Source organism: Medicago truncatula, chromosome 8 (assembly GCF_003473485.1).
Source record: "Medicago truncatula cultivar Jemalong A17 chromosome 8, MtrunA17r5.0-ANR, whole genome shotgun sequence".
Classification (NCBI taxonomy): Eukaryota; Viridiplantae; Streptophyta; class Magnoliopsida; order Fabales; family Fabaceae; genus Medicago; species Medicago truncatula.
This window is the reverse complement of record NC_053049.1, coordinates 28,519,243-28,591,331: the sequence shown is the minus strand read 5'-3', so window position 1 is coordinate 28,591,331 and position 72,089 is coordinate 28,519,243. Positions and strand designations below refer to the sequence as shown.

The 72,089-nt window shown below is 32.9% G+C and overlaps 7 protein-coding genes across 12 annotated transcripts in view; 2 read left to right on the top strand and 5 right to left on the bottom strand.

Annotated features, from left to right (window-relative positions):
- The window catches only part of LOC11410689 (ankyrin repeat-containing protein BDA1), a 1,639-nt gene extending 11 nt beyond the window's left edge, over window positions 1-1,628 (bottom strand). The window contains exon 1 of the mRNA XM_039828534.1: window positions 1-1,628. This exon is cut by the window's left edge and continues 11 nt beyond it. Within this exon, the coding sequence (XP_039684468.1) occupies window positions 915-1,607 (693 nt within the window). The 5' untranslated portion in view covers window positions 1,608-1,628 and the 3' untranslated portion in view covers window positions 1-914.
- Window positions 1,629-4,749: 3,121 nt separating this feature from the next.
- Window positions 4,750-6,704, top strand: LOC120577530 (secreted RxLR effector protein 161-like). Its single transcript, XM_039829105.1, has 3 exons — window positions 4,750-4,891; window positions 6,091-6,359; window positions 6,441-6,704. The coding sequence occupies exons 1-3, from the start codon at window positions 4,750-4,752 to the stop codon at window positions 6,702-6,704; spliced, it is 675 nt and encodes a 224-aa protein (XP_039685039.1).
- Window positions 6,705-8,686: 1,982 nt separating this feature from the next.
- On the bottom strand, window positions 8,687-9,892 carry LOC112417079 (uncharacterized). The gene is made up of 2 exons (XM_024771879.2): window positions 9,833-9,892; window positions 8,687-9,656 (listed from the first exon to the last, which is right to left on the bottom strand). Exon 2 carries the CDS (start codon window positions 9,647-9,649, stop codon window positions 8,831-8,833), a length of 819 nt encoding a protein of 272 aa, XP_024627647.1. The 5' UTR covers window positions 9,650-9,656; window positions 9,833-9,892; the 3' UTR covers window positions 8,687-8,830.
- Window positions 9,893-29,946: 20,054 nt separating this feature from the next.
- On the bottom strand, window positions 29,947-38,825 carry LOC11411004 (GPN-loop GTPase QQT1). Of its 5 annotated transcripts, none has more exons than XM_024773694.2 (13): window positions 38,689-38,819; window positions 37,634-37,762; window positions 34,850-34,967; window positions 34,683-34,727; window positions 34,492-34,571; window positions 33,418-33,492; window positions 33,195-33,298; window positions 32,962-33,118; window positions 32,769-32,856; window positions 32,172-32,244; window positions 31,960-32,090; window positions 30,289-30,393; window positions 29,996-30,212 (listed from the first exon to the last, which is right to left on the bottom strand). In XM_024773694.2, the coding sequence occupies exons 3-12, from the start codon at window positions 34,939-34,941 to the stop codon at window positions 30,339-30,341; spliced, it is 900 nt and encodes a 299-aa protein (XP_024629462.1). In that variant the 5' UTR covers window positions 34,942-34,967; window positions 37,634-37,762; window positions 38,689-38,819; the 3' UTR covers window positions 29,996-30,212; window positions 30,289-30,338. The 5 variants fall into 5 exon arrangements, with proteins under 5 accessions (XP_024629463.1, XP_024629462.1, XP_024629464.1 ...); XM_024773696.2 differs by having other exon boundaries at window positions 37,634-37,716; XM_024773695.2 differs by lacking the exon at window positions 37,634-37,762 and having other exon boundaries at window positions 29,947-30,212; window positions 38,689-38,825.
- A 4,979-nt stretch (window positions 38,826-43,804) lies between these two features.
- LOC11407441 (histone acetyltransferase GCN5) lies at window positions 43,805-45,148 on the top strand. The gene has a single exon (XM_003628544.1). The coding sequence runs from the start codon at window positions 43,805-43,807 to the stop codon at window positions 45,146-45,148; it is 1,344 nt and encodes a 447-aa protein (XP_003628592.1).
- A 3,858-nt stretch (window positions 45,149-49,006) lies between these two features.
- Window positions 49,007-52,719, bottom strand: LOC11406375 (FBD-associated F-box protein At4g10400). Its single transcript, XM_003628542.4, has 5 exons — window positions 52,169-52,719; window positions 51,618-52,017; window positions 51,382-51,531; window positions 50,974-51,262; window positions 49,007-49,399 (listed from the first exon to the last, which is right to left on the bottom strand). Exons 1-4 carry the CDS (start codon window positions 52,630-52,632, stop codon window positions 50,975-50,977), a joined length of 1,302 nt encoding a protein of 433 aa, XP_003628590.2. The 5' UTR covers window positions 52,633-52,719; the 3' UTR covers window positions 49,007-49,399; window position 50,974.
- A 6,223-nt stretch (window positions 52,720-58,942) lies between these two features.
- LOC11409488 (putative FBD-associated F-box protein At5g56700) lies at window positions 58,943-63,703 on the bottom strand. 2 transcript variants are annotated; one of them, XM_039829423.1, is made up of 5 exons: window positions 63,043-63,703; window positions 62,107-62,560; window positions 61,854-62,018; window positions 61,474-61,771; window positions 58,943-59,247 (listed from the first exon to the last, which is right to left on the bottom strand). In XM_039829423.1, the coding sequence occupies exons 1-4, from the start codon at window positions 63,522-63,524 to the stop codon at window positions 61,502-61,504; spliced, it is 1,371 nt and encodes a 456-aa protein (XP_039685357.1). In that variant the 5' UTR covers window positions 63,525-63,703; the 3' UTR covers window positions 58,943-59,247; window positions 61,474-61,501. The 2 variants fall into 2 exon arrangements, with proteins under 2 accessions (XP_039685357.1, XP_039685358.1); XM_039829424.1 differs by having other exon boundaries at window positions 61,854-62,012; window positions 63,043-63,701.
- Window positions 63,704-72,089: the final 8,386 nt, after the last annotated feature.

The following is a 72,089-nucleotide window of genomic DNA, read 5'->3' as shown; positions in this document are numbered from 1 at the left end:
ACAAATCAACGTTAAGGTCGATATTATTGGTTGTGAATTCGGCCAGCAGTTGTTTCAGTTGCAGTCTCCGTAGTCATCGTACCATCATCTATATGACCACAAGCTTTATTGATGTTTCTCCTATTTCAACAAAGCTTAACTATCATATTAAATATCTTAGCAATTCTGTGTTTAAGCCTTATGTACACTCCAACAATGACGTCAATCACCATGGCTAACATAAATGAACTAAAAAGGATGAATAAAATAATGGAATTGACATGTGTAGGGGATATCCTCCACATAGAAAATAAATAGCTAACGGTAAGCCATCTCATTGGAGAGGCTACTAGAAACCCTATTTTTCCATATGGTATCATAAAAAATATCGCTAAAATTGATACAGAAAAGGAATACATGTTTATAAATAAAAACAAAAAGAATTCATATCCTGACAAAACAGATTTCCCAGCATTTCCTGGAGTAGAAATAGTAGAATTGGAGGAAGTGATGTTCACACCATTGCCATCACTAGCACTAACCTGATAAATTCCACTAGGGGGACTCAATCCTGATTGATAAATCGCAGTTGCAACAAGAGTCGCAACTATCAACCAACTGTTACGTTGCTCCTCGGTTATATTTCTTCTAATGCGAATTATAGAAATTAATGGATTATATCTTATATGTGAAATTGTGGGAGCATCAGTGATTTCTATGCTAGGTTTTGCTCCAAAACTTAATAATATACTCTTCACATCTGGAGTGCTTGCTATGTCTAATGCGGTTTTGTTCTCCAGATTCTTTGAACATAAATCTATACGACCAGTACGTAACAATAATAGAAGTGCCTGTGCTACGAAGAAATTGAAGAACAATACAATTATTAGAGATCATTCATGCAAACCTATCTTATTTCTAACAAAAAAGATGACTTAGAAGTAGAACACCAAAAAGTAATAGGAAATATGATTATCATTTAGAAGTAGATGACTTTGTAAGTAGAACACCATTACCTGCGGGTCACTACGTAGTGCTGAAATATGCAAAATCGTGTTGCGTGCCTCATCCCACTGGTTTAATATTCTATTTTCCAGCATTTGAGCCCTTCTCTTTGTGTTTGTTCTGAGCCAGATAACAAGTACTTGAAGAGCCTCAAACTGTCCATTCTTAACAGCAATATGCAGTGCAGTCTCGTGCCTCACAGTTAAGTATTCAATAGATTCCGGACACAAGAAGAGAAAGTATTCTAAATGATTAACCTCACCAATTTGACTTGCAAAATGAAGAGGAGTTATACCTTCTCTTCCTTTAATTCTAACAAGGTCTTTATTGTTGTGCAGAAAATGAAACACCATACTCTTTTGGCCGTTTTGCATAGCGAGATGGATGGGACTGAATCCTTGCGGGTTTAGCTTCCATGCAAATGAAGGTTTTAAATTCATAATTTCATTGGCAAACGGCATATGACCCAAAGATGCAGCAATATGTAAAGGAGTTTCAACAAATGATATTACATCTATATTCTCCAAAATGGATGGATCATCTTGAATTACTGAGTAGAGGAGATCTATATCACCTGTTTGAGCTGCAGCTTTCAATCGGTCACCATTATTTGTGGTGTTCATGTTTGAAGCTCTAATATTACAGTAATGTGTTCACTAAATATAATTGTTGATTGATCTGGTTTCAATTTTCTTCACTCCTTTATAAAAAAATGACGCGCGTGTTTTTAGTTATATTTTAGTTTTTTGTTTTCTGCCAAATTATTTTTTCAAAAAAGTTACCATGTTTATGTTTTTTAAGATTTGCATATCTATTTCCTTCTTCCTCAAGAGTCCGTCATTGCTTTGGTGATCACTAAAGAATAAAGTAAAAGTAAATTCCACCATATGTAAAATGCAGTGTTTGTAGTTTGTGTTAGTCTTTTTTACTACATTATTATCTGCTTTTGACCATTCAAAATCTTAAAAATAAGTAGAGTATTACTTTTCCCACCCTATGCCCTTCTCACGCGCCCCGCAAAAATTACTAAATTGCCCTCCGAAAAATAAAATCTGGAAATTTAAAGATGGGTCCGGGTTACATATTTCGGACAGATTCGAAGTATAAAAGGAAGTTCAGCTCCCATTTTTACAGTTTCACTTTTTACTTACTCTCTCTCCCTCTAATCCCAAAATCCAAACTACATCAAAATCCAACCAAAATTGGCGAAATCTTGCTCAAACAGACTGCATTTCAATCGTTGGTGAAGATCACATGAAAGCTTAGTTCGATTTCTCTATTCATGCAAGAAATTTGTACCGTTTTTTTTTCTTCTGCACTAATTGTATTGTATTTTATGTTTATGTTTGAACATTTTGAATGATTTTTAATTATGTAACACTTGGATAGTTTTTATTTTTATGTTTTATTAATGTTTGAATGTTTGAAAATTATACTGTGTTGTTAATTGAATGTTATAAATTGAATTTTTTGTTTGAACAAATGGTCAAAGGTCAAAACGGTTGACTAAATGCTCTAAACCAGAGGCTGAGCCAAAACAGATGGCTTCTAGATTATGTCTCCGAATCCATTCATTCAACATTTGTTGACTTTCATTTGCCACCCCATTTGTTGACTTTCAACGGGGTTATTAACACAATTTGAAATACATAATCTGGAACGTGTAAAAACTTTCTAGATTATGTACTCCGAATCCATTCATTCAACATTTGCATCAGGGTGGTTTAAGTGCCAAAATTCCACGGATTTATCCAGATTATGTATTCCGGAAGGTGTTCGGATTATATATTCCAGAATATTGGTATTTTTGGAAGAAAAAAAGGCGTGCGAGGAAAGCCATAGGGTGGAAAAAGTAACACTCAAATATGTATTGCATTTGTATTATCTCATGGATGAGGCCTAAATCATCCCGTGATAATTTGAAGATAATTTACCTCTAATGACAATAGGATTCAATTATGGAACGAAAGAGACAAAGATCATATGTTGAATAAAGGAGATGATTTTTTTTTTTTTTTATATTCTTACGATGAAAATGGTAACTATTTGTAATAATAAAAATGAAGAACTGTCCGAAAAATAAAATTATGATTACATGTTTCCCCTTAAAAAAAGTATTATGATTATATGTTGAAAAAAAAGTACGTATGAGATACACTTACGAGATCATATGACTACACCTTTAAGTTACTCTCTTTAGATAAAACTTATCATTATTTTATTTTGTCCAAGCTTTATAAATTTCCTGGCTCCACCATTCCAACTTAACATTAGACACTAATGTGAATAAAATTTAATTTAATTTTTTAACAGAAAAGAGACAAATATTTGTTATGTTTCCTTCAAAAAATGTATGACGTGCTGCATAATCCTAACAAACTGAATTACAAGCAAGATAGAGAGCCATACTAGAAATGAGAAAGGAACTCTTTAGTATCTATGGATAAAAAAAAAACTTCAAAACTAGTTTAATCTATTGACATTTAAAAGTAGTTCAATCTATGGACAATAGATTGACATTTAATTATTTTGTCATTTAAAACTAGTTCAATCTATTCATGTGGAAAGAATGACATTTAGAAATAAAGAGCCATACTTCAAAACATGATTATTTCTTTTGGAGTTGTTCTCCTGCTGCTGCTGCTCATACCTTATCTGCCAGAAACTAATAGAACTGATCCAAGCCACCAATTGGTGTTGTATATTTTTAGAGGGGGAAGCGGCAATAACATGATTGGTATATTTTGTTTTGCAATTTGGCTTTTTAATTATTTCACAAGTTAGAGAGCAGAATTTTCAATTCGTGAGAATGATGTTCGTGTGAAACTTTTGATCGTGCCAAATGAAAGTGCAGGTGTTCATTTAAATCATGGTCGGGTTATGATTGAACCAATGTTTTTAAAAACAACCAGTCATTGTACTAGAAAAAGTGCTGATTCAAGGTTTAATCGTCGAACTGTGGTTGGTTAGATTGGTAATAATACGATAACATTTTTCATGATATATTAAATAATGAAGCTTTATATATCATTTTAAAAAACTCAAGTATTTTTTTTTTAAATCACAAACAAATGCACTGGTATAATCCTGAATGCATGGCAATTAAGCAAAAAATTAACCTTCAAAAGAATAAAATCATTAATTTTGAGTTGAGACAATGCTACTCAACAGAAAATAAATCCACCATTCAAAAAACAGAATTTGAACCATAAAAAGCAATGGAGAGAAGACGGTTATTATAAAGTGGTAAAAAGTAATAACTAACTCACCTTACCATTCACCTTAGCATCAAACTGCTCCACAATATTATGTGCTTTCAACCTGGCAATTACAATAGCTGCATATAACAGAATATATATAACTACAGTTTTGGGAAGTTTAAAGTTTGAAAACACACTTGTCTCGACGCCCTTTATATATAACCAAGATCCTTCTTAATATCAGACACAAGAAGAACCTACTAAGAAAACATTATAGTTACATATAAATGATGAGTTAACTTGGTTGTTGAAACCAATGTTTTAAGTAAAGCCACAACCAAGGTTTCAGATGTCTCCACCACGATCACAATGTGACCACAACTGAGGCTGTATTTGACCGCAATTTAAAGGACTGTGATGCAACAACAGTGGATACGACAATTTAAAACCACTGTTGACAGGCCCGGTTTGTGCCTTATAGCACAAGGTGACTACAATTAAGGCTACAACTGATCACAACTCTCCGCAGTATCAAAGATTGTGATACAGATGAACTGACGGAAAAATGTCTATGTCGAGGAGTTCCACAAAGCCTGGGTTGATTTTCAACATCTTGAGTGACGGAAAATGGACTGAAAATAACACACCACTTTCTCATGCTGTGAATTTCCTTGAACAATATTTAACAACAATCCATAAAGTAACTAGTAAGCAAAAAATACATAACAAAATAGCTACAGTTAGGCTGGATTACTATTAAGAACAGGTGATATCAAAGTCTCTTGGTAGACTTGTGGAGCCTTGCAACTATAGTTCTTTTGAATTTCTAGAGTCTTAACAGTACCATCTCTAGAATCATAATGTAATATCCCAAAATTTTATTTCCCATTAGCGTCGAACTTAGCACTGCTTCAATGTGTGCCTGCAACCCCTTTTATCATAATTATCATTTGCAAAACTAAGATTGCTACCGAATTATCACTGGAAAAAAAAAATTACCCCAATACGAAAATCCCTAAATTGATAAACAAACTAAACCCAAGGCGTTAATACTTTTATAGGAAGCTCTCATTTGTAATTGGATTTGGAAGTATTCTGCAAAGAACCGGCTTCAGCTCCTCAATATATGTCCAATACTTGAATGTGAATTGGTAATGATAAGAGAGCAGTGCGTCAGCTCCACAATAGCCATGATTGTAATAGATATGTGACAGATGTGAAGTGTGAAGAGTAATGCATATATTCATGGGAAATAGGATGGATATTAATTTACATGGAAGATATAAGAGATATGTTGGGAATAGATAGTGGAGTGGGAACGATAGTAAATGCCATACATGTACATGCATCGACCTTGATTAATAAAGTTGGAGTGTAAATTTAACAAAACACGTATATATAACACATGGAAATGAGAGTGGATTAAAAGCTGCATAGAGAACACGAATATGCAGCTTGGAAGAAGAGAAATGAGTGTAGTAGCTATTAATTAAATGCCATTTTCCTTATGTCTTGGGTACATGCATCGGCAGACTAAAAGTGGTGTGAGAGGGAAATTTGGATTTTGAACCTAGAGTGATGATGATTAGGAAAAGCACTAAGAAGAATTTAATGCTTTGATGATGGAGGGAAAATATTAGGTTAAAATTAGGGTATGATATTGCTTGACCAGACAAGCTTTAGTAAGAAAGATGATTAATTTTATACTTTCTTCTTTCTGGGGTACGATTCAGCAACCACAAATACAAAAGCACATTTTCTTTCTTCCATGACCAATATCACATGCAACCCCAAATTACTACATCAATCATCTTACATGTATCATCAATTGATGCTTCTCGTTATAGAAGTTTGATTGTAAGTCTACTTTATCTTACTTCATCTTGACCTGATCTTATGTATGCAGCAAGCTTACTCTCAAGATTTATGCAGAGTCCTACCAAGACACATTTTGCTGCAGCAAAGAGGGTACTTAGATATGTTAAGGGTACTACTCAATTCGGAATATGGTACAAGCCAAGTGAAAATGAAAGTTTGTTAGGCTATGTTGATAGTGATTGGGCTGGAAATATACATGACATGAAGAGTACTACAGGCTATGCTTTTTCTTTAGGCTCTGGCATGTTCTCATGGAACTCGAGGAAACAAGAAATTGTAGCTCAATCCACGGCTGAAGTAGAGTATGTAGCCGCAGCTGCAGCAGCAAACCAAGCTATTTGGTTGAGGAAAATACTCTATGACTTGGGAATACAATAGCTGGAAGCAACTGTGCTTTATGGTGATAGTAAATCAGCAATTGCTATTGCTGAAAATCCAGTTCAACATGGAAAAACCAAGCATATTCAAGTGAAGTACCATGCCATACGTGAGGCTGTTAAAAATCAAGAGATCAAGCTTATTCATCGTTGTTCCGACTCTCAAGTTTCTGATATATTGACTAAATCTCTTCCAAGAGCTAAGTTTGAAAAGTTTCGAGAATTGCTTGGAGTGTCCATCCAAAATCTCAAGGAAGAGTGTTGAGACATTGAGATTTCAGATGTACACAATAGTATTTTGTGATATTTTATGTTTTCTTTTATTTTAATGTAGTAGTTGAAGTTACCTCTGCAGAAGTATGGTGACCCATACTTGTTAGAGTGTTTAAGACTTTGTAATCTTGGTTAGGTGACAGACTACTATGCTGTCTTGCTGTTCACTTTTTCTGTTTTTTCTATATATTGTATCAGAAACTTTATTTTGATGTAGAATGAAATTATCTTCAAGTTTCTGAAATAACTTTTAGTTCATACACCCTCCTTCATTCCTTATTCATTAAATTAAGGGTTATAGGTTTGGGATTTGGGGATTTGAATTTAAGCAATGTGAATCATGTTGCATGCATAAATTTCTATAAAGTTAATATTATTGCATGTTTGAATTGTATAATTCTCTTGACTGCTTATGTTGATAATTTTGGGTGAATTTGCTTGTTCTATGTAATTTAGTTTGCTACTGGTTATGGGTTTTATTTTAGCCATTTAAAATTCTTACATTCAAATTTAATATACGAATTTGAATTAGTGTACTTGAATGGCAAATGAAAGCTATTAAGTTGTTCTAAATGTTAAACGGTATCTATTTGGAGAAAAAAAAATGGAGGCCTTGATTGGCATTTCTATATGCAAGTAAATTCTAATTTTAATTATTATTTTAATTCCATAGTAGTATAATGATTAAAGGAAAGGTACTATTGTGTATTATACAAATAAACCGAGAATTTGAAGTCCGTGACATTTACTAGATTGTGGAAGTAAGAATTAGTAGTTTTTGCAAGCTTCATATGATACGATGAATGGATTTATTTATGATAACAATGCTATAAAAGCTTTGACAGTATGAATTGGGCTTAGTAAGGCTAATTAGTTCAAATCATGTTTTAATGTTTTAATGAGAATTTTAAACTCCGTTTGCTACAACGGAGAGATAATGTAGCCTATGAGGTACGACTCATATTAACAAATGCAAAAAGAACCGTTTGCTACAACGAAGTGATAATGTAGCCTATGAGGTACGGCTCATCATCCAAACCACTTGCCCAATCAGAATCATTTAGGCTCACAAAGGTTAGCTTGCAATTGGATAAACCATGTTGCAGTAAATTAACTTCTAGTAGAAAAGGAAAAGTCACAAACACTGAAGATTAGGCATCCTCTTCTCAGGACAACTACTGAATGTATAGTTTATGCTCCCAATTATCACATTTTAATACTTTCACAGGTTTTTAATTGCAGCTTACTTTGCTGTTTCTTAACAGTTATATATTAATATCTTCTATCTAGAGCCAACCAATGTGCATGCAAAGCTTGTGCCCTCCCTGTCTTGTCCGCAATGAGAACAACGATAAATGCATGAGGAAGAACAAAACCAATGACTTGAAGTGATATCATTGAACTAGTGCAGAAAATTAGTATGACAGATTCAATCTAAAAACAAGTTTAGTGATCACAAGCATTTTTTGTTCCAATGGATTTGATTCCTTAACATGTCCAATCTAAAAGACGAAAAACCAATTACCAAAGGCTTTAAAACTGACCCTGCCATAGCTTTGATTTCCTACAGCACAGCTTCAAAAACATACAACCATAGATTTCCAAGAATTTCTACTATCTTGCTATATTTTCCAAACCCCTCGAAAGAAAGCATCTATTACATAAAACATAGAAGAAATATTTTTCAAATTGAGTAGGAAAATCTTTACAAAATTTTACAATTACAATCACTGAGGTTATAAAGATCCAAAAAACAGAACAATGACAAAGGGGTGGTACTCACGTTGATAATTGCTTATATTAGACACTTTATTCCAATAAAATATAATAGAATTTCATAAACAACGAGTGACATCTAGAAATGCATCATTGCTACCCAAATCATGAGATAATCGGTAATACGATTTAACATGTTTGTGACCAACACAATTGTGTCAAATATCATATATTTGTTCATTCCAGCAAGGCAATGCATTTAAGAGATTAATTGATAAACTTAGTTAAACATAGGTACTGACTAAACAGCAAATACAATGAAAGGTTAATTTTAATTTCCTCTTGAAACTTGTACTTAAGTTTCAACAGTAGAACATGTAGGAAAAGCTAGTACATTTTGAATCAGAACATTGTACGCGTAGAAGAGGATCCTTTCTCCCTGTGTTCTTTCTCTCCTTGCTTGAAGGACTTCTTGTTTTTCTTTAGAAGCTTGGAAAGGTCTTTCAAAACCAAGTTCACCTCTTCAGAGTCGTCACTGTTATACATTTCATCATTCTTGTCCAACCTATTTAACTCAGTCTCATGCTCTTCAAGCTCTCTGAACAATGAAACTAAGAGCATAGTTGGGAAATCTATTGATTTCGTTATAGCTCTGACCTTGTGCCGCCATTTCTTACTCAAACATCTCAAAACTTTGCTAACCAAATCTTCATTAGGAATCTTTTTACCCAACGAAGCAAGATGATTAACAACATCATAAAACCGCATTTGCATATCATGTATGTTCTCACCAGGTTTCATACAAAACCGTTCATATTCACCGGTTAGATATCCGATCCTTGCCATTTTAACTTCACCGGTTCCCTCATGAATATTTTGCAAAGTATTCCACATTTCTCGGGCAGTCTCACAATACATGACATTAGAAAACTCATCATTACATAAAGCACAAGATATCAAGTGTTTTGCCCTCGAATCAGGGTGAACCTTTTTCTTATCATCATCCGTCCATTCGGTTTTAGATTTCGGTTTGGTGAAACCATTAACAATATGAGTGGGAAAAAAAGGACCATGTTCTATGGCCTTCCAAGCATCAAAATCAGTACCCTGAACAAATATTTGCATTCTATGTTTCCAAATGTAATATTTTTTACCGTCGAAAAAAGGGGGTCGAGTGCCAAAATCATCATCATCAGAATCAAAACTGTTATTTGAGGCCATTATAAATCTGCAACAATAATATTGAAAAATAACCCTAAAATTAGCAACATGGATTTTTCAACTTGTTCAAAAAAAAAACCTACAAATTTTTCAAAAAATATTACAAAAAAATAACTATAGTAAACTAATTACATAACAACAATTTAAATATTGAAAAAGCTAGAAAGCAGAAAACAACGATACCTGAGTGGAGAAATTTGAAGACGACGAGAGAAGCAAGGGTTAACAAATTTTTAAGTTAGGTGTTACGAACCAGTTATTAGAGTCAATGAACGAAGAGAATTTAAAACATTTATTAGGTGTGATGATTTGACTAAAATGTGACCGTTATAGCTTGTTATTAGTTTAACATTTTTTTTTAATGAAAAGAGGAAGTCTTGTAATCATCTATGAAGACCGGATACATATACAAGCAGGGGCATGATATGATACGAAAAAATTTCAAAATTTTAGATACAATATGGCTAACATGTTAACAAATTTTTATACTAAAACTTATATGAATGTAAAATACTTGAAGAAAATCACAATTGATTACTCTTCATTATTATATTATTATAAAAGTCACAATTTTTAAAAAATAATATATTCGACCAAAATAAAAAAATGTAAAGTTTTCTTATAAAATTGAATTTTATACATTTCCACTGAATTTTCACAATATTGTCTCACTTTTGTACTCTTCATCTTTTATGAGATACATATATCTTTGAAGTATTTTATAAATATTCTTGTATGTAATATCCTACAAATATCCGATCAAATATTTTTTTTTAATTAAAATAATTAATTTTAATACTTTGTAGGTACATATCTCTGGAGTATCAGTATCTAATATGCATCCGATACAGGTACGTCTCCATTTTGAAGTATCTAAACGTCATAGGTAATCATAAATATTGGATCACATTTGGACATATCACAAATTTTAGAAAATGAACTTTTTAAGCCACTCTCCGATCTTCAATATGAGAAGAAAAACAAAAAATATCAAATAATATAATTATTATTTATTGTAACTTTATAAATATATTATTTACAAATATTCCCTTATAGAATAGAATATTGAGAAACATTAAATACATAGAAGTCATATATTTATATTTATTTATATAATGTTAGTTATATATTCGCCAAAAAAAATTGGCGTTACAATATCGACAATAAAAAATATGTCGCTGTAATCTCGACAAAAAAAAGGATGAACACCAACAAAGAATCAATCATATCGCATCAAGTGAAATTGAATCATCTTCATCTTCCGCTATAACTTGAAATTCTTCATTTTCTTTTTTAGGATTGTCACACAAAATTGGATTGGCTTGGTTTGACTCCTTTTTTGGTGGGGTCGGTTTTTCTCCTTTTTCAATGTTCATGAGGTCTCATAACCTAACTTGTTGATCCAAATACTTAAATTCCCACGCCGACACCTCTTCACTCTTGTGTATGTTCAACTCCGTAGATGATGTAGGTAGAGAACAATCATCTTTCAAAAAAAACCAAGAACAAAATGATTTAGAATTAAACCAAGACACATGATGAGATTTTTTGCTTAAGCAGTGGCACCCCTCTAAGTGATAAAAAAGATTCTGAAATTCCGATTTCATGATTTATCAACTCCACTACAAGTCTATTGTAGTAAGTTGTAACAACTTGAGAGTAGGTTATCAACACACGAAAGAACCCAAATGCCATCTGCATGACCACGTTCATTTTTTTTTTTTTTGAAGAAACTAATAGAAATATATTATAAAATCAGTCCCTCGAGCACAAGATGTGCCAAAGAAACCTGAGAAAGTTAATTACAATACAAGGAGGCTATGATAGCCATAAAACAAAACCAAAAAAACCAAAAACAGACTTTACAACACAGTCTGTAAGCAAGCTAAAGGATTATTTCTCCAATAAGAGTAATCAAAAACGAACAAGATGTAGTTAGCTTTCAACCACCAAAACGTTTGAAGTTTGACTCTTTCAAGAAGAACATCCAAAAGAACAATATGGTTATGGAAAATCCTCCTGTTGCGATCTTTCCAAATAGTATATAAGACCGAGATCCAAATAATAGAAAAAGCTTTCATAGAATTCTTTGAGAACCCTCCTAGAGCGCAAAACTGATTAGCATGAGTATATAAATTGCCATTGAGAACCGTAACAAAACCTAACCAATCGGATAACATAAGCCATAAGCGACCATAATATTCGCATTGGAAAAACAAATGATCCCTTTCCTCCTCCTTACCACATAAAGCACCACAAGAAACATTGGTAGCCTCAAGAACATTCCTTTTGCGAAGATTGTCCTTTGTAGCAAGTCTATTCAGAAAGAGCCGCCAAACAAAAATATTAACTTTTAAGGGTACCGCTTTAAGCCATAAAAATTGATCAAAATCTGCAGTGATGTTAGTGTCCACCGCTGTTAAGAAAGAATAAGCTGAATGCACCGTGTAAACTTGTGACGAGTGGAGTCTCCACACCCATCTATCAGACATATCTACCTGCAAAACAACGTTAGACAACCGCTCCACCAGCTCTTCCTCCCATGCAAATAATCTCCGTCTCCACCTCCAAGCCCCCCCATCAACCCCCCAACCTAACAAAAACATCTCCCTCACCGTCACACCTTTATTTTCTGACAACTCAAAAAGTCTAGAGAAAGCCACTGCCAGCGGAACATTTAACAACCAAGGATCCTCCCAAAACAAAGTGGTACTCCCATCTCCTACTTTCCTGCCTATGTTATCAACCAACCACGTATTCTCAGCCAACCCCACACCAGCTCTAATTTGGTTTAACTGACACCACCAAATCGACCCAACACCCTCACAAAACCGCACCCTCCCTCCAAACTCTCCGTATTTCGCACGCAACACCACATTCCATAAGCTTTCCCTATCCTCCAAAACCCTCCATACCCACTTGCCTAATAGAGACATATTGAACTCCCGCAATCTTTTCACACCCAAACCCCCATTCTCCTTATTCAAACAAATATTATCCCATTTAATCCAAGAAATTTTCCTAGAATCCTCACCACCACCCCAGAAAAAATTAATAAAATTAGAATTAAGGGTAGAAATGATACCTGAGGGAGCTTTTAAGAAAGAAAGGAAATAAACCGGAATGGACGACAGAACGGACTTAAGCAAAACCAACCGACCACCCAACGATAAATTTTTTGACTTCCATCCGGATAACCGTCGACGAATTCTCTCAACCAAAGGGTACCAAAAAAGAAGTTTACGAGGATCTCCACCAATAGGCAAACCTAAGTAAATGAAAGGTAACCGTCCATGTCTACAATGCATGACCATCGCTGCCTCATGCAACCAAGACTCGGTAATATTCACTCCGAACAACATGCTTTTGTGGAAATTAACTTTCAGACCTAATATAGCTTCAAATAATAATAGAACAGCCTTCATGGCTCTAACATTAACCCAGGACTTAACACCTACCAATAAAGTGTCGTCAGCAAACTGCAGATGAGACACTGCCACAGGAACCTGCGTCCCAAAAAGGATGATGTGTCTTGACGAGGTCCATATCACGATGTTTAGTATTACTACATATCACAATGTCGGCCCCACCAAATTAGTTTTCATTGGTTCAACATTGTATGTTCCGGAATCACTCGTGATGTTCTTCTTCTTGGTCTTTATCTCTATTATCATGTTTGGTAACTGATTGTGGTTGAATCTGTTTCCTATTTTTCCTCCTCATAACCTAACCAGCCAATCACCATGATTAGTGCTATCATCATTAATATTATCCACTATATCAATATTTGCAATATCTATGATGAGGTCCTGAACTGGTGGTGTAATTGCTATTACGACACGACCTCTTTTTGTGTAGTTCTGTCGAGGTGATCGGAGATTTTACAGCTTCAATTGCAATTTCATGCTTACACTGTCATGTGAGATGACCGTAATTAATAATGAAAATATTCTACTTTACGCCAATAATTTCTCATCCAAACCTTGCCTACAACATATTGTTTAAATCAATTTGAACACAAACACTTTGCAAATCTTCCTACAACAATCGTAAGGACTAGTAAAATGCTCTCATCATAGTAGAAAACATTTTATCCAGGAAAGCATATCCATACCATAGTTTTATCAATATTCGTCGTGGGAGAAGCGAATTCCGGTGTCCAACATTGCACTATTAAGTAATAATAAAATATCATCACCTCCTTCCATAACATAGGTGCGATCAGCCTTAGTGTCGAACTTAACCATGAAAAAATCATTGTTAATATCCATGATATCGAACCCTTCTGTAAGCTTCCATAATCGTTGCAACGGATCCTTCATTGTGTGAAAACCTAACGATTTTAGCAAGATTTTCACGACTAAGGTGTCCTTCCAAGGATCGTCGAAACCCTCAAGATTTTAAATGATATATTGTTCCAAGAGGTGTCAACTCATTGAGCTTAACTTTGTAAGCTCAACAACATAATTCAAATCCCACATGATACAACATTTTTTTAAGGACCCTCATGATACAACCGTAAAATGTTCATCAGCATCACTATTCTTAGTAATAATTTCTACTTCGCATTTAACAAAAAATGAATTTTATAGTGTAATAAAAAATTGAATTTTATATTTAATTATTTAATTTCTAAAGTATGAGTTTATTCATCAAATGAATATAAAAAATGCTATGCTAGGGTTTCCCCTAGCATGAGTGTCGTCGCTACAAAAATTCGATTAATCATTTACCATTCTTGGTAAGTGTAAGCATTGTGCTTCTTATCCATGCACATAAGACAACCATATCGAAACACGAACTTTTTTATTCAGTGGCTTTTGGTGAATTATTCAATTGGTGTATTTCATCGATTGATTCTTCTTCCATAAATTGACTCTCGTTTAGGTATACATGTATTTCATCAGTTGTTGTTTTCAAGATTCAATTTGACTCTTGCGTGGCGGATTTATCTCAGGTTCCACCAAATTTCAACTACACACTCAACATTAGGCACATGCTCAAATTTGGATTAAACTCGTGAAGTTACCTCAAAAGTATTGAGAAGATCATACTCTTTTTGAAATTTCAAGTTCCATGGGTACCCTTCTCATTATTGACGCATCAACACAAAATAGAGTATTTGGTCACTACGCACGCATCTTCGTAGATATGGATTTGTCAAAGTGCATTATGATGAGATATTGGTTGATAGGGAACACTACACTTTCAACGTTGAAGTCCAATATGAATATCTTCCTCCATTTTGTACTTCTTGTCACATCATTTGTCATAGTATCTCCACTTGTGAGTGGCTGGACCCTAGACAAAAAAAGAAAAGATTGACCATGGTAAGAAACATTTACTAATTGAGCAAGTTGTCCCAAAAAAAATAACAGCCCAAAAATGGCAACCTCGTGAAAAGGAGGTTGAGGCCGGTACTACCAAGCCTACATAGGATGATCCTATCTTTGAAGATGCACCTGTCATTAAAGAGAAACTTATCATTGCAGAGAGATCACATGTTATTGTTATCTAGAAATCCATAGAGACCTCGTTGATAGCGCATGCAACACATTACCTAGTTATATTGGTGAACCTTCTTCGCCCATCGCTTCTTTTGGTTTAGTTTTGCATAATGTCACATATGAGGCTATTGATAAAAGTTTTAAGAAATCCGTAGGGACCGTTTTGAAACTTGTTGCACAACATGCTCCTCTCCCAGAGCACACTGAGAACGTTGAGCTTACAAAGCAGAACATTCAAGAGCAGGTGAATAACTCTAACTCATCTAAAGAGAAATTTTTTCGGAGACCCAGGTTGATGTTTCCCCCTTGTTGTCGATTGGTGCTTCAGAACAAGAGAAGATAATTCAATTAGCTAAAGAGATACTCCCTCCGTTTCTAGAAGGAAGGTGGTGAGGCTTGGCAGTGGCGGAGGAGGTTGTGGGACTGGGAGGAGGCGTTAGTTAAGGAGTGTCAGACGTTGTTTTCTAACATTATTTTGCAGGTCACAAAGTCAGATGAATGGAGATGGCAACTTGATAATTCAGGAAAATATTATGTCTGTTCTGTTTATGATATGTTAACTTCTGGCGGTAATACTATTGTGGATGAGGCGTCAACTTTGGTGTGGCACAGACATGTCCCGCTAAAGGTCTCTATTCTTGCTTGAAGGCTGCTTCGCAATCTGTTTCCAACAAAGTCAAATCTGGCGGTTCATGGTATCTTGGTTTAGGATGTGCATCAGTGTGTTTCTGGTTGTGGGGAAGTGGAGACAACTCGATATTTATTTGTTTCCTGCCCTATATTTAGAGACTTATGGCAGCATGTTCGTGCTTGGATTGGGGTTAATGGGGTCGATCCCTTTTGACACTTCTGATCACTTTGTTCAATTCTCTTATTTGCTAGGATCAACATCAAAACATCGTTCTTTCAAGCAACTGTTATGGTTAGCTTGTGTGTGGGTGTTGTGGACTGAGCGTAATAATAGACAGTTCAACAACATTGAAAATTCTATTCATCAATTGGTCGAAAAGGTTCAAATCCATTCTTATTGGTGGCTAAAGGCAGCTAATGTTATTCATGTGTTCGAGGTTCACGGTTGGTTTGCCAGCCCTTTACTTTGTTTGGATATAGGCTAACTGTTTCCTGTTCTTTGTTTAGCAAAGTCTTTTGACTGAACTCTTGTATAATTATTGTCGTTCCCTTCTAACACTCCTTGTGCGGAAGGGACGAAGTCTTTGTTGTTAATATAAGTTTTATTTTTGCCTTTTAAAAAAAAATTAACTTTTTCTTTTACATTTAATAAATTATTCAAATATTTCTTAATCATGGGTCGGGGATTCAATTTATGGATGAAAAACAAAAGATGCAAGGAGATTTTTTTTTTTGTTGAGAAAATGCAAGGAGAATTTTATTACCCTCTTTTATATAGATCCTCCCGACTCGAGTCAGATTAAATTCAGGAACTAAACAAAATATATATTTAGTCACATTATCTTTTCTTCTTTTAGCTAATAAAATATATAGTCAATTCTTGTCAAAAAAAAATATATATATAGTCAATTTTTTTGAGAGAATATTTAGTCAAATTATAGTTAATGGTTTTTTTGGCTAAATAAATTTGACCCATCCAATACTTTAAATTTTACGTTTGTCAATTTTTTTGTTTTGGTAAAAATACAAAAAAGTAATTAGATACTTTTGTTAGTTTAGTATTTAGCTATCAAAATTATTCAATAATTAGGTGCATTGAATTCTTTTTACTGTAAAACCGTACTCTCTCATAATATAATTTTTTTCTAGGAAAAAATATATTTATTAGTTTAAGACTTTGACACACATATTAAGAAATTATTTGATTGATATATATTTGTAATTATATAATATCCATTATTTTATGGACCTCTAAAAATTACTATACAGTGTGAAGCTTTACCAAATTTTAGTAAAACAATGAATTTTATGACAAATAAAAACGACACAGATGGAGATGATAGCCTAAAATTATTTACAGTAAATTAAATCACAAATAGATAAGATTATTAAATCAACCTTTTTTACATATAAAGAACTTATTTAAATTAACGTTTTTAAAATGTTTCTTCTAAACATATATACTGCTGATAGTCTAATATCAATTTAAGTAATATCTTTAAAAAAGAAATATATCAATTTAAGTAATATGTTACGGTCAAATCAACCCATATAGTATTTTCGTTTGTCGTATGAAATGTATCCATTCATTTTTTTTTTTTGACAAATGAAATGTATCCATTCATAAAAATGTATCAATTTACTTTAAAAAAAATGTATGCATTCATCATTAATTAGTAAAGAAAATATGGAATGGTTTCTATGAGTTTAACTCAATTGATATGAACATTATATAATATATGTAGGGAGTCTGGGTTCAAATCCTAGACACTCAACTTTTTTTAAAACTTTTTTTTAAAGAGCCAACATTTCATTTATTCATTTTAAAAGGTGAATTTCTAGTCACTAAACTAATTGACAAAACAAACGAAAGAGTAAATCTTTTAACTTTATTTTCAGCTCATACAAAAGTAATTATATCAACGTGGTGTAGAAAGAGTTGATAAGACCGACTCTTTTCTACAAATGAATATCATGAATTATATTCCTCGTGCATTTGGAAGCTTGGGTGTGTAACCCATGCAAAATAATTGATGTTTCATTGCCGACTTGAGAATTAATTAGTTCTGACGGTTCAAATGTCTAAGTTGTGGTTATAATCTTTTGCATTAGCAAAAAATATTACGCACAAATTCGTATAATCTTTTGTCACGTGCAAAAAGAATTTTTTGCATGTATAACGTTTTTTAAAAACCATTTCAAATAAAGTTTTAGTTTGTAACGCATAAATATTATATTTTTAATTGTTAATTTTATCAAATACTCAAATTCGATTTATGTTGGCTTAATTCTTATTCGTTGTGAGCTTACTAGATGAAAATTTATTAGTTATTCAATATAGATCATCCGCAATTAGCTATAGTTTATCTGGCATCCACTACTTTTTCCCGAAGAGAATCTTATGCATGTTTTCAATTTTTTGTTTGTTTGTTACCATTTATATGTATTAAGTTTTTATTAACACATAAAATGCGTTCTCGCCTTCCAATAAAATTTGTTCCATACACAAGAATCAGGGATCGAACCCCTGCCCACTTGTTTATGGGGTCTAAATATTATATTTTTATTAATAATATATATAAAAATATATTACACATGCACTTAACAAAGGCTTTTGTTTCAAACCTCTCTTAAATGTTGTAAATTTTCCTTACCTTGCTTTACGTTGATCTAATGCAAATTTGAGTCCGCCGTAAGGATTAGGCTCATTCTGGGTAAGCTGTTTAATTGCAATTAGATGGTGTTAAATTCTTATTCTCCATTTTTTTTTTTGTAGTCTTCAATATCTTCACTTGAACTAGAGTTTATTGAACTAGATTTCCGGCCTAACAAAGATTCAATTGTTAAGGCGGGTAAGTGTAGAGAAGTGAAATAAAAGAACCATAAACACATAGATTAGTTATTTTTAACAATTGAATCTCTGTCGTGGAACATGTTTTCATTTCCAATGAAACAATTTTGAATCTTTAGCTTTATTTTGCTTGAGTTTAATTTGTTCAAATGGATCTATATTTTTTCAAATCGATCTATATTTTTCAAATGGTTTTACTTTGCTTTATTTTTTTCTTCTTCAAATGATCTAAAATTGCTCTATCATTTGTTATTTATATCTGCTCTCTAAACTACAAGTTTTTTTTATGATTTAAATCATTGATGGGTGAAATCAATTGTGTTTTGATTGAGGGTTTTTCAACTATTGAGAATTGCGTAATTTAGTTTGGTGTTGGTTTTTGGCGCGTCTTTTTTTAGTTTTTTCATAATGTTTATTTATATCTGCTTTCAAAACTACAAGTTTTATTTACGATTAAATCATTCATGTGTGCAAACATTTGAGTGTTAATTTGGGGTTTTTCAGCATTTGATTATTAATTATGTAATTTGGTTTCGTATTGGTTTTTGGCGCGTCTTTTTTGTATTATTTTTTATGTTTATTTATATATGCTCTTTAAACTACGAAATTTATTTACGATTTAATCATTGATGGGTGCAACCAATTGATTATAAATTTAGGGTTTTTCAGCCATTGAGAATTCCGTGATTTGGTTTGGTGTTGATTTTTAGCACATCTTATTTGAGTTTTTTTTCATAATGTTTATTTATATCTCCTCTCTAAACTACGAGATTCAATTATGATTTAAATCATTGATGGGTGCAACCGGTTGAGTATTAATTTGGGATTTCTCAACTATTGAGAATTGCGTAATTTGGTTTGATGTTAGTTTTTGGCGCGTCTTTTTTGTGTTTTTTCTTTCCGTAATGTGTATTTGTATTTGCTCTCCAAAATACAAGTTTTATTAATGATTTAACTCATTGATGGGTGCAACCAATTGCATTTTAATTTTGGGTTTTTCAATTATTGAGAATTGCGTAATTTGGTGTGGTATTGTTTTTTGGCTTGTCTTTAAGAATATCTGCTCTCTAAACTACAAGTTTTATTTATGATTTAAATCATTGAAGGGTGCAACCAATTGAGTATTAAGTTGGTATTTTTCAGCTATTGAGAATTGCGTAATTTGGTGTGGTGTTGTTTTTTGGCTTGTCTTTAAGAATATCTGCTCTCTAAACTACAAGTTTTATTTATGATTTAAATCATTGAAGGGTGCAACCAATTGAGTATTAAGTTGGGATTTTTCAGCTATTGAGAATTGCATAATTTGGTTTGGTGTTGGTTTTGTCGTGTCTTTTTTGTATTTTTTTTCGTAATGTTTATTTATATATGCTCTTTAAACTAAAAAAATTATTTACGATTTAAATCATTATGATTTTTCAAGTATTGAGAATTTTGTTTGGTACATTGGTTTTTGGCGCGTCGTTTTTGTAACGTTTATTTGTTGGATATTTCTTTAATTTATTTTACTATGTGTTTTGTGTTTTCTTTCTGCTTTGAATAATGTTTCATTGATACATAGTTTTTTTTTTTTTAAAGAAAAACTATAAGTAATTTTATTTTTGGTTTATATATAAAGTTTGCCTTAGGATAAAAAATTTCTTATGATAAATTGTGTTTAAATCACATGATAATATGCAGAATTCTTTATCATTGATGAAATCATTCCAACATTCTAACTATATTTTGTCAAACTTTAGGGAATTAGTAAAGCTCGAAACAAAGATGAGTACGAGTCAAGGTGGTAAGAAACTAACCGAAGATGATGCCTTTGCATATCTTAAGGCAGTCAAGGATGTCTTTAGAGATAAAATGGAAAACTATTCTTACTTTTTGAAAATAATGAAGGATTACAAAGATGAACGGTTAGTTCATATGTTTACTTGTTCCACATTCTTTCCATCACTATTTTTTTCTTAGCATAACTTCAAAATTTTCAATCACTTGACCAATATTTGGGACGAAAAAAATATGTAAAATAAATGCAAATTTAAACCAATTTTTTTCATCTCTAATTAAGGTCGGTAATTTACATTTTTCTATTTGTGCAATTTCCTATATTATTTATAGTTTACCACGGGAGGCCGGATCTTAATTTTATTTGCGAAAATTAACTTCAATATATTTATTTTGTTGATTTATAGGATTAATTACCATGATGTTGTAATGGAGGTGAAAGAGTTGTTTAAAGGACATAATGACCTGATTACAGGATTCAACATCTTTGCACCAAGTGGTTATCAAATCCCAATTTCACATGAAACTGAACAACTTGATCCTATGATTCTTGATGAATGTGAAATGACAATTCCATCGGAAGAATTAGAACCTCTTAATGCACAATCTCCTCAGATGATGCTTGGTGGAGAGGAGGATATCACAACTCCATTAAGGAATGAGCCATTTGGTGGACCTGAACACGCTAATGAGTTTGTCAGCAAAGTTAAGGTAATTTTTTTATATACAAATGAGGTACACCTTAGTTAGAGTTTATACTTTTAGTCTCATTCTTAAACTTGTTTGGTTACATTTTCCCAAGTCACCCACTTGTGGTACAACTTATGGACCTAAGTTAAGGAAATTGACGTTTGTGGAATTTGTGGAATACATCATGTTTACAATCATATTTGCTAAAAGAGTAAATATGCTCGCTTTTGTGGATGTTGATCTTACTAAACCACTGCTAGACATATTTGCGATCAAGGATAGGAACTATGTAGTATAGTGCTACAATCTTCATGTGTTGTGCGAATTTCGGTAACAACATGGAGGGTTATTTAGAGAAAGAGAATGCGAAGTATAATGGCGAATAACTTAACATACAAGAAAACACAACAAATTGGAGGGGGAGGGAAAAACCACTCATTTTCAAAGTTATTTTCCAAACATTTTCTTTCATTAATAAAATAAATAAATTAAGCACAATAAAGGTAAATTGGAAAGAAAAAAAAAATATTTTTTTAGGTCAAGATAACATGAGGGTCATTCAGAGGTTTCTTCTGACAAAGAAGGTGTACCATTATTAGGGATTATCAAGGACGATTGATTGTTGGTTGATTTCTGATGATGCAATTAGAGATCCTTTTTGTTATCATTGTATAATTGTTGTTGAGTTTTTGTTTTGCATTAGTTGTGCGGTTTTCAGTGTGCATGCATACTTTGACGCACTTGGTTCATATTAACGACTGATGTTTGTTTTTCTCAGCTAGTTTTGATGGGTAAATTAATTTCAATATAAAAAATGAAGTCATCGTTACAAACTTTACATATTGGAGTGTTGGTGGGGAAAACTTCTTGGTATTCCTGGTGGAGACAAGTAAATAAGGAAGCATGTTCTAATTTATATGGCTAAAATGCACTTTTGGCCCCCCAAGTTTGTAAAACTTGCGATTTTGGCCCCCCTATTTTCAAAATAGCATTATTGGCCCCCTAAGTTTCAACCCTTTCGCAAAAGTTAGGCCCTCTAACTTGCGATTTTGGCCTTCCTATTTTCAAAATAGCATTATCGGCTTGTCTTTGCCTCATGATATTGGTTTACGGTTCTTGGAGCTCCATGTGGATTCCATAGGGCTCCATAACTTAAAGGTTACTTTAATTAATTGAGATGCAAATGTTTTTCATTACGACAATGAATTGGATGCTTTTTTTAATCCTTAGTTATTGTCGGTTTTGAATCTGGTGATCCATAAATTTGGTTTGACCATATGCTTGATTGTATTCAACATTGTGTTGCTGCTTGTTGTTATTGAGTTTCAACTTATTCAAAAATTGTTGTGTAGCTTTCTTTTCTTAGGGCTAAGATCCTCTTGGTTCCAAAAAAACATAATTATATTCCACAAACTACTTGTCTATTCATTTAATCTTGTGTATAAAATTCTTTCATAAGAACATGTCAATGATATGACAATTTTGAAATGATAATATTAATTATTGTGAACTTAGGTAAAACTTATTTATAATCATTGAATATAATCATTGAATATTTTCTTTCCGCAGACTCGGTATGAAGGTGATCGTCATGTTTTCAAGTCATTTCTTTACATCATGAACATGCTGACAGATAGAAAAAAGACTTACATCGAGACTTACTACGAGGTATATTCAACTTCTTCCCTCTCTTGTAAGAATATTTAGACAATAATATATTCTTTTAATCATGTGGTTCAGACATTCATTCTAACCATACATTGTTGAACTTCTTTAGGCTGCTGCACTTTTGGAGGGTCACACAGATCTTCAAGATGAGTTAATTATGTTTTTTCCTGGTGTTTAATGAGTGGAGGCCTCTAGGGTGGATAACCAAAACAAGAAACTAGATGGTGTGCTATTTTCAATAATTATTTAAACTTTGTATGACTTCTGAAACAACATAAAACTATGTTTGCATTATAACTACTGCGTTTTGGTGGTTTTAAATTTGTTAAAGGCATAATTTTGCCTTTTTTATGATAGTTTAATGAAAATTTTAATTTATACCTATTATAATCCCTTATGCATGAAGAATTTTGAATAATTAAAATCATTGCAACATTTGCATGTATATGACACTTCGTGGTGGTGATTTAGGGAGATGAATGTCACATGTGGAAGAGACACGATCAAAGAGTGGCTCTTGATAGTCTTTCAAAAAATTGATATGCAAATGAACCAAATATATACTAGAATGACACATACTTATAGACTAGAAGTAAAATGCTTCGTTTTTTAGAATGACTTAAAGTAATCAAATTTTAAAAATTGCATTTTTTTCTTTAGTAACGTATAATGTAGAAATTCCATAGTTAAGCATGCTTAACTTGGAGAACCATTGGGATATGTGAACTATTGAGAAGTCTCCTTAAGAGTGTGAAAGTGAGGACAATACAAATTTAAAAAAGAGCACCTTACGTGGACAAACACCCTTCTACCACTCTTATGTGGCCAATTTTATAATTAAAAAAAAAAAAGATTTTATAATCTACATCATACAAAAAAGAAAAAAGAAAAGAAATAATGTTCTCTCTCATCTCATTCACTCTTGTCTTTCTCTGTCTCTCATCCCTGTTCTTTTCTCGCACCTCTCCGGCAAGAAATTCCAACACAATTTTCACAGATGCCGTCGCCGTCGTGTACTGTCGCTTGTGTACTTTGAGGTTGTCCGAAAATGTCTCATGAACATTCATCATTGACCTTCATCATCAACATTCATCATCGAACTTAACCCTCACCACCACCGCTAAAACTCTTTCTCATCGTCAATCAAAATCCAAATTCATCAATCCTTTCTCGTCACCGTCGCTTAAACCCTCACCAAAATTCTCTCACCATTCTTTGCGGAACCCTCACCGAAACCTTTCATTCGTTGACCTTGCTCAACCTTTGAACGACTTAGGTTCATTCTTTCTCCTCCCTTTTACAAACTTGACATTAAGTCGTCGGCATGGTGGAATTTGTGTGTTGCAGATGGTGGTGAGAGAGATCTGTTTTGGGTTTAGAGAGAGAAAGGAGAAGAGGACGATGAAAGAGAAAATGGTGAAATATCTAAAATATCCCTGCCACATAAGGGGGTGTACCCAAGTGGTATAGAAAGAAGGTGGTCTACCAATCTTTTCCCTTTAAAAAATTGTGTTGGTTAATGGGAACAAATTTTTTAATCCTACAAGCAATCTTGAGATTTTACAATACCAACATTTGATGTTTACTTAAATAATTTCCGTTTCTTTGTAAATGTTTGCTTCTAAAATATTCAATTTCATTGTGGACATTCTTAATGGCTTTAAAAATACCATTGTATATTTGTTATGATGAATGCAAGGTAGAAGTTTAAGGCTAGTTTTGGAAATATTAGACAAAGTCTTTTCTCTCTTGTGCAAATGAAGCATCACTGCAATAGAAAATAGGGAAATTGATGAGACATTGAGATTTCAGATTAATACAATAGTATTTTGTGATATTTTATGTTATATTAGGTTTTATGTAGTTGTTGAAGTTATCTCTTCATAAAGTTTATATGGTAGTAGGGGTGTGCAAATATATGGATAATTGAACCATATGGATGATCTGAACTACACTAAATCAAAAAGAATTGTAACCACTTATATGGTTCATGAACTGAACCACATATTCAAAAAAAATCAGTTAACCGAACTGAAACAAAAAAAATAGTTTAAATTGTTTTTGAATATTATAAACTGTGCAAATATTAAACAGAAATTGCAGAATTAATCAATAAAATTGATCAAAACCAAAAATAAAGAAGTCATGGAAACCAAATTGAACCACTCCATTATTTGAAAACTTGTCATTCAAAGCTATTTTATTGTACATGGATTTGGTTTCCCAAATCTTTAACCTATGGGTAAACCTCTTCCTTGTGAATATGCATAACACCTCATTAAACATGCATGCAGTTATCCAAAACAACAAGAATACTCCTTTTTCTCATTTTTAGTTGCACTTCTCTTCAAAGTTTTGCATATCATTCTTCATCATGGTATGTTTTATACTTTTAACTTATAATTTTCATATAGAAAGCTACTTTTGTTCTCGTTTAATGCAAAAATCACCATGACATTTTTGTGGAAGGTTTTGATTGTAAAACTTGATATGTAGAAAGGAAACTATATTTCCAAATTCATGATACCGGTTAAATGTTATAGTGCACAAAATAGCAAGAGAAGCTTAGGTCTTAAATTCAAATAATTGAATTTTTTAAACATTTGTCATTCAAGAGTGATTCGATAGGCGAACCTGCATTGCCCAGCGAATCTAGTAGACAACAGAATGTATAGGATTAAAAATCAGTACCTTGTTGCCTTCTAGCCAATCTTGATCATGCTCTAAAAAGAAAAATTTCGTGAAAAATATTTATATTACACAAGCTTAAATGAAAGGTTTAAACCTTATATGAAATGGGTCCAAGAACTCTCAATATGTATCCAGACTTTACATGGAAAAGAGAACACAACAGCCAAATCCTTTTTTCATCTATTTTAGAATCATCTGTTTTGACTCATAAATATTTCTCTAAGGAGTTAAATCTTTCTGATTTAAATAACTATGAATCGGTTCATTTATAGTTATTACATAACCCAAAAAAATATTAGAACTTCATTTAGTGGCATGTGGACTAACCATTTTAGCCGAAGGGGATGGGAGCTGTTGCGAATGCTGAAGGCACTAAGGAAGGAGGTGGTGATGATGAAGAAAAAGATGATACTAATTGATCGAGCTTTAATCAGCAAAACTACATAAAGGAAGATCCATATGAAGAATATTAACGACTCTAGTGAACGATATATTGAAGGGTTAAATATGTTTTTGGTCCCTATAAATATATCAACTTTTCGTTTTAGTCCCTATAAAATTTTCCTTCAATTTTTAGTCCCTCAAAAAAATTTCATCTTCACTTTTGGTCCCTCCTTTAAAGTAAACTCATATGTAAAATTCATATTTTTGGATAAGATTTTACAGAAAATTTCATAATATTAAAAGAATCTCTTTAAAAAAAATTTAGAATTTTTTAACAAAACATGAATTTAATATGAATTTTTATATTTTTGATGGTTAAAAATTCATATTAAATTTATATTTTGTTAAAAATTTCTAATTTTTTTTTGGGAAATATTTTTACATTATTCTACACATATCTGCACAATTTCATTAAAAAATACTAAGTAAAAGTTGGTATATTTATAGGGATCAAAAATATATTTAACCCTATATTGAATTAAACCGAAATATCACCAATAATAAGTGATATTTTAAAGCTTTCAATCATTTACCCTCCTTCAATTTTAGTCTTAAATAATCCATGTTTTAATAACTTTCGTAACATAATCCAACTTTATCGTGTTTTTATGTACTACCTCCTTCCCTAAATATTTAAATATAGGACCGTTTTGAGAAATCACATCAAAAAGGTACGGATAACTCTCAAGTATGGATACCACAGCAAAAATCTAATTCAATATCCCACTTCAACACAACTTGGATCATTCACTCCATATTGGTATAAAGTGTGTGTGTGTGTGTGTGGGGGGGGGGGGGGGGGGGGGGGGGGGGGGGGTTCAACTTCTTATTTCTCATGTGCAAACAAAAGCTTAAAGAAAATTAAACATATGAATCAAATGTCAACTCTTTCGCATAATCTAGGTGGGAATTTTTCTTAGTCACTACCTCCATTCCTTTTTAATTGTCACATTTTGACATTTTACACAAATCAAGATAATCAACAATTGATACTACTTTTGATGCAATAAGCTATATTTTTACTATAATGACCTTATTCATTTAATATCTCATTTCATATATTTCTCTCTCCGCAATAAATAACTAAGGACAATATTGGTAAAACAACATTAATGTTGCATTGAACTTCGAAAGTGACAGTTAAATAGGAACAAAAAAATTTTCTAAAAATGACACTTAAAAAGGAACGGAGAGAGTATTTGGTGTTTCACATAGATACATCAGATACATCTTTGTATGGCAGCTTTAGAGTCACTTATTCATAAGAGGATAGCCGGGTCATTATTGAGGTGTTAGTGACGGTGAGTCACTCCCATCTTACGTCAATAGCCTCCTCCTTTTAGAGCTAAGCCCGGTCATTCTTGGGGTGTTAATGAGGGTGAGTCACTCCAACCTTACGTCAATAACTTGCTCTTATTTTTGGGAAAATAGTAAGTGTGAATCACTACAATCTTATTTTGGTAGGTTTTAACAACTTAAAGAATCTATCTAAAACAAACTTAAAACTTAAAGGACCAGAGAACTATTTAGCCATGTTAATAATATAATTTACAAAGTCTTATTATGAATAAGGGTATTAGTCATTTTTGTTTTTAATGTGTAATGAATAATGCCAGTAGTCCTTTAAGTATAAAAATTTCAAAATAGTCCATAATTGAGGACTTCTCTAAGGGTGTGTTTGTTTCAAGTTATAATTGTTGATTCTCGGGAATAAAATGATAGAAATGTATATTCCTATGTTTGTTACAAGTTTACTAAAATTTATTCCTTGGTATAAAATGTCCCTGGGAATAGAAAAAAATTCCCAAGAAAAAGGGTGGGAATAAAGTTCCCATGGAGATGGGAATAAATTCATAAATAATTTACCTATTATAATCCCTATTTTTATGGTTCCTAGGAATATTATAAAGTTAACCAAACATATTTTTCCTAAATTCCTTGGAATAAAATTCTCATCTTTATATTACAAGGAATGTTATTCCTAGGAATAAATTTGGTAAACTTAAAACAAACACACCCTTAATATCATATTTATCCTTATATAAAAATAGTTGATGTTTAAATTGAGAGACTACTTAAACTAACCAAGTTTTTTTTTTTTTAAGAAATTAATACTAGAGATAATCGAACATGAGACATTGAGAAGGAGCATACTCTCAAGTCTCAAGCTAATATCATCAGACCAACTCATGTGGGTTAAACTAACCAAGTGTTCAATCAAAAATTATTTTAAAATTTTCTTATATCAATATTTTTAATATTGTAATTACGCATCGTACTTTTAAAGACCAAAATGACTATTACTTTTTACAAATACTTCGGAATTTTATTAATGTCATTGTCAAGTCATATTATTTTATTTACTTCATAGTATATAACAATTATAAATAATCTATTATTATTTCACATTGATCCAATCTAGGATAAATGCTATCAGTGACTACTACGTAGGAGATGGACGTCTACTGAATATAGTTGTGGCTATCTGTGTAGTTACCATGTATCTTCTTTTGTATTGTCTTTCTATCATTGAAGCTAGCTATGCAACAATATACATTTAAATTACTCGTGGTAGATTTATATAGAATCAGAACTATAACAGCATATTGAAATGAATTGGCTTTCTCTCATTTTAGTGTGCGTGATATTCAACTTGGCCTTCAATCACTTTGTATCAAATGTAGAATTATATGTTTGTGGCATGTTTTTCCATCTAAAAACAACAACTCTGTAAATTCAATAGAGTTTGTCTTGGTTGACGAAAAGGTAAGATAATTTTTACATATATTAACGGTTTAGTACTTTTTTACTACATTTGGTACTAATCTAAGGTTTCTTTATCTGTTATTATATTTTTATATAGGAAGAATATTCGAAAACTGATATATAATCAACCATATTCTCGTAAGTTTAGTTCAGTATTGTAAATCATGTCTTCGAAGTATCATCCCACTTAAAGCAAGGTATTTTTCCATGGCAATAACATGATTTGTCGTATCAATTTGTAAATCATATCAACAAACAGATAAACATGAAAAAAATAATATCACTTTACCTTTTACTGATATGCAGTACGATGATTTGTCGTATCAATTTTTTCAATGCTTCAAAAAGTTTGTATCACAGATTTCAAGCTTAAATATGAATATATATATTTATATTTAATTTCTTTTAAGGTTTTCAATTTTAATTTTAGGCTTAAATGCTCTTTTGGTCCCTTAATTATTTAATTGGTATCGCTTTGGTCCCTTAACTAAAAAAAAAATTGTTTGAGGATTTTAAGTTTTTTTTTAGTCTCGTTTTGGTCCCTTCTGTTAGATTTCTGTTAGTTTTAATAAAAAACGTTAGGTGTGGACACGTGTCACCTTGTCATTGGCTCTGAAATTTTTTTTTTTTTACAAAAAAAATCTATTTTTTTATATATAAAAAAAATAATAATTTTTTTTAATATATATATTTTATTTTTTTGTAAAAAATTCTCAGAACCAATGACAAGGTGACACGTGTTAACTCTGGGACACGTATCACTTTGTCATTGGCTTTGGGGTTTTTTTTTTAAAAAATAATAATTTTTTTGTAAAAAAAAAAACTCAGAACCAATGACAAGGTGACACGTGTCCAGGAGTTAACTTTTTTTAAAATTCTAACGAAAACCTAACAGAAGGGACCAAAACGAGACTAAAAAAAAACTTAAAATCCTCAAACAATCTTTTTTTTTAGTTAAGGGACCAAAGCGATACCAATTAAATAGTTAAGGGACCAAAAGAGCATTTAAGCCTTAATTTTAACTACAGTAAAAAAAATTATCCCTACATTTCAAATTCAAAGTTGAAGTTCATGTATGTGATGGAACCAGGGAACACTTCCTTGCTATTCATGATAATCAAATTCATAATTTGATTAAAAACGATTGTTCTCAGTTTATACCTCTGATGTTGAGGTATTTTTTTGAATTCATATTTTTTGTGGTTATTTTTTCTTCATTTTCCTTTTCGTTATTTATAGTTTGAGCTGATTTTATAATGGAGAATTTTCCTTTACGGTTGTTGAATACTTTGTGTGAAGTTTTTGAATGAAGAACCAAAGAAGTTGTTGGAAAACTACACCATGTGCAAAAATTCAAATGAAGCTTCAAATAACAACAAAAATATCGTTCAATACTAAAAAGAGGTAGGGATTCTATACAAAAAGGTAGGTCCTAATAATATCATGAAACTGACTTAAAGCTCTGCTGCTTCCACCATGTTCTCAAAATCTTTTGTTCCATAAGGATGAGTAAACCAGACACTGTCACGACGATAGTCCATGTCTGAAATGGGAATCACATGCTATTAGTAATGTTACAAAACACAAAAGCAACTTAATAAGAAATGAAGTAAAATTACCAAGTGGTCGTTCCCCTGCACTGCTGCCAAAAATAATAAGCATTTCCACATCAATCATCAATATTTTCATCATCCTTTATGTATTTCTCTTGCACTTCTGCAACTGTAGATTGCTGAGTTAAGGGAAACTCATCGTTTTTAAAAATTATGTCCAGGAGAGTGGCCAGAGAAAAATAAGCAACATAGTGGAGAAAATGTATATCGACACACACACTCAAAGGGTGGCCTTATAACATTCGGTTGAAAAATAAGGACTAAATGTACCTGCCTACCGGAACTAGGTCACATAGCTCATTGTTAAATTAAATGACTTCTTTCAAATAGGACTAATAATGACTTTAGTGACATTCAAACAATAGTTAGGAAAAAAATGTACTTGTGACATGTTTACAAGGAAAAGTATACGTGTAGCGCAGAAACGCACTATCCACAAATGATACTTGCATGTCCTTATTCCATACAAAGCCACCTTTTAACAACTGATTCACGAGTCTGGTAATCATCATTACCATGAGCGAAGCACCTATGGTAGCTCATCAAGCCTAAGAACCCTCTTGGTCCTTTTGTATGTGTAGATGTAGGCCATAACTACATACAATACAAAGCTTCACTTTTATAGGGTCTGATAAGACCCGTTTGCCGATATAGTATGTGGCCTAAATACTCCATGATGGCTAGGCCTAAAGTACACTTATTTTCAGCACTCAAAGGTACATTAATTTATTTCTATATATTTGCATTCTGGGCCTATCAAAGGAAGAAGACGAGAAGAATCCCTTTTCCTGAGAAAGAACCAGTTTCTCTACTCAGCCTAGCAACAAGTATGATCACTCAAAAAATTATGACCCTTCTTGGTTTCCTCCCCACTATATACCTACTATCCTCTCCTCCTCCTGCATGGTCCTTGTACCCCTTCTTAGACACCTTTTCTCTATCTACCCATTCTGCTCTTCTCTCTCTTCCATTCCCTCAACAGCTGATATCATGTTTCCTTCTTCTTTCAGACACAAGTAGGCTTTGTTTCTTGGGCCCATTTATTCCTTCTACTATTCTCACGCCCCTTCTCTCCTCCTACATACTTGCATTTTGGGCCTATTGTATACAAAGAATGAAAAGCCTTCCTGGATGGTTTAAGAGGTTCATGTCTCACAATTTTCTCGTTATATTTCTTATACCCTTTCCTCCCTAGCCTTGACCCTTTTTATTCTTACAGTAAACTAACTATAACATTAGTTACTAACTTACTGCCTGTTAAGTAGTTGGTGTGTTTAGAACAGTCACCTACTTACCCCTTAGAAGACTATTATTGGCCAATACATTTCCCCCAACTCTCCTCTAATTAAGGGTCTCAACTTATCATCATTCTGCCAACAAGAATATTTTCTAAAGAGCTTTTACATAAACCCTTCGAGTTACAATCAGTCATTTCCACCAACTAATAGGATGAGTTTGGAGTCCGTAGCAGTGTAGGAGGCAACTATTGTGCTTATAATACAATACCATCATCACTTTTGATACTAGAGGACTAAAAAAACAGTTCAAAAACAGTATAAGAATTCAAAGAAAGAACCTATTCAGATTACAAGTGCAGATTGGTAATTCTATTATGCAATTGCTGGGTAAATGATGTTATTTACTGTCAGAATAGTTGCATGAGAAAAAAAAGGATATCTATAATAATCCCAATCAGGAGCTCCCATAGCAATCTTGCTAAACTCAACAGCACTTGCATCTATGCTGGCAAATATGTATCCATTGGTTTTGTCTATCAGCTTCACTAAATTCCCTACACTCTCTTTGTCCTGTAAAAGGATAATCCAACTTAGAATTTCTACTGAACATTTGATACGAACAAAAGAAAAAATTAGGCATATCTGGCGTACCTGAATATCTAAGGTTGTAAAATTCACAAGACTGTAGTGTTCAACGACTTCACACAATTCCTTTGTGAGCTTTCTGCAAATATAAAACATAATTCTTCTAAAACAACTTGCTCAATAAAAAAAACTGTGTATCTTAAGGATGATATGGATAACATGACAGAAAAATAACTTTCATCTGACCCATTTAAACCAAACCTAACCACCATTTGCAAACGAGGAAAATTAAAACATGACTCGATTCCAGCATATATTTGATTTCATTATAAGCTGCTAATATAAAAGGAGCACAGCATAGAGAGAAAAGAGAGAATAAAATGTTAACCAAATCGTGGAGCATTGTCATCTAATATCTATTCCATATTTTACATTAGCATCTATCATCAAGTATGACGCTGTTCACAGCAACAATTTAATATGGCATGAAATGACCAGCATAGACAAGACAAATAAGAAAATAAAACTTAGGAAACTACATTTTAATAAAGGAAACAGTTCAAAAGTTCTAACGAGTACAAAATACTACATTACTATCACACTCAGAAAAACTGTTACACTTAAGCGTCAGTAGGTAAAGAATTTCCACACAACAAAGCACACCTGTACTTAGCAGAGTGAGGATCTTTATCAAGACTGTGTTGCAAATATGACAAGTCTTGCACGTCTGTATAAAAATCAAGGTTGAAGGCTGCAACAATGAAATGGTAAAATGAATATACAAATTTGTCAACTATAATAACCAGCTTAAAAAAAAAAAGCATTTAACCGTAGCATGCAAAAATAATTACAGCACCTAGCTTTCCGTAGCTCTCAATTAAATCAATTTTTGACAAGACATTTATGTGGGGTAGTTCCATATGTAGCATTGTGGATAAGGTTAGAAGCAATGCACTGATGTACTTCCCAGGGTCACTACAAAGGTGAGCATCAACCAAATGCACTGCCGTTAACTGCATAGAATGAAAATACAAATTAGTTCTTAAAATAATGGTTCGACACTAGGAAGAGTTGAAGACAGAACTATACCCTTAAATTTAATTTCTTTATGAGTTTCATGATGACATTCTTGGCATTTGAATGAAGAAAAAATAGTTCCACTTGGCCAGGAAAATCAAAGAGTAAATAATGATCTGAAATGTGAATAATATTGTCAGAACGCTAGAGTAGTTTAGCTGAATAGGAATCATAGTAGTTTGTGAGTGCATTTAAGGATAATTTAGGCTGTAAATCTACAAAGTAATGTAACAACCTTTCAGAAGAGGTTTCAATTTTGCTTCCAACCAGTCAATATTTTTCTCTAGATAATCCATACAGTATACAAGACCTGCTTGTACAACACAAGTGAAACTTCAGAATATGAATACAGTAAGACACAAATACCTAGGGTCTGTTTAGATTATATTTGAGCTTATCTGGCATAAGTACTTGTGAGATTTTTGGAAGAACTAATGGAAGCAGTTAATGACATGTTTCATAAGCTGTTTTTAGCTTATTCCCACAAGTTTTCCATGATAGCTTATAAAAATAGTTAATAGCTTATTTGAGAACAGTTTGGCTATATTTTATCTTTTGTTTTAGAATTAGCTTATACATAAACACTTATAATAAAAAAGCTTATGCTATAAGCGCGTAATTAAGTTGTTGATCCAAACAGGGCTCTAATAAAAGGTATTAAGGTGGTGTTGGCCCATTCAATAGAACAATTAATTTGCATATTGGGTAACTTCTTATATTTCTCATATACGCTATAAATGATGAAACTGATGTCCATTACCTCTGAAACACTAACACAGATGCAAACACTAGACACACCATTAACACTGAAACACGTTTTCAATCTGAAAGGGCCGATGCTATATACCATCACCCATGCCTACACTTCAAATGTGCCATCACACAGAACTATTGGTTATGCCATTCAACAACCAAGCCTTATCCCACTAAGTGGGATCGGCTACATGGATCAAACGCCATCATAATGTTCAATCATATATCATACCCCTATCCATCTCATTAATCTCTAGATCCTTAATAATTTCACTAATTTATTTTTTTTGAATGGTAAATGTTAGTAATTAGTTATTAGATTAATATTTACTCTTTCATTCAAGTTTGAACCCATGACCTCCAACTCCTTATCCCTTATCACAAACCAGTTGAAATACCCAACCCTCCCCCACCCCCAATAGTTTTTTCTAGTTCTTCCTCTGCCTCTATTGATTTGATCTACTCTCAGTCTGATCTTCTCTCGGTTATGACAGTAAACAAGCACAAAATTTAAAATGAATAAATACTTAAAACAACAAAAAAGGAATAGACTTACCCCCATTAGGACCAAGAGAATGTTCTATCATGACATCGCTAAGTTTCACAAGATCCTCAATGTTAATAGCACATTCATATCTATATTTATTATTAAGGTTAACCATATCAATTAACTTAACTATACATCTAAAAAAGAGAGAGACCTTTAAGAATAACAACAACATTTCAAAGAGATTAACGGAAGGATACGGTAATGAATCATTAGCAGGATCCAAATTGACAACAGCAACCTTCCTGCATTTGAAAAGTAGAAAACATTAGCAAATTAAATACCTAAATTAGTAGAAATTAGAAAGAAAGAAAAAAAACCTAAATTTAATTAAAAAGATAATATATTGTAAAGTGTGAAGCTTTACCTTCCAATAAGATTGAGAAACTGAGACATGCCATTGCAGTAAGTTGTTTTGCCAGAGCCAGGAGGACCAATGACTACTTGCCCAAACACCATTTTTCTTCCTTCCTTAAAATCTAGTGCTAATAATAATAATTAAAAATTAAACCTTGCTTTTATATTGTGAAGTATCAGAAAATTGAATCAATCGAATGGAAACAAAGGGTTTCGTCACAAAAACTTAAGCTAAAAACTTTTTGAAATTCATGTTGAGGAAAGACAGATATTTGGCGTTTTAGGGTTTTTGAGACGAAGAGGAAAAGTGAGGCACTAACGTTCAGTTGGTGGACTCGGTAGAAACGAAACAAAGCAAGAGAACTAGTGACCTTGGAGAAGAAGAGATGAAAGAGAATGAGTTATAACAGTAACATCAACATTAACATCTCTAAAGAAAAAAAACATTAACATGGTTATACAAACAAAAGGGGGCAAAATATGATTTAGAGACATTTTCGGGTTAAATATGTTTTTGATCTCTATAAATATCCCAACTTCTCGTTTCGACCTCTAAAATTTTTCATCAACTCAACACAAAATATTCAGTCCACACTTTCGGTCCAAACAGTTAAACGGGGCTAATGGCAGATGATGTGGCAATGCCACACTGGCAAATGAACCAATCAACAATTAAAAAGTCCAAACCAAATAATAAGCACTTTCACTTGTCTAACATGAAATGAAACACCAAAATCAATCAAATGCAGAGCTTAGTCACAAAAGGATTAGCTGAAGTACTTTACAGGCAGTATAGTTTAAGTGTATATACAATCAGTATACAAACTCAAACAATTCACTGAAGTATTAAATAAACCAGAAACTTGTTCAGAAAAATTTTAAAAATAAGCTAGTGATCTTGCATTCTTAACACTGCATAAGAAGAAACATAAGAACAGATTATGCAGCAGAAACAGATGGCTACAGCATACAATGTGAATCCAGTTTAATGCACACATTCACATCATCTGAATGTGAATTGGTAAATTATCGAGTCTTGATGAAATAATTCTGAATTTTTTTCTACTTGCTAATGGTAGAAGTATACACTAGATTAAAAAATAATGTGTATTTTCATTAAAAACTCAATCTTATTAAACAATATCAGCTCATTAAGATATTAGAACATAACGATGGATGACCACTAGAGGTGGGCATGGTTCGGTTAACCATATTTACTGAACCGAAGTGTTGAAATGGTTCGGAATAAATGAACCGAACCGTTTAAGGTTTGGAACTAACCGAATTGAACCAAAGTTATGGTTCGGTTAACCGTTTGCTTGCCTATTAACCTAACCGAACCGAACCAAAACCAAAATTTTGAACCGAAATGTATTTTTTTATCCTTTTGCTAATTTAATTGTGTTTTTTTGTCCTTTTGAAATTTAATTGCAGGGTATTCGAAACATTATTATTATATTAAGTGTAATCCATTGATAAATGTCTGTTTGTGAATAATGGTGGTGATGAGAGTTTTCACTATGTATTTTCTTCTTTTGGCTCTAATATTATTATAACAAGAAAGTTGATGCTCTTGTCATTGAAATGTAGCTCTTGCAAAATGTGTCTTTGAACCGACGAACAATCAGCCTATCAAAGACAACAAACCATATTACTGCCAAGAGGTAAGTATGGCTTATCACATGAAATCATATCAAAACCAAGCTACAGTTACTGCCTACAAAACATGTTCCATAAATGTTGGAGGTTCAACACCAAGATACTTTACCCTAACCTAGACTATTAACAAAGAATAAACATAGTTGGAAAATCATCAAGAGAAAAGAAACAAGGAAACTAAAGCTGCATTAGCCAAAAGGTTTAACAGAAGAACGTGGCATGCTAACAGAAGACCGTAAACTGGACCATTCTGCCAAATATTCGAGGTCCGTTTTGGTTGAACCAACTAATTCAATTCAGAAAATGGTAAATGTTATACATATTATGAACCATCCAAGTTTCAAGTTGTGTATCATTAATCAATGAAGAAGCCAACATGTAATTAAATCGTTCAATGAAACCAAAACAAAAGCATCTTAGTTTAAATAACAATTGAAAAAACATTCATTATTCATCTAGTTCAAAAGAATACTTGATTGTCTCAAACAAAATCCTCACATCCTATAAACATATAGAAAAGCTTAAGCCAAGTGTGTACAAGATATATCAACAATAAGGCTAATAGTTGACACGGTTAGCCTTGTTCATGATGACAAGTAGCAGCTCAAACTCACTAAGGGCCACGTTTCAAATACTTGTATTGAGCACATTACTACACATTTGTTTTCACATATAAATACCTTACTCTAATTCTGTTTTTGTACATAACACACACAAAAACACACACTCAAATCCATCCACATTTTCATTTCTCTGTTGAAACCTGAGTGTGTCATACACAAACTATACACAAACAACAGAAGCTAGGAGGGTTACATAATATGCTTTTTACCATACTAAAATGAGCTTTTTCCCATACAAATTTTCTCAGCAATAATCGCATTGTATAATATATCATACCCAGAAACTAATAGACAAAGCCAAAATCAAGCATACCAAGAAACTAAATTCCAAAAACCCAAATTAACCATGCTCAGAAACTAATTTGTAAAAATCCAAAAACACAAATTAAGCATACCCAGAAACATGTCGCTCAAAAAAAAGCATACCCAGAAATCAAAACTAAGAACTATATACAAAAACAAAAATCAACCCTAGAAACCCAAAACAAGCATACCCATAAGCTAATTTGTACCTTAGATTCTTCAGAGAAGATGATTTGAAGAAGAGGTGGAAGTTAGAGTCGCAGAAGAATGAGCTTCGATTGAAGTGAGCTCACTGTCACAGAAAGATGAGGTGAAGAGGTAGACTCGCCATCAGTGAGCTTCGATTGAAGAGGTGAAGATTGAAGATGGTGAATTTGATTGAATTTGAAATGAAATTAGGGTTTAGAAATGGTTCGGTTCGGTTCATAACAATTAATTACGGTTAACAACAGTTTGGTTCAGTTAGTAAACTGTCTTTAAAATAATGATTCCACAGCCCGGAAAATATGATCAACATTTGAAAGAATACACATTTACCATTGCATACCAGATTACACCAGCGTGTTAATAACAGAACAATGAATGATCAACAATACCATCAAAATTATGGTCTATAAACAGCTCATAGAAAAAATCCTTAGTATCTTGGCTTATCCCTATACAAATAATGAAGGTATTTTAAAATGGTAGAATTTGCATTCCTCCTAGGTGTGTGATATGCATTCACTAATCACTAATAATTGAATAAAAACGAAAACTCTAGAAAACAATTTAGATGCATCATAACCATAATCAGAATCACGAACACGGCACTGACGCCTAAACACCAGTGACAATTTATGAGAATGAAAGTGTAAATGTAGCTTCATGTCTCAAAAACACTTTCTTTCTTCATACAAGGTTCATTTTAAAAATTGCAAATGATTATAAAAACATGTTATAGACGTCGGTGCTAAAATGAACCAATCAACAATTCATAAATCCAAATCAAATAATAAGCACTGTCACTTCTCTAACATGAAATTGAACACTAAATCCAATCAAATGCATAGCTTAGTCACAAAAAAGGTTAAATCAAAGTTGAAGTTTTTATTTATCTTTAAGAAAAATTAGTCACAACCCACAAGCTCATTCAAGTTCAACACTAGATTTTAGGATTAACAAACATAGATGAATTAAATAAATAAGAAATGGTAAAGGGAGATAATCGAATCAAGAAAAATCGAAAGGTAATTGAAAGGAGAATCATTGAATCGTTCGTTACCTGAAAAGGGGAGATTCACAATGAAGGAGGGTTTCTGGGTGTTAAAGGGGAACGAATAATTCTGAGTTTTCGAATGGAGCAAGAGAGGGCGTAAAGGTTTCTAGAGAGTGTTGAGGTTTTTGTTTTTTTAGTTAATGAAAAGATGAAAAAAAAAAAAAAAAAAAGTGTGTAATTTTTGTTGACTTAAGTAAAAAGAGGTAATAACGACTTCTTAAAAATAAAAATAAAAAACTATAGACTACTCTATATAATTTATGAGTCCTAGCAACGAGTAGCCTCGGTTAGGCCGATTCTAGTATTTTTTAAAAAGAAAGATTATAAATTAATGTAGTGTGGATTAAGTCGATTCTAAATGAACGTTGATAGTGTCCCCATCGGGAGCTAACACTACAATTGAAGGTTAAATGTTGTTTCATGTGGTTGTTTGTTATTGTATCAAATTCAGAATCATCACCATGATTGTTGTCCGGTTGATTCTCCTCCTCTCCTGGGTTAATTTGGGTAGAAGGCTTGAACAATACATTCATCCAAATAGTGAATCCATGTCTCCACCTTCCATTGTTGGTTGGACTTGCAACTTCCACTCACCCCAATTGTAAATGGATATGTTGCATGCGTGTTTTTAGCTCTCAATTCCAATTTTGGAGACCATTGCAAGTAGATAGGGAGATTGAACCCCTCAAATTAGTCGGTCCTTAGACCAGTTATCGAGTTTAAACAAAATTATATTGCAAAATTGTAAGATATGCATTAAATATGGAGATGAAATGTTGAACACCATGATGAGATGTAGAATTACGGAAAATTAGGGATAAAGATGATCCGGAATTAAATTCACCAAATTAATTATTTTTTAGTTATTTTAGTAAAAATATAGCATAATATCCTACGTGGCATGTCCAGTCAGTGCACTGGATTTCGATCTTGACTTCATTTATGTAATCTCCTTAGAGAAGAAAAGCTCTCTTCTCATCACCACCACTCATCCGACTTCAACAAAAGTATCATATCTTCCTTCCTTTCAGAATCCAAACTTCGTTCACCTGACTACCACTGTCCACTAACACCATCATTTCTCTTCTCTAACATATCCAAATCATTCTGATTCGATGTAACAGCAATTGCATGGTGCGCTCTCCCTCGACGCCATCACCTCTTCTCCTCAAATTGTTGGCTCTATCACGATTAGTTATCATGGTGAGTGTAAATCCATGTTGTTTGTCTGCAAGTTTTTATCCTTTTTTAGGGCGAGGATTGAAGCCTTTTAAGTTGTCATTTGTCGATGGTTTGTGGCGGCAATTTTTTTCATTGGATATGGGATCCCCCTCCCTCCTCTGTTTGAAGTTGTTTCAATTTTAAAGTAAGATTATTGCAGAGCGCCGCTGTCAGCTTAGTTGGTTTCGTTCGTGAGGTGGACTCGAGATTGGGTGTTTCAGATATGTCACCCTCCTAGCGGGTGGATGGATTGGTTCGTTTTAAGCAATTATTGCCTTGGATAGTGGGTGTTCTCTTTCTTAGATTTTCTGATTTATTCAGATTTGTTGAGATTTCAAGGTTTCAAGAATTCAGGTTCGCCTCCAACGCATTGATCTCCTCAATATCAGTATTAGTCTTCGATTTCATATTGTTCGTGCTTGAAAGAGTCTTTTGAACCACTTTTGTTGTATTTGGATTGGTTGTACACCCGTTTGGGCTAATTACGTGGTTTGACTGGGTTAGGTATATGCCCTAAGTATCTTGTATTTTCTTTTATTTTAATTTGAATTTATTTAGGATATTGCAGAGAAAAAAAAAAGTCTAGTCAATGCATGATCATTAAAAACTTACAATGTGGCACTGCTACACTATCCGCTATTACTCCCATTTGAACATGGGGACCAAAAATGTGAACAGAAACGTCTGGAGGACTAAAAATCATCGAATAATTTTAAGGGAACTAAGATAAAAAGTTGAAATATTTACATGGACAAAAAATATAATTAACCTAAAATTGTGTGTGTGTTTGTGTTTTTTCCTTTTATGGAGTAAAACATAATGGGTCAATAAAGGTTGGGTGGTAGGAGTTAACACTCGCAATGGGGTCGTGAGGATTTATATACAATAGGGAAAACCCTAATAAAAATCGAGGAAATTGATACAACAATTCGAACCTTAGTAATTACTATACAATGTTCAGATCCAGAATTTTCAAATTCTATATAATAACGGGGAAAATCCTAATCAATATTGGGGAAATTGATACAACAATTCAAACCCTAAACCATTATTGTACAATGTCCAAATTAAGAATATTAAAATATTATACAATAGGAAAAACCTTAACCATAATTAGGGGAAATTGATACAACAATTCAAACCATAAACCTTAATCCACTGTGTCATAATTTACTATGAATCTCTAAATCTTACTCATGAAACTTGAATAGGTACCCGATAATTATATATTGCGAACAGAGACAACTTCAAACAAACTCAACCAACAGCAAGACAAAGTGATAAGTGACCGACTAGGACCGTCTTCAAAACAAGCTAGGAACTTGACCCTACTGCGACATGTCGGTAGAATCAAAGTTATCAAAAAGTGTGACCCAAACCGCGACCTGCCGGGAGAACCAACACTATAAAAGTTATTGACCCAAGAACAAAGAAAAAGTATTCACAAAATAGAAAACCTCAAATTGATTAATTCTTCAAATTGTAATTTGAGAAGTACATGAGTTTCTTATTTATAGCCCAGGCTTGAAAAACTAGAAATAAATTCTCACTACCATGCATTTATAAGATACATTGATAAGTGCATGTTTTCTACTTAGAAAATAGGCACTATCATGAATAAAATTCTCACTAGCCACTATAATGACTTAGAGCACTACTTTGAAGCATTTAAAGAGGCTTAAGAATACAAAAGATCATCTAAAAATCCACCCAAAAATAAAAACGAAAATTACATATTAAAATGAAGAAAATTGGACTTTTAATGGTTGTTTTATTTATCACTAATCAGCCCACTAAAGCTTATTGTCATGCGAATTTCTTATAGGTTTCCTTCCACATGCTTAGTGAACTCTTGATTTCATCATTCTCCCCCTCTTAAAGAGGATTTGCCCTAAATCCAAACAAGCAACAACGGAACAATTTTTTTTTGTTTTGAACAAAATAAGGTGATAGATGATAGACAACACCTGATTTAAAGAGCTGGTGTTTCTGATAACAACTGATAAGTGACCGACTATAGGACCGTCTTGAAAATTGGTAAGGAACTTAACCCTAACCGTGACCTGTCGATAGAATCAAAGTTATCAAAAAGTGTGACCCTAACCGCGACCTGCCGGTAGAACCAACACTATAAAAGTTCTTGACCCAAGAACAAATGAAAAGTTCTCACAAAGTAGAAAACTCTCAAATTGATTAATTCTTCAAATTAAGATTTGAGAAGTACATGAACTTCTTATTTATAGCCTAGGCTTGAAAAACTAGAAATAAATCTCACCGCCATGCATTTATCAAATACATTGATAAGTGCATGTTTATTACCTATAAAATAGGCACTTACATGACTAAAATTCCCACTAGCCACTATAATGACTCAGAGCACTATGAAGCATTTAGAGAGGCTAGGAGAATGCAAAAGATCATCTAAAAATCCACCTAAAAATAAAAACGAAAATTACATATTAAAATGAAAAAAATTGGACTTTTAATGTTTGTTTTATTTAGTAGTAATCAGTCCACTAAAGCTTCTTGTCATGTTAATTTCTTATAGGTTTTCTTTCACATGCTTATTGAACTCTTGATCTCATCACAATACTACTGAGCAATTCTTCTATTTCACAACAACAGATTACCACCAGTTCGAATATGAGAAGAAAGATACGAAGGAGAAGAATGTGTTAAGATATAAGTATGGATTTCATGGTACGAACACGATGACACCTACACAATTGAGTTTGACTTTACGTATGAACAAGAAGGTTAAATTCAAATAAAATTAGAAGAGGAAATTTTTTAATTGCACTAGGTCCCGTTTGGATTGAGCTTATTTTGAGCTTATGTAAAACAACTTATGCAAAAAAGTAAGCTTTTATTTATTATTAACAAGCTTGTTGAGGTAGTTTATGAAAAAACTAAATATGAAGATACCATAGTAGATAGATAGATATAATATATAATTTTTTTAATAAGTCTAAATTAATTTAAATATTATTTATCTTGTAATAACTTTAAATTAATAAGTTTAAAGGTAATTCCCCTCAAGAAAGTTTAAAGATAATTATGGACTGGTTTGCAATATTTAAAAGTTATTAAATCCACATATGATAATGTATATCATCTACTTGTAATATATGACATGGCATCGACAATAACCTAATTGTTTATATTAAACGACCGTACTAAAAAAGTTAATTTTCTGACTTCACTCTAGAAGCTCTCAATTAAAATACTTTTATTGAGGCAAATACATTTTTTAGAATGAATTGAGGCAAGTACATGTATCATTTTTTCAGGAGAGTACATGTATAAATTATTTTATAGTAGTTTTATGTATATTAAATGAGTTTTTTTAGAAATAAATTATATTCAATAAGTATAACATGCGAAGATTCATTCAATGAATTTTGTATCATCAACGTTGTAAATTCGAAAATATGAGTATTTCGGTGGCTTGAATATAGACATATTTGTAGGCACATATGTTATGTTGTTTTGTGTTATTAACATGAATGTTGTGAGTTTGTTCGTGGTTCATCCGTTTTGTTTTAAGTGACTTTGAATTTGCATTGTATCGAATGTATTCTATCAATTTGAATGAATATCGTTTATTTTTTTCAAAAAAATATATAATTTATTTTTTAGTAGGTTTTTTTTATTGAAATAATTTATATTCAGTTAGTTTTTTTTTTATTTTTTTTTTATAGAATTATATTCGATGTATAGTACAGAAAATTTAACACATGTTTTATAATAGCAAGTCAAACAAAGTCCATGCTCGGTAAAGAAAAAGCCCACGTTTATTCTTATAAATAAAAAACATATCAATCAATTGATGAGTAAAAACCCTAAAAATCAGAGTAGAGATAAAACCCTAAAAAAACAAAGTAGAGAGTAAAACCCTAAGATGGAACCGCAGACTGGCCCTTCGGCCTTCGCCACTTCTTCCATCCACAAGCGCAAACACCTGTCCGAGGATCACTCGCCTCCATTCCACCCTTCTTGCGACTCTTCGATGCACAACTTCACCGGTTCTGTCAACAGTTTGGCCACTACTTCCGGTTCTGTCCCCGACTTTGTGGTTAAGGACGAAGCCGCAACAAATATATTCACTGAAAACTTGCAGATAAGAGGTGGTTACAGTGCCAGGGAAGAGAGTCTTAAGAAAGAGGAAGAATCTGGATTACTCAAATTTGTATGCGTGTGCAATGATGGTGTTGATGACCATATGGTTTCGTTGATAGCATTAAAGAATATATTTGCCAGACAACTTCCCAATATGCCAAAGGAGTACATTGTCCGACTTATTATGGATAGGAACCATAAGTCTATAATGGTTATAAGGGAGCCTAATCGCGTTGTTGGAGGCGTTACATATCGTCCATATGCAAATCAGAGGTTCGCTGAGATAGCCTTTTGTGCAATTAGTGATGATCGACAAGTAAAAGGTTATGGTACCAGATTGATGAATCACTTGAAACAGTATGCACGTGATGTAGATGGACTGACACATTTTCTCACGTATGCTGATAATAATGCTATTGGCTATTTCATCAAACAAGGTTTTACAAAAGAGATTCACTTGGAGAAAGATCGATGGGAAGGTTATATAAAGGATTATGATGGGGGAACTCTCATGGAATGTAAGCTTGATCCAAAGATTCCTTATACTGATTTAACAACTATGATCCGTCGGCAAAGACAGGCACTATTTGAAAAGATTAGAGAACTATCAAACTGTCACAATATTGTTTATGCTGGAATTGATTTTCAGAAGAGATCAGAAGATGGAGTTATTCCTAATAGAATTGTTGATGACATCCCTGGTTTGAAAGAGGCTAAATGGACTCCTGATATGTACGGTCACTCGCGGTTTAGAGCTTTAGATGGTTCTACTGACCATGCTACAAACCTAAAACATTTAACTGAGTTTATGCGGTCAATTCTAAAGGAAATGCATGATCACCCTGATGCTTGGCCATTTAAGGAGCCTGTTGATGCACTGAGTGTTCCTGGTTATTATGAAATCATCAAGAATCCGATGGATCTAAAGACAATGAGTGAGAGGCTGGAGTCAGAACAATATTACGTCACATTTGAGATGTTTCTCGCGGATGCCAGAAGAATGTTTGAGAATGCACGAACCTATAATCCTCCAAAAACCATATATTACAAATGTGCTACAAGACTAGAAGCACACTTTCAAAGCAAAGTGACAACACTCCTACAGTCTGGCTTCAAAATTCAGTAGAGAGACTTCAACAACCCTGCTTACTACTGTATTTAGATTAATAGTAGATTTTAAAAATTAATGTGTTGGCCTACTCTCTTTTATTTTATCTTTATGACAGAAAACCTTCACTCATTTATTATAAATATATATTCCCTTGTTGCTTTAATTTTTTTTTTTGTTTTGTTATGTAATGTGCCATGGATATCAAGTGTTTCTGCATCTATAGTCTATACCATTCTAAAGGGTTAAATAAATTTTTTGTCTTTAAAAAATTACAAAAGTATCTGACATTGGGAGAAAATTGTATGACTGTATTTTTTTGTTCATCACGTTCACAACATGGATTTTTCTGTTCGACTATATTTTTCTTCTTTAGACTAATATCAGCACACGTAGTAAAGAAAATGTAGCCAATGCGGCAAACCGGCCTATCGGAAGAGTTGTTGAATATTGTTAATTGGTCATTTGTGTTGGTGTAGTAGAACAGAAAAAATTCATTTGAGTACTATCTTGTTTATCACCTTTAAATATTGTATTTCCATTCACTTTCTTAGTGGTACTTTTTTTTGGCGAAAATTTTTCTGTGACACTGGAACTCTATCTCCAAGCAATATAAACTTTAATAATTGAGGAAAACATATGAATGATCATGTAATAAAAAAGAGTAAATAGCTGATTTTTAGGACTTTCAATATGTAAGGTAAATATGCCAGCAATTGGAAAATATGTATGCATTTATTAAAATAATGATGAACCGGTTGCAATCATGAATATGTAGCCATGATTCTTGTGTTAGATGCATCTTCTATAGCCTTTAGACTTGACTCTGGTTATAACTTACTATGTGATAATTATGTATACCTAGTTACAAAATTCAAAATGCACAAAACATAATGAGTTGAAGAATAACCACGAAAATGAGAGGATAGGAGCAACAAGAAAACCATAAGACAAAATAGACGGAAAAACTCTGCTAAATAGTAAGAAAATACGAGCATTATTGGAAAAAAAAGAATGAACAGAGGGAATAAAGACACAGCAAAATAGAAGATGAAACAACAAAGGTTTGAAGCGAGCGAGGCTCATGATGACGAATCTGCAGGGCTGTTAGATGTAACCGGAAGCAGTAGTTGAAGCATTTTTATCTTCTCCCTCTCTCAGTATTTTTTAAGTTTCAATGTTTCTGGTTTTGTTTTCTAATTGAGGATGGTGAAAGTGGAGTGAAGAAGATTCATGAGATGGGGGAGTGAAGATGGAAAATGTTAAAGTTCTATAGGAAATGAATGGTCATTGAAATAATGTGATAATGAAATGGGACTAACTGGTTGTAAATGCAAGAACATGTTCAGCTTAGCAACTGATTTCTGTTGGTTTTTTGATGCAATATAAGTAATTAAAAGATATAGATTGTATCTGCATCACTGTTTTTGCATATGAAATTTCTAGCAATTATTTAGTATATTAATTATGGGGTTTGCTAGGATAGACCTACTAGTTTTTATTAAGTGTGTTTTAGCAAAGATATAACTAAAAAGTTGTTAAATACACCTTAAGGTGAATATTGCTAAAATACACCTTCTAAAAAATAAGTGGGTGTATGTTAACAACTCCTATAGGCATTTGCTAGGATACACCCACTTATTTTTTAAAAGGTGTGTTTTAGCAAGTTATAACTAAAAAGTAGTTAAATACACCTTAAGGTGTAGCTTGCTAAAACACTCCCACATAAAAATTAGTGGGTGTGTTCTAGCAAATCCCATTAATTATTTATCTTCTTTCCTTTAATTTCTATAACTATCACTGGACAAAAAAAAAAACAGTTACACGTGATTTTTTTTTGTTTGTGTAAACCAGTTTTCCTCACGTGCAACGGTAAAGGCTAATATTCAAATGGACGACAAACTCTTCATTCGAGTAAAGATAAACTTTTTTTTAGGGGAAATGAAATATATACTTTTGTATAAGGATAAAATGAACCTCTATTCTTTTCAATCAAGCTTCTGATTATATAAAGCAAATCACACACCGGTGAGATTCTAAAGTTGAATTTTCATAATCATGTCAAACTTTTTATTATACTGATTCAAATTTTCATTGCTGCCTAACTCCATAGAAACAACAATTTCTGTTGAGACCTCATATCCTTGTGCCGTCGGACTGCCGGTAATTTAGGTTTTGTTTGAGAGTTTGAAGGGGAGTGGAAGGACGAAGGGCGTGAGAAATACAGGGGAAAATTGAGAAATCTCTTACATTCTTTGAGAGTATTTTTTTAAAGTGATAAATTAATACTTGTAATTAATATATTTTTAATTTTAAAAACATTATAGTGCTTATGATTAATATATTTTTAATTTTAAAAATATTATAACAACTTTGATTAAATTTGTAGAATTTATATAAACCCTCCCAAACCCACATTCAATACAATTTTTGAGTTCTGCAAACGATGAGGGTTTTATATTTTGAATAAAAATAAGAGCAATGCTATATATTAAGAAAGATTTTATCAAGAAAATTTCAAGAATGACATGACAGAATAATCACCCTTAGATTTTTTTATCAAGAAATAGTCCTGAAATTAATGTTAACCAATAAAATCTCAGCCTGACCGGAAATCATGGGGTGGTGGGTGTTATGTATCTTTTTTTTATGAAAGATTAATAAATGAGACTGAAATCTAAAGGTGATTATTGTGCCATGTCATTCTTGAATTTTTCTTATAAAATCATTCTTGATATCTAGCATTTTCCTAAAAATAAACACTCCAAAGCCATCTTCTACTAATGTTCTCTATTTCATCCACTTATTCCTTCCTTTTTTCTCAAACTCTCTCCTCCCTTCCCTTCAAACTCGCAAACAAAGCCTTAGGGCTCAACGGAAATGTCCTACAATATTTTTCTCACCCAGTTTCCATTGTAATTCTTCTCGGAAATTTCACGTTTCTCTCTCAACCACTCAATTCCTGTGTTTCTGGGTTCCCCTGTTATTTTCATGAGCTCCCCCTTCGATTGATTGCTGGGGTTCTCTTCTCTGTGTTTGCGTTTCCACACTGTTGATTGTGACTGTGGTCTTTTTTTCACTTGCTTGACCTAAAATTGTTAGAGGCTGGGGTGGAGGACTGGATATTTTCTCTCCTAAACATTGTGACCTATAATTTTATGACTTGGCGGGTAACACTCGGCAGGCCTGTCACTCTTAATGAGTCGCATACGATGGAACTGTCTGGGCTTCGGTGCCCACGAAAAGTTTGAGCTTTCAAGAATCTTACTCTTGATAAAGGTCCCAGTCTTGTTTTTCTCTCTGAAACAGAAAAACAGGATTTCAAATGTATTGGTGATGGCCTGGATAGGGTTGGTGGTTTGTATTTGGAAAAATGACGTTGATGTTTCTATTTTATCTTTCTCTAATAATCATATATATTGACATGGTAGTTAAAATGAATGATGGAGAGCACAAGTGGAAAGCAAGAGCGGCGTTGTACCGGGGTTTATGGTTGACTTGAAACTACAAATAAGCACCATACATGTGATCTTATTCATCATCTTGCTTCCTCTTACTCTAGTGAGAAAGAACTAAAAATGGCGCATATGATTACTATGCTGGGCTCAACGTTTAATCAAACTGACAATTTTTATAATGTACACTAAACTTTGTCCATATTCAAAACACAAATCATTGCATTTAACCAAGAAACACATTCCTCAAAATCTATTTGCGGTATCTATCGTTCAAAAACATTTTTCAAGGTAACAGAGGGGAAGCATACCAACATATGAAAGCATGGTCTATCACTTGACACCTCACACAACATTAATAGAAGCAAACCAACCACGCCGGCATTGAATTCCGACATATTTTCTTAGATCGGTATGACAGTTAGTAAGTAAAATACTATAAGATAAAGTTATCAAACTCAAGTTTTATGTCAACTTGTTTTACCTCATATTAAACTTATAATAAGATATTTGTCTTCTAGTGATAAAGAAATTAAGAGAGCATATATACAATGACATGGAATATTCAAGTAACACACCACAGGTTGGAGGTGATGATAAAAAGAAAGAAACTGAGAAGATAATCAGACAGAGCATGCCTTGACTAATTTTTCCAAAACAAGTATAAAACGAATCATCCTTGAGAGTCACTAATCACCAAAAAGAAAATATGTAGCTTCCACTGCCAGAGAATTGTGAATTTGCTGAAATGAAAAATACATATTCATACTTTTCTCCCAATGCCATCATATTCTTATTGAAACCGCAAAGCACACTGCAGATGCCATAAAGTGAAATAAGTTATTCTAATTTCATCAAGTTTATTCCCAACATGGAAGACTAAAAATAACTAGCCATACTTTGCAAAAACCGTGATTCATAAATCTATTGTTAGTAGTTCGCACAATTTCAATCAATATATGCATAAGGGTCATGTTAACCATTAAAAATAGAAATTCTCCATTCAAAACAACAACTTTTCGACTTTCATAAAATGAAACTTTCCACTTTTCATCATTTCCAATGCAAAATTTCTATATTAGTCCCCTTAACTAGTGCCCCAGGGGAACTAGTTAACATTCCCCAATAAATTATTAGACACGATGAAATGTAGCTCAAGTAGGAGGCGCAAGACACCTACCTCAAGTTAGCTACAACATTTGCACAACAGTTAGAAACAAATAAGTGTTGGAAAAAAAAAATTCAAAGAACTTTCACAATTTATTATAATTGTCATCTTTGTGACGCAAGAACATTTCTTCAAGTTTTTCTGAAATGTGTTAGACAAGGGAAAATTGTCAAAAAAAACTAGTTGGAGAAAATATGTTCTCTATTTTGCAAGCTTTCCAAGTGATACACCACTTAAAATTCTTTTCAATGGCAAACCAGAAACTGGTTTTGAAGGATTGTGGCAAAGGTTGTTATTGAAGACAGCATTTTAATGATATGGAATCCATATGGTGGAAAGAGGAGTCAATTTTCAGAATATGATAGCCGTTTTCACCATAGAAATGAAATGTTGTATAAAATTCAGTACTTGTCTATATGGCAAGATGGAGACAAGAATGCTGCAAATCATATAGATTGGATTAGGAAGCTTTATAACTATATGATCCCTTATAGGGGGATAAGGATAAGGATTAGGGAAAAAAGTCCAAGACAATACAAGCTACACAGAAGCAAGTGTTTGAGGATATAGGTATTTTAAGGATAATTTCAAAAGGTTAGTTAAGGTAAAGACTAGAGTGGATCCTGAAAATGAGTTCAGGCATGAACAGAGTGTTAAATCACTTCCAATATGAAAAATGGGAATTAAGACTTTGTGCTGCTAGGATATCTGTAGAATGGTATCTATTAATGTTTACGAAATGGGTCATTGTCTAGTTTAGAAAAATAGAGATACATTTAGATTTGTATGAAACTAATGGTTAAGTGCCTAATTGTAACGTTTGATGTCTTTGTGATGTGTTAGTCCCTATTAAATATTGATGCTTCAAACCACATCCTCAGCATACAAGTGCAACTCCACAACAAAACCACATGTATTCTGTCATTGATTCCTTCTTACCTTTAACCAATTATATTCCCTCTCAAAATGTTATGGTCACAGTTGTATAACTATTCACAATATATCTCATATCTTTGTTGGAAAGCACAATAGCTATACTAGTTTGAAATGATAATCTATTTGAGAGAACTTTGAAGTAAAAATTTGCACGAATTTGCTGATTACTCTATTACAACAAAAGCTAATAAATAACTGAAAAGCATTGATTGCTAAATTAAAATGACAGATTATAGGCGGATCTAAAAGAGACAGATCAAAAGGAGGCGGTGGGGGGTTTGTACCTTAAGGAGACCCATCTGCATCAAAGTTAAGTTGGCAAGTGACAGAGCCCCTTGGTATATTTGTTAATCTTTTGATAGAACGGTACTTGTTTGTTATGTCCAATGAAATGTCAACAAAAATAAGCATTGTCTCCAAAACAAGTCCGTTACGCAAAATAAATTCGGCAAATGTCAGCTCGTCTTCAAATCCTTGATATCCTTCTATGCAAATATACTTCAGGTGGGATATGAGACATCTAGGAACAGTTGTTGATTGTGGCTCCCATGTTCGTAAAGACGATGGTTCCTCCTACCAGAAACATGGAACAAGATGACTCAAATATATATGTGGTTTAAAGATTGATACATACATGCATACATAGACAGACCAAAGATTGATTCAAGTAAACTTGAGAAGTGTGAACAAACCTTGTCGCTATGAATTATGAGAACTATAAGGTCATGACATTTCTCAAGCACGTTGACCAGAATAGTTGAGTTAAAACAGGGAAGAGTGAACTTTAGATGTTCTAAAGAGCGAAATTCTGGATAATTAATAACAGGGACTTGAAGTGGCCACTGCATGTATACAATGATGGCAAGTGAAGAAAATAAAATTAGTACCAAACTATATTTATATATAAAGCATAAAAATAAATCTTCACCTTTGATGTTGAATGACGTGACTCTAGAGTTAATTCAGAATCATCATTTTGAAGGTCATTGAGAAGAGGGTCAACAAATTCACTTTGACAATAGGAAAAGACATCAAGAAATGCTTCCACCATAGTGTGAAAGTTGCCTGCAATGCCCAATCTGTAGCCACAAAGATCAAGGTAAGTCCAAGTGAAATTATCATTGGTGTGTTTCAACCTCTTGGAGCTGGAGAAAGCTTTAGCCAAACTGTTTCCATATACAGAGAAAATCTCCAAATCTTGGAGCTTGGGGCAGCCAGAGAGAAAAGCAACTATTGAATCTGAATCCATTGTGCTTAGATACACCTTCTTCAGCGATGGAAATTGCACTAAAGAATGTTTAAACTTCATATTGTATTCACCACCTAGACTGCAAAGTTTCCAAAAGACAGGTTATAGAGCATTCTAGTTTTGTTTCCACCATGAGTTTACCAATTTCGTAGGATTAAAAATTAGTTTAAAGATAAATAGTAATTAGTTTGTATTGATATTGCGATAGTAACTGGTTTAAATTACATTACCGGAGGGAAACGAGGTTGTTGCAGCTCGTGAAGAAGGAAAGAGGGAGGTTTATGTCAGCTTCATAGATGTCGAGATCAAGTTCTTCAAGGCGGGGGCCAATGGCAGCATGGACCCACATTTCAATACATTCGACTTCGTATTCACGAAATTCAAAGGTGAAATCGAACTTTCGAATGTGGCGCGATCTGCGGAGGGCAAGCACAGCGTTCACAAAAAATGCAAACCTTTTGAAGCTATATGAGTCGTCACTGCTGAAGCGGAAGACCTGAAGATCTTTCCAGAGGTGGCGCCACCTAGAAGACAAACGGTCTATGGTCGCAACGGACGTTATTGTTGGGAGGAAGGACATGATATGACACAGAACTGAGTCCGGCAGACTGCTTAATCTGTCGATCTGGGTGCCTCCACTTGTCGTCGCCATGTATGCTTTTCGTCCTCTTTTAGAGGCTAAATTGGGCGTCATCCACGTTTTGGTGATTCCAGCAACACCTCCTAACCCCAAAGCTAAGAAAGACGATTGGCTTCTTTCAGACTTCTTTTATATTAATGTTTTTTTACCACGAGTTTATAGTTTATTTCATGAGTTTATAAGTTATTTTTCAGATGTTATTCCAAGTTGCGTTTGAGTTTATAGCCTATAAAATTTAGTGTTTTTTTTTTTTTTTTTGTCAAGTAGCCTAATAGCTAGAGCTCACCCAATTTAATTGGGGATAAGTGGAATCTCCGGGGATAAATATAATCCAGTGTTAATAACACATATAAAATCTTGACAAAAAAAAAATACATAATAATAATACTTTCCTCAAACAAAAACAAAGTATAAACACTTAAATGAAAATAACTATCAAATAAAAGTTGCTGCATCTTTAAAATAAATGTATACTTCTATGAAACCCACTTTGAAGCTCTTACGAACAATTTGTGTGTTGTTAGAGCATTTTCAACATTCTAACAACAAAATAAAAAGAGACTCCAACATTAAATTCTTACTGGCTGCATTACTCTTTTTTAGTTAAGTTTCTTATATATCTTTGTCATTAGACTTCTCATATGGATACTGCGATTGCTTAATTCGAACAAATACAGCTTAAGCAACCATGAATTTAATCCATTAAGATAATAACGTATTTAAGATGTGTCAAAGGCAAACCATATTAGCTTAGGAGATTAAACGTAGGGAGCTTCAATTTCAGATTTCAAAATCATGAAATGCTTTTGGTTGAAACCGAAGGATTACTACTATGTTAATTAGATAGTGGCCTCTCCTAAAATGAGTATAATATCACAAATAACAACAATCTCGTTGACATTGTTGTGCTTTAGGATTTCTAATGAAACAAACATAATTGGCAGTGATAGAAATGTATGGTTGTAAAATTTAATAACATGGTAATAATCTAATAAATTACTAAGCAGTCTCCACAATGACAACCATGACATGGTTCACTTAATCAAAACAAAGATAAAAAAAAATAATCAAATTCTTGAGATCAAAATATACAACAATCTTCCCTTTAGCACCTCAAAAGATTCCTAACATAGTAAAAGCAAATTACTCCAAAGCTCATAACTAAAGGTGATAAGTGAGGTTTTTCAATGATTTTCCTTTACACCAAAAAAAAAAAAAAAAACCCAATATTTTTTTTCGAAAACACCATCGATATGACCTTTTGTATACCATGTCTTGATATTAGCAAACCAGAAAAACATACTAATTTCCAGAGACTTGTGTGTCACTGAAATGAAAAATCAATATTTATATGTTTGCTCCCAGTGTCATCTTTTAATGAAGTCCCAAGCATCTGACAAAACATGATTCTGCCAGCTTCAGAAATCATTGCACTCCAAACACGCACTGCACTGCCAAACATATACTAGAAAAAGTTATTCAAAGCCTGTAAAATTTACTGCCAACAAGACTGAAAAATTAGAATCTGCAAATACCTAAACTATCTGCTATAATGAGATATAAAAAATTACCAAGTCACATAATTTCAATCTATAGACATAATGAGGTTTTCCAAATCAAAACATATAGCATTATTATATAATAATCTGATTCTGTTAAGATATCTAATAACCAAGATCAATCAAGTCAAAAATGGTAGCAGCACATAGCAGATTATATTTAGTTTCGCAGATTATTAGAACTTATCTCTAATTTACTTTTACACAACAGACAAAGTATTGCTTCTGAAAAATTAGAGTTTTGGCATGCATGCTAGGCCAACTTAAAGAAGACACAAACACAGGCATGATCTTAGTCGATAAATACAATAGTTACCTTGAACTAAATTACCTTTTTCAGTACCCAAATCTACAACAAAAGAATGGCAACTGAACACAAAATCAAAATAGATACAAAATCACAAAAGGATGGCAACTGAACACTAAATTACCTTTCTCAACCTTAATAATTTAGCAAATTTCAACTCTTGCAAAGATCAAAATCATAAAAGGAACATTGTTACAGGGAAAGATTAAAATAATTTAGTTTGGTACAAAGGGCAAATCCCAATTAGGCATTGTTATTGTTATTTGAAAACAAAGTAGATACAAAATATTTTGGATGCATTTTCAGGAAGTTGGAACTAAAGCCAGCCTTAATCAACTCTGATTCATTAAGACAGAAAAAAAAAAAAAAAAAAAAAAAAAAAAAAAAAGACAGCGATAGTTTTCACCTTATGAGGATACAGTTGGGTCGAACTTAAGTTGGCAAGTGACAGAGCCCTTTGATATATTTGTTAATCTTTTGAGAGAACATTCCTTGTCCGTTTTGTCCATTAAACTATCAACAAAAATTAACATTGTCCTCAAAACAAGTCCGTTCTGCAAAATATATTCAGCAAATGTCAGCTCATATTCAAGTCCTTGATACCCTTCTATGTGAACATAGGTCAGGTGGGATTTGAGACATTCAGAAACTGTTGTTGACTTCAGTTGCCATGTTCTCAATGGTGGTGGTTCCTCCTACCAGCAACAAAGGAAACCATGTCATTACTCAAAAATATATTGGTATGTACAGATAGATACATACATGCATGTATATATAGACAGGCCAAAGATTGTTTGAATTAAACTTAAGAAATTAACATACCTTGTTGCTCTGAATTATGAGAACTTGAAGCATGCGGCATTTCTCAAGCACGTGGACCAGAAGATTTGAGTTGAAACATGGAAGAATGAACTTCAGATGATGTAAATCGTGAAATTCAGGATAATTTAGAACAGGAGCATGAATTGAACACTGCTTGTAGACGATAACAACAAGTGATTGCAGAATATTAGTACGAAACTACACGTATAAAAACATAGAAACAATAAAAGTAAAACCTCACCTTTGATGTCGAATGACGCAACCGTAGATTTATAGCATCATGGGGAACTAGGAGTTGGTCGAGAACAGGGTCGACAAATTCACTCTCAAAACGGTAAAAGACATTGAGAAATGCTTCCTCCATAGTGTGAAAGTTGCCTATGATGCCCAAATTAATATATCCTTCATTTATATCGAAGTAAGTCCAAGTGAAATTATCATTGGCCGGTTTCGAACTCTGGTAAGAAGATGGAACGAGAGCATTGGTCACAGAGACTGCAGGTTGAAAGTAAAAGTAAACCTGCAAAGTTTCCAGCTTGGGGCTGCCAGAGAGAAAGGAAAGTAATTTACTTTCATCCATAATTTCTGTGCCGAGAGACAACATCTTCAGTGACTGAAAATGAAGTGAAGAATGTTTAACCTCCATACTGATCTTACCAGAAAGACTGCAGTGTTTACCAAAGACTGACAGGTCAATTAACATTCTATATTTGTTATAAAATAAAAAATAAAAAATAAAAAGTAACAGAACAATAGATGAAACAAAATAATATTAGTAATTTGAAGGCAAACAAACAACAAGCTGCGTCGCTAATCCTTTTTAGATGACAAAACCAATCCTCTTAAATAGACCGTCAAAAGACCTAATAGACACAACATTGCTATTCATGGCCCTTTTCGGTTTGAGCATAAAAACAAATGATTGGATATTATTGAGTTAGTAATTACAACTTAGTAAAACATTATTTTGTGCATAACATATTGTAATAAGAAGGTGTGACAAAATTGATACTGCGATGAGAGGTTACCTAAGGGAAAGGAGGTTGGAGCAATTGATGAAGAGGAAAGAAGGGAGGTGTATAACAGAATCGATGTGAATATAGAGATAGAGGTGTTGAAGTTGGGGTCCAATGGCATCAAGGATCCACGATTTAACACAGTGGACAAAGTTGAGATAAGAGTTCTCAAAAACGGAACAATGAAAGGTGAGATCAAGATGGAACTTATGAATGTTGCGGAAATTGCGGAGGTGGAGGACAGTGTTGACGAATAATATAAACTTTTTGAATGGAGTTGAATGTAGACGGTAACAGTAGAATTGAAAGACTTGGAGATCCTTCCACAGGTGGCGCCATCGGCGAGAGAGGAGGCTCATAGTCCAAACAGAGGTTCTAGTAGGAAGGAAGGATATGATATGGCACAGGAGTGTGTTCGGTAGACTGCTCAATATGTCGATGTCATTGTCTCCGCCATCGTTTACTACCTCTTCTGCTGATTTCTCAGGTTCCATGCTTCTTGACTCCGCCATCGTCGATTCGGTGTATCGTACAAAGCGTGGTAGCTAAGTTAACGAGAATGAGTGGGTGTTTTTCACATAAACTAGGGTTTAATACCTCTATAACGGCATCTTTCAACACTTTTGGGTTGAACTTTTTTTTTTTCCGATAAAAAATAAATTTAAATATTAAAACAAATGTAATAAATATGATATGAATATATATATAATTTGGTTTGTTCAAACCAACTGAGCTAAACTCAAGAGGACAAATAATATTTGGTTTGTTATAACTTGAAAGCAACAAACACTGATATTTTTTGTTTTAATCCAAATCAAAATTTCATAAAAAAACATTGTTAATAATTTTTAAACGTTAGCGCAATAAAATGTGTCCGTCTTTTCGCTAGATAAAATAGAAATAATCACTTTAAAATATTAGAGTGAAGACATTTTTGTCCTTCACAATTTTTTTTGGGCCAATTTGGTCCCTATAAAATTTATTTTTGTGTCAAATAGTCCCTAATAATAATAAAATCCAAAGTAATCCATGACATTTTTATATCAGGGGCAAATTAGTCTTTGACACAATATAAACTGAGATTAACTTCTCATGGTATGAAAAGGTTCTTTAAAAAAATGGTATGAAAAGGTTAGAGACTAATTTAGATTTTATTTTTATCAAGTACTAAATTGGCCCTCACAAATACCTTCATTTTGAAGCTTAGATTTTATTACTTCGCAAAGCTTGGAGCTAGATCGAATGCCAGCCTTTTCCTCCACTCATCTCCCCCTGATGATCTTCGTCCTTTGTTGAGGAACGACTCTACTGGAACTTTGTTCATGAAATCCTAGTCTATTTCTTTTTTCTTTTTTTCGGTTTTGTTTTCCATTATGTTAGCCTTGTAAACAAAAAAAAAATACCTCCATTTTGAAAAGCGACAATGGTAGTAAATATTTCTATGGAAATCAAGAATAGTTTCTCCAACATAAATGTATTATGTATTGATAAACATGCAGAAATATGTCTAATGGGGTTGACAAGACCCTGAATCAAGGGCTTCACTTTTAAATTTTAATTAATAATATATATTTAAAAAAAAAATATCTAGTAATATATATGACTAGTGGAAAACTTGCGTTATAAGCTCGTCTATCCACATTTTTTGTCTACTATTTTTCGTTGTTTTTATATTTTATGTTTGTTTTTTAAATTAAATTTGAAGAGAAAAAATATTAGATTGTTATCAGAAAAATTCGTAAAAAAAAAAAGTTTAAGTGAATATATTTAGTTGACAAAACCCTAAACTATATTTTGTCCAAATAAAAGGTCCGATCAAAAGTAGTTAACTCATGATTAACTTCAAAGTTGTCTTTATATAGTGATATAAATATGAATATTAGAGTCATAACATTTTAATATTCCTGCAACATCTTTGATTTGGCATACCCAGGTGCCATTGAAAGTCTCTTTATTTATTTGGAGGTTGCTCCGTAATAGATTGCCTACTAAAGATAATTTGGCCCTTAGAAAGGTGATTGATTCAGAAGCTTCGATGTGTGTTTCTGATTGTGGCATGAGAGAAACGGCGCAACATTTGTTTTTATCCTGTGATGTTTTTTCTTCTTTATGGCCTATGGTGCGCAATTGGCTGGGTATTATAGGTGTGGATACCAATATTCTTCTAGATCACTTTCTTCAGTTTGTGCACTTGTCAGGTGGTGGTAAAGCGGTTCGAGATTTCCTTCAGCTGATTTGACTTTTGTGTGTTTGAGTTTTATGGAATGAACGTAATAACAGACTCTTTAATAATGTTGTTACTTCTATTCCCAGGTTGTTAGATAAAGTTAAATTTATGTCTTTAGCATGGCTGAAAGCCAAAAAGGTTGTTTTTAGATTTGGTACAGATAGGTGGTGCTCAAGTCCTTTCCAATGCTTGGGTATCGCTTAATGGTTTGTATTGGTTGTTTGTTTTGACTCTGTTTTGGTAAAGCAATTCTTTTAGCACACCTTGTGCTAGAGGAGTTGCTTTTGGTGTTAATATATATTCCATTTTTGATTATTCAAAAAAAAAAAACATTTTAATATATTTTTCATTTCATCCCTTATGGTGTGAATAAGTTGAAAATCAGGTTATCAAACCCTGACACTTGCATAACACAATGTCTCTACCAATTGAGTTATGCGCATAAAAACTATAATAAAATATATTATAATTTCAAGTATTAATTGTTACAGTTTGTAATATAACTACTTTGTGAATTTTCAACTCGTAGATACTAATATCTACTGTTTCATTACGGATAGTAGCTGCCAGGTCTTGATATTAGCCAACCAAAAAAACACACTAATTTCCAAAGACTTGTAAGTCACTGAAATGCAAAATGCATAGTTTTATGTTTGCTCCTAATGTCATCTTTTTATTGAAGCCCCAACGTCTGACCAAACATGATTCTGCCAGAAATCATTGCATTCCAAACGCGCACTGTCAAACATATAACAGAAAAAGTCATTCAAAGTCTACAAATTTACTACCAACGAGACTAAAAATAAAAATCTACAAACACCTAAACTATCTACTATATTGAGATACAAAAAATTACAAAGTTGTATAATTTCAATCAGTAGATATAATCAGGTTTTACAAATCAAAATATATAGCATTATATAATAATTTGAATATGCTAAGTTATCTAATAACCAAGACCAAGCAAGTCGAGAATGTCAGCAACATATAACAGATTATTAGCGCTTATATCTTTTAGCTTTGTCTGCATACCGAAATTACATTCACACAACAAAGTATTGCTTCTCAAAAAATGAGTTTTGGCATGCATGTTAGGCTAACTTAAAGAGTACAAAAACACAAACACGATCTTAGTGGGAAAATACAACACATATCTTGAACTAACCTTTTCAAGTACCCAAATCTGCAACCAAAGCAATGACGGTCTAACACAAATGGTTTTCAAATGAAACACACATATACTTGTCTAAATTTTGAATGAAAATTTTGCTAGAATTGGTTAACAACAAAATTAATTAATTATTTTTATCACAACAGCCAAACAGCTGCATAACATGTAGATGACAATGACATTCTAAGCAATAGAAAACATCAAACATAAACACAGTAGTATACATTGGAGGAAGTATAATATAGTCAGGGATACCTTCAAAGCATGCAAACAAAGAGGGAGGGGGAAGGGAGGGGAAAAGGTCAAATGTGTTGTTTCCTAACTACCTCCTACACCATGAGATTTCAACAAGAGCTTGAGCACATTTTACGCATTACTTTGTATTTCAAAAGGGAAAAATTCTCTAAAATCCTAAAAAATGTAAACTACATTAACTAATTACTTCTTTTAAGCAGAAGAAACAGTGTACAAAGTAAACATCAGTTCTAAAAAGATACATAAATACTCTAAAATAGAAAAATACACAATTAAAGGGACAGTCATACTTAATAATTATAATCAACTTTGTCATTTCTCATCAAAATCAAGTTCCAAAACAGAGAACCCACATAACAAAGCAAGACCAAGAAGAACACGAACATAACCTAAAGTACAGAGCAAGAAATACATAAAGAGAATTAAAACAGAACAAATCAAGAAGAACATAAGCAAAGCAAGGAGAGGAGCACAAGTTCAGAAACCTAAACAGAGCAAGAATAACCTGAACAAAAAATAAGCATAACGAAGCAGAAATGGAACACTGATATTGAAGGATTTGGGGCAAAGGTTGTTGACTAAAGATAGACCTTTGATGATATGGAACCCATATAGTGGAAAGATGAGTCAGTTTTCAGAATCTGATAGACCTTTTCCTCATAGAAATGGAACACTATAAAATTCAATACTTGTCTGTATGGCAAGATGGTGACAAGAATGCTGCAAGGCATATAGATTGGATCAGGAAGCATTATCAGTTATAACTATACGACTCCTTGTAGGGATCTTGATTTGGGGATTAGCCCCAAGAATAGTACAAGCTATATAGAAGCAAGTGTTTGGGGATATAGGTATTTTAACGGTAATTTCAACAAGTTGGTTAAGATAAAGACTAGAGTGGATCCTGAAAATGTGTTCAGGCATGAACATATAGTATTCCACCACTTACCATAATTCTAAACGAATTCCAACATGCATTTTTCTCACTCTTGCTAGCACAGCTTCTATTCTATAAGCATGATGTATGATTTCCTCCCATACAGCCAACAAGGTGATAGAATTGCTTGGAAATTAAATCAATATACTGAATAAACTTTTATTAATGATACAGCACAAGGAAATCACTTACAATAGAGACTACATCTACAACAGATTGAGTTTAGGAATTACAATGAAGAGAATAAGAGCGCACTAGGAATTTGAGAGTCTAGTCTCACCTAGTCTACCAATCCCCGAGTTAACTGAATGCACTCTTTTTCCCTCCCAACTTTATAATATTATATAACTTCTTCTCCAAGCCTAATTGTATTTCTAAGCTTCTTTTGAAGATAGCTCTCAGGTTTATAATTATGAGAAAATAAATAAATCAAAGAAATTTAGATACTTTGAGGGTATGGATATATGGAATTCCACCACAACCAATGTAGTTGAAAATTTGGAGGCATGCATATAAAACAAGGGACAACTAATTGTACAGACTTATAACATCATCTTTGATACAGTAAACCACGTAGAATCAATATGGTGAGAGTTCACACCTTAAGGTGACGCAGCTCATGACCTCAGTCAGAGAAATTTAACTTGGCACATGGCAGATCCTCTTGGTAGATCTGAAATTTTTTTCATCCACCGGTCTGGTTGGTCTCGCCAATATTCATCAATAATCATTGTCTTCAAAACAAGTCCATGTTGCAAAACATACCCAATAAATTCCAGCTCATTTTCTGGAACTCCGTAAAAGTGAATAAAGGTCAAATGGGATATGAGGCATTTAGGAACACTTTTAGGCTTTGCCTCCCATCTATATGAAGGCAACGAATCATATGATCGATCCACCTGGCAACAAGGGGCAACTGATATATAAGATCCAAACAAAAAACACACGCACACAACAAAGCTCGGGTTAAACTGGACAAACCATGTCGATGTCGAACATAAATGCTATGAGAGTTTCTAGCATTGGACATTTTTGAAGCACATCGAACAAAAAAGTTGAGTTGAAAGGGGGATACTCAAGCTTTAGATGAAGCAAATAGTGAAATTCCGGAAAATTTAAAATGGGGGCAGCAAATAGCCACTGCTTGTACAAGGCAAAAGCAAGTGATTAAATGATTATTTAATAATTATACTACAAAACAACAAATACTACAAATAATGAAAACTTCAGTCACCTTTGTGGTTGAATTATGTAGCTCTAGATGTTTAATTCCGGAAAGAGCTCGAAGGAGATTGAGTAAAGGCTCAACAGATTCACTTTTAGGAGTGGGAAATACATCAAGATATGCTTCTTCCACGCTGTGCAAGTTCCCAACAGCCGCGGCATCACGGAATGTGATACATTCAAGGCTAAGGTACTTGAGACCAGGTGCATCTATTTCAAGCCAAGCCCCAACGTTATTATCAACAGTGATTTTTAACCTCTTCAAGGAAGATGGCACCCGAATTATGTCCAAAGATTCAGGACTAAAGAAAAGTTCCAGATTCTCGAGAACGGGACAGGCAGAGAGAAGGATATGCATGGAACTCAAATTCAAGTGATGCATGTTTAGTAGTTGCAGCACCTTCAACGACGGTAAGCAAATTTCCAAAGGGTCTTGCAATGGCAACAAGATATATCCACTAAGACTGTTACATTACATTACATTACATGAATGTGTTATTTTAAGTTATCATCATGTATCATATCTCATTTAAATTTAATCAAAACAACTAAACTGAGCAAGTATAAAAATCAAAGTTAAACTACTTCCTCCGGTACTATATATAAGAGAAGAGCAATGTTATTTGAACAGCTATTTCTTGTGACAACTTGTTGGCCAACCAAATTATACAAAGAAATTTAGATAGTGATACAAAAATTAAAGCAATAGAAAGAGAAAATAAAATGATAATGTGAGTATGAGAAAGAAAGTTGTCACAAAAGTTGTCAAAAAATGGTTGTTCAAATATCATTTCTCATAAGAGAAAGTTGGGTTAACAAAAGTTGATATATCTGATCCAAATTTTTAACCAGATAGATACATCAACTTTCTCTACCCTAGACAATAATAATGAAATGTACAAAACAAAAATAAAGAAAAGAGGATGAAATAGGAATTGTTGCATGCCTGAGGGAGATAAGGTTGGAGCAAGAGAAGAGTGTAGGAGGCAGGTTGTCGAAGGCGCCGGCAGTAAAGAGGGTGAGATGAAATTCCTGGAGGTGGGGCCCAATGGCGATACTGAGCCACGTGTCGACTGAGTAAGCAAATAATGGATTGTTTGGGATGTGGTCGGAGGAGAGACGGAACTTCCGAACGACGCGTGAGCGACGGAGAGAGAGGACAGTGTTGACGAAAACGGTGAACAGCATGAATTGTTCGTTGAATTCGTCGTCGGGGGCTTGGTAGCTGTATTCATTGCATTTGTCGCGGAAATCGAAGACTTCGAGATTCTTCCAGAGGTTGCGCCATTTGCGAGAGACGAAGCTCATATGAACGGAGGTTTTGGTCGGAAGGAAAGAGAGAATGTGACACAATAAGGAATTTGATAGAGTGCTAATTCTGTCAATGCCATCGTTGTTCTCTCCGCCGTTGTTTTCTTCTTCCGCCATTGCTCCTTCTTCTTCTTCTTCAAATCAAAAATGTTTGTTTAGTTATTGAAAATGGAGAAAATGAATGAAGATTTTTCCTTTTTTTAACTTCTCCATATCTCTTTAGCCCCTTAAAATTAAGAAATTATCATTAATAACACGTCCGCTACCTTCACAGTGATGTGGCACAACATGCAAATACACACGAACGCACCATAGAGTGATGTGGCATCATTTAAAATGGTCAGAAATTCATTTGAACTTAATCACAAATCATTTTTTAAATTAAATATAAAAGTCTATGAGAAACAAACTTTTAAAATGTTGGAAAACTGATTTTCACTTTCAGGTAACAAGTTACCAAATACGTGTAACATGTTATTGGTTCAATTTTTCAAATATTTTTTAACGTGTAACATGTTACGTAACCGATTACCAATTTTAAGTTTTTGAATTTTTTGAACGTTACATACTATAACCGGTTACACCATATGTGTTAGCTAGTTACCACCTCTCATAATGCATTTTTTTTCGTGAAACGATGTGATTCAAACTATCAGTAATGTTTATGGAAATCCCTCGAAATCCCTCGAAACTATCAGTAATGTTCATGGAAATCCCTCGAAACTGCAAATATATTTCAAGATCAAAACATCACACAACTATATTTAATGATCAAAACATCACACAACTTTTATACTAAAGTGTTTGGTGGAAATTCTTGTTAAAGATAGTTTTTTTTGAACAATTCTTATTAAAGATAGTGAAGTGCTATCTTGTTTGTTTGTGAGAATTTCATCATAAGGTGTGGTGAAGATTCTTGTTGTAAAGATAGTGGTGTGCTATCTTGTGATTGTATAGAAATATTATTACGGGGTCTTGCGGTGAGGTTGCTTGTAACAAAGATTCTATCATAGTGAAAATTATCCACGGCGTGTTAAGGGAGTTGATGTACCGTTAGGTTAGAAGGGGAATCTCTTTATACTCTTTCTTTTTCCAGCAATTCGTTCATATCTTCAATAAATTTTTCGAAAAAATATTAAGAACCCTAAACTCACGAAAATTATCCTATTAAGTCTAAAAAGCTAATTAACCCCCCACCCCCCGTGCACTCTAAACTAACCACAACTGCTATGGTCATTATTCATCAATATCAATATGTAATAGATATTTATAATCTTATCATTTTCTAAACCATGGTTAGACATAGCTTTTTCAGAACTAAGGTCATTATGGACAAAATATGTCGACTTCTCATATAAGATCATTAAAAGAGGTCACATTTTAGATCCCTTTTGATTACCAAAATATCATTCATTTCGGTCTCTCGCCTATGTGGACATCCGTAGTTCAACTAGTTTGAGCTACGGGATGAACTTCCGGTAGTTATCTACCAGAGGTAGAAAATGCAAATTTTTAACATGAACATCCTGTATTTATTTACCGGATGTACAAAATGGAAAATTTTAAAATGAATATCCGATAGTTATCTACTAAAGGTACAAAATGAAATTTTTTAAAATGAACATCTGGTAATTAATTACCTGATAGTCTAATCGTTACATATCAGACGTATTGTTAATGACAATTTCATAATTTTTTAAGGCCTAAAGAGATATGGAGGGGCCAAAAAGAAATCTTATGAATAATTGAACTTTAAATTTAATTTAGGCTTCGGCCCATAACTATTCAAAAAAATGGCAATTGCTGTTTGGCCACCCTAAAAAAAGACCAAATGATAGTTAATTTCCATTTGCTGTCAAACGGTAGTTAATTTCTGTTTGGACACTTTTTAAATCACTTTAATCAATTTAAAAAGCTTTGGAATGGCAACTAACTACCTTACGACGTGTTTTAGGTGCATGTGAATAGTTTGGTGTCTAAAAAGTAATCTCCCAAAAATATCAATATTTGGATATATAGTTTAAAAAAATTAATAAAAAAAATAAATTAAAATAATTACAAAAAATAATATGGAAATTTAAATAATTATTTAACATTTTAATTTTAATTTGATATCTTCCAGAATAGAGCTTACAAATGACACGGTGGCGGTACTCATGATACAGTTAACTGGTATGGTGGAGAAGATGCTCTGATACGGTTAAAGGTTGCTTATACGACACATGACGACAATATCTACAAAACAGAAACACGCTCTGACACCCAAGTCAATGTTTGAGAGAGAGAGAGAGAGAGAGAGAGAGAGAGAGAGAGAGAGAGAGATTGTATGAAGAGGTGTGTGTGTGTGTGAGAGAGAGAGAGAGAGAGAGAGAGAGAGGAATAAAGAGTATGATAAGCACAGATGGTTTTGTGTAGGCGCCTTTAGAGGCATTGAGCCAGTCAGCTAATCTTGAGTTATTGAGTTATTTTTAGGATATTGTTGGATCACTATTGGACCATTGTTGGTCTGATCCGGAACAATTTCCCTCAAGCTCTGTCATATTTATGACATAAGGAGCTTGTTATGTGTTTGACAATCAGTGGTCGACCTCATTGTTTTGAAGAAATTTTTTTGTCGGTCTTGCTCGATGAGGTCAGTTATCGGGGTGCAATCGAGTATCAATTGAAGAGTTTGGCATAGGGATTGATGCAACATTCATTGCTGACAGACCGAAATGACCCTCATGTTAGAGCTTTCACGCGTTCCCACGGTTTTTTGAATTAAGGCGGTGTGATTGATGATTCTTGAGTGCGGTTTGATATTTAAAGTGTGATATTACGTGTTGGACCTTGCTTTTTAACCTTCTATTAAATCTTGAACTGTTAATACATCTTTCCATGAGGGTTATAAAAGAGGGAGTTCAGAAGAAAAAAAAAAACAAAGAAAGAAAGTTTTCCACTTCCTTCATTTACTGTTTGATTCCTACTTTGATTACAGGTCGTCAAGTCAATCACAATTATTAATGATCAAAGGAAGAGTGATCAATTCATATTTTAACCTCAAACAATGAATAAGGAATAATAACAATGGTTAGAGTAAGGTTTATAAGAAAGAGTTAGAAAAAGAGGAGAAATCACGTTTTCATATCTTACCAACTAAAATCTAAACAACGAAAAGGATGCAAAATTATAGTTCTCGTGTCTACGGTCGTTCAACAACAAACATAATCAAATTAAGATTTTAGATGAGAAAGTTACGAGCATTTTAGTGTTGCTCTCAAATCTCATTGATTTTGATCAAGGTCAGGTACATGAAATTTGACTCTAATAGTATTTAAATAGTGGCTCAAAGGTTTATTAGGCGAAATTTGTCAAGAGAAATATTGATCCATTTTTGTAACAATTATACTGCTTCGCTATTTTGGTAAAGGCTCAAGTTATACAAGTCTAATTGACGTGTTTTTGGTGGCTTAGCACTTGGTGACATAACAATTGAAAAACACCTACAAAATTGATAGAAATAGATCTAAGCTAGTTTGAGCTCTAAATATGCTTAAAATACACATGAAATTTTCCTATTTTAACCCTTGTACTATTTATGCTAAAATTTAACGAAATTGATTACAAAATATAAGACATGGCTTCGTGCTGATTTGAACTCAAATCCGTCTGACAACTTTTCCTCTTTTCTTTCCTTCAAATTATGCGAGTTGATTAGTAAAAGATAGATTCGGTTTAAAAATAAAATAAGACATCCATGCAATAATTACTCTCTCTCTCTCTCTCTCCCTCCCTCCCTCCCTCCCTCTTGATCTGTTGTGTTGCTTGATTCTTATAACATGTTTCCTTCTGTATGTGACGTCATTATGACGTCATGTTGTGCTAAAATGATGTCATACATACACACTTTTTTTTTTGCAGTGGTATGTCAATCATAGATACACTCATCATTGAGTAAAGTCGTTTCTATAAATATGAGACCAAGTCATACACACACATTTCTATCAGTGAGACCAAGTTTTTTTTTTTGGTCAAAGTAGTCTAGTGGCTAGAGGTCACACAATTAAATTGTGGAGAAGTGGAGTGTCTGGGGTTCGAACCCCGGCCCCTGCATATAATATGCAATATCCCTACCAACTGAGCTAAGCTCACGGGGATTGACACCAAGTTTTATCCCCTAAAAAAAAGACCAAGTTATTTATATTTATCACATACTAATTTTTTTTTTTGCTGAAATCACAATTTATTTAAATCAATCCCTGAGCTTCTAGAAAAAAATTAAATTGCATTCTTTTTTGTTGTTGAAGGAAAAATATGATAATTTTCTTTTAAGTTATCATAGTTTTCCTTTTTACTTGTTTGGATTTTATTTAACTAGATGGCTATCCCGGCATAATAAATTAAAAGCATGTTAAATATAATGCAATCAAAATGAATGACTATGAGATCTCTCTGAAATGGACTATTTTAAGTATGAGAATGAAAGTGCAAATCAGCAATTGAAAGTTTGAAACATAGACAAATAAGCAATTTCTCATTGGAGACGAGCAATAATAACTGTCTAGCATAACCAATGTCACAGGTGAATGGTTTGTAATTTCTAAATATGTGAGGTGTTGTTTAATTTGACCCTCAGATATATTTTTCTCCAGTAAATTTGATAAATAAAATTATTAACAAAGAATATATTTGAGGATGTGTTTGTAACTTTGATAAATTCTAATATTATAGTGGCAAATACTTCCTAGATTTAGAGACCAAAATAATTATTTACTATTTTTTTAGAACTCTACATGTAAAAATTTAATGATATATATGGTACCTCCAGGGGCGGTTCTAAGGCCCCGGTGACCCCGGGCACTAGCCCGGGCTCCGTGCCAAATTTTTTGCAATTTCTTTTGTAAATCCCTATGAATTTCTTATATAAACCCCTATAAATTGGGTAATTTCTTTACATTTTTTTATTATTTGCTTGCAATTTCTTATGTACGCCCTATAAATGTGTTGCAAATTTTGTTTTGCCCGAGCTTTACAATATTCCTGACTCCGCCGTTGGTACCCCACTCTTCAAAGTTTCTACGTATGTCCTTACATTTTAGTTATATTGTATTCTAAATTTTAAAAAATTTGTGTATTGTATTGTATCCGCACTACGTATTTGCATTCATAGATTATTAGAGCGTCTAAAAGCAAATTATGGAATCTTTGTTGAATGAGATTCATATTAAACAACGGTCAAATGTGAATCAACAATTAATCTACTTTAATATGTCATAATATGTTAAAAAGATTGAATTCAATGTCATAATATGAAATAAAAAATTGCATATGAAATTAATATGTTAGTATTTCCATAAATTAAATTCAATCCAGAATAGCTCGATGAAATATAAAAGAGTTAAGCAAAAGCATCAACATGAATTTTAAATTTGCAAGTAAAATATTCCTCTCAAAAATGTGATTCCTACATGTTAATTTCATGTGCATCACAACGATCGCATGAAAAAAATGTATGTTTTTATCGAAGTTTATGATGCGTGTCCATCTATGAGGAAACACACGGATTGTATTTGTGTAACATAATGTCACTTAACATTGGCCAATTTAAGTGTGAAATATAATAATACAATTTTGTCAAACATAAAAATGTGTGCGCGCGTGAAAGAGAATAGTTAAATTGACTTGTTTGTCACAATCTCATATATATATATATATATATATATATATATATATGTATATATGTCCAACTTGAGTGTTGAGAGCTAACCATTACAATTAGTTTGCAGCAGTTACTTGTGTATTCTTATACAAATATCACATAGGTAGTTCGAGGAACTTGTACTCTACCACTCAATTTCACTGTTTAACGACCACACTTTTTTATTCTCCTATTGCTAATAGTCTCCCTTCTAACTAACAACTACTAACATATTATTACAGTTAACATCCTTTACTAATTTCCTCTCACTCCTTACTCTTTTTCACAAAGGATGTTGTAACTGTAATAGTCTGTTAGTAACTGTAATATGAACTATAGGATTTGGAGTTAGACTATATATAAGTTTAAAATTGAAAGAAAATATAAAAAGCTATCAGCTATCAGCTTACAAAACTATTTGAAATAGCTTTTCAAGAAACGTTATAAATCAATGAGAAAAACTATTTATCAAACACGTCCCATTCTATCAAAATAAGCTTATAAGTTACTTATCATTTAAGTTTTCTTGAGTTATTATATCTTGCTAATTCTAAAACAGTGAATATTTAATTGCTTAATTTGATATGATATGATAGTTTCCTAATTATTGAGTTGCTGAGATATAAGCTGTACAACTTGATAATTCTATAACTCATTTTTAAAACAAACCAAGCAATACATAATTTTTATTTAGGACGACGAAACTTTGATTTTTCTGTTGCAGGGAATAAGTAGGAACTGCCCTAGTCAAACTAGATAACATTTTCTCTAAAATAAGAAGCTAATTCAAATAGCATTTCATACAAAACATTTGAGGGATATTTTTTTTTATTTTTTTTAAAAAAATGTGATTTTTATTATTTAAAATCTCTAACAATAAATATTTAAGTTATTGAATGCAAAACTTTGTCTTTTAACTTGTTACAAAAAGTTTGAAATAACTTCTACTATTTTTATGCAAATTTTAAAAAATAAAATTTAAAGTACAAATAATATTTTTAATTTTTTTTTATAACAAACCGACCCTTAATATCGACCCGGAGGGCTGAGATTTCTGGGTTAACCACATCGGATCAACCAACACTACCATAAAACCAAATTAAAAAACACCGTCGTGGTTTCTAATTAGACCTTTGAAATCCGTCGATCCTCGATTAATCAAAGCACTCCCTATTTCAAACTATTTATTTTTTATTTTTCATTCTTGCATTCTAACCCCTGTACGTCGCAACACATTGATCAAATTATAAATTCAAACATATGTAATATGTCAACCTTATACTTTAGAGAATTATAAACATTAACATTTCCTTAAATTTCACATGTGTTTGGTTTTTAAGGTAAAACTATCACCGACGAGGACCTTATAATTAAGACACTAAAACCCCCCATTTTTGACTATTGGCTATGTCCTCGACAAATTTAGTTTGTAGGACAGTTGCCAGCTAACTCAAAGCTGAAAAAATTTGTTCATTATCATTGAAGACGAGACTAGATGAGTTGAGATAGATGGCAATTCACCATCTTCTTTACAAGTACCTAAATGTCTTGACAATAACATCACTCTTGCCTAACAGTACTTGTATTAGGACTCTTGTTACTTTTTTCACTCTTATCATGTCACTTCCCTCTGTTGATACCACACAAACTCAATCTCTTATGTTTAGTGTAAAATGGAAAATTATTTGTCTTTTAGTGCACAATTATGTTCTGCGTTCTATGGAGCAATTTTTTTAGCTTAGTACATACATAGGTCATAGGGATGTGTAGGTTAGTTACTTAGTTTAATTTGGTAGAGTTGATCAAGATCGGTCCCATAACCAAACTTGCATAAATCGAGTTATAAGTTAAGGGTAACAGTCATTTTGGTTTCTTCTTGTAACGAGTAATGATAATAGTTTTTAATGTATTAAAAATTTTAAAATAGTTGCATTTCTTTAGTCAAAATAGTCTATGACATTAAAATAGTTCGTTAACATTGTTATATTAGTCATTCAATATACTTACTTATTGTCATTTCACCTCTTCAATCTTTTGGATCAATTACAACATTAATCGCTAGCCTTGATCACATTCACATTTTAAATTCGAGGAATGCTAACAACACACATTTTCCAACACACACTCTCCTTGATTGGTTAAAATTCACATGGGTCCCATCAAATTATGTGGGTCCCATATAAATTTGGTGGGTCTCGTGAATTTTAACCAATCAACGAGAGTGTGTTAAAATATGTGTTGTTAGCATTTCTCTTTAAATTATTGTCCCTCCGAGTTTTGCAAAATCAAACCCTTAATCCCTTAGTAATAAGTCTAGTTTGCATTGTTAACTGAGCAATGTCTATAAGATTTGTTTAGACTGACTTATTTTAATCTACTAATCTAAATAGAGATTGTTTGAGATAATTTTAGTTTATTTTATCTTTTATCATAAAAATAAGTTATACAGAAGCATTTATATTATAAACACTTATCCTATAAGTGGCAAGGGCCCTATAACAGACTGTGGTTTCTTTTACAAGTGTATTTGTACGTTGATTCATCATCTTTTTGTTTGATCAATTCTAAGAAACTTCTTGTAAGAGCTTAATATAGAGACTGTACCCAGCTATGAATTGTCCAAGCTACTTTTCAATTGATGACGCGTTTCAATTACACAATGGTCCTATTAGAATCTTTTACAAGAATAAATGCTAAAGGTGGCATATCACAACTTTTCCAAACTCTATGCTAGGAAAATTTGTGGTGTAAACTAAACAAAACTGATAATAGAAACAAACTCAATGGTGATCAAACCTAGTTTCCATTTAAGGTAACTTGGCACATGGTATGTTACAAATTCCTCATTTTGTTAAATGTGAATATTTGCACATGTTAGTTTTTAGAAAGCACACAAGCAACAGTTAAACGTGCTCAAATAGATACCATTGGATTGGATTGGACAAATCGTGGAACCAATTCCAATGATCAATCATCATATTTCATCGTCACAAACATGTGCTTAA

Excerpts from the sequence above, each read along its gene's own strand:
- LOC120577530 (XM_039829105.1), top strand. The coding sequence starts at position 4,750 with ATGTCTATGTCGAGGAGTTCCACAAAGCCTGGGTTGATTTTCAACATC. Across the intron at positions 4,892-6,090 it reads AACAATCCATAAAGTAACTA|CAAGCTTACTCTCAAGATTT; the intron begins GTAAGCAAAAAA and ends TTATGTATGCAG. Across the intron at positions 6,360-6,440 it reads TAGCTCAATCCACGGCTGAA|CTGGAAGCAACTGTGCTTTA; the intron begins GTAGAGTATGTA and ends GGAATACAATAG.
- LOC112417079 (XM_024771879.2), bottom strand. The coding sequence starts at position 9,649 with ATGGCCTCAAATAACAGTTTTGATTCTGATGATGATGATTTTGGCACT.
- LOC11411004 (XM_024773695.2), bottom strand. The coding sequence starts at position 34,941 with ATGGTGTTTGGGCAAGTAGTCATTGGTCCTCCTGGCTCTGGCAAAACA. Across the intron at positions 34,728-34,849 it reads TTTCTCAATCTTATTGGAAG|GAAGGTTGCTGTTGTCAATT; the intron begins GTAAAGCTTCAC and ends TTTCAAATGCAG. Across the intron at positions 34,572-34,682 it reads CCTGCTAATGATTCATTACC|ATATGAATGTGCTATTAACA; the intron begins GTATCCTTCCGT and ends TAATAAATATAG.
- LOC11407441 (XM_003628544.1), top strand. The coding sequence starts at position 43,805 with ATGGAACCGCAGACTGGCCCTTCGGCCTTCGCCACTTCTTCCATCCAC.
- LOC11406375 (XM_003628542.4), bottom strand. The coding sequence starts at position 52,632 with ATGACGCCCAATTTAGCCTCTAAAAGAGGACGAAAAGCATACATGGCG. Across the intron at positions 52,018-52,168 it reads AACAACCTCGTTTCCCTCCG|TCTAGGTGGTGAATACAATA; the intron begins GTAATGTAATTT and ends GAAACTTTGCAG. Across the intron at positions 51,263-51,381 it reads TCATAATTCATAGCGACAAG|GAGGAACCATCGTCTTTACG; the intron begins GTTTGTTCACAC and ends TGTTTCTGGTAG.
- LOC11409488 (XM_039829423.1), bottom strand. The coding sequence starts at position 63,524 with ATGGCGGAAGAAGAAAACAACGGCGGAGAGAACAACGATGGCATTGAC. Across the intron at positions 62,019-62,106 it reads TACATAATTCAACCACAAAG|AAGCAGTGGCTATTTGCTGC; the intron begins GTGACTGAAGTT and ends TTTGCCTTGTAC. Across the intron at positions 61,772-61,853 it reads TTATGTTCGACATCGACATG|GTGGATCGATCATATGATTC; the intron begins GTTTGTCCAGTT and ends CCTTGTTGCCAG.